The 72,089-nt window shown below is 46.2% G+C and overlaps 1 protein-coding gene across 1 annotated transcript; it reads right to left on the reverse strand.

The window, feature by feature from the left end:
• Positions 1-53,633: 53,633 nt before the first annotated feature.
• Positions 53,634-56,656, reverse strand: LOC120976391 (uncharacterized). Its single transcript, XM_040403312.3, has 2 exons — positions 54,940-56,656; positions 53,634-54,202 (listed from the first exon to the last, which is right to left on the reverse strand). Exons 1-2 carry the CDS (start codon positions 56,198-56,200, stop codon positions 53,982-53,984), a joined length of 1,482 nt encoding a protein of 493 aa, XP_040259246.1. The 5' UTR covers positions 56,201-56,656; the 3' UTR covers positions 53,634-53,981.
• Between the last annotated feature and the right edge of the window lie 15,433 nt (positions 56,657-72,089).

Raw genomic sequence — 72,089 nt, forward strand, 5'->3', positions numbered from 1 at the left:
CCCCAAGCTTGAGCTCTTGCCTCTCTTCCTTTTCCTCATATCGAGACATCCTCGATTAGACACTACATCCACACAAAACTTCAACAGAAAACTCGGTAAGATCCGTTAGTATAATAAAGCAAATCACCAATCTAAGTACTGTTGCAAACCAATTCATATTTTTTTTTTGCATTGTGTCTACTGTAATATAGCTTTTCCATGGCTTAATCCACTGATATAAATTGATAGTTTCATCAAAACAAGCAAACTATGCATCAAAAACAGAATCTGTCAAAAACAGAACAGTCTGTAACAATCTGAACATTCACCATACTTCTGGTACCCCAAAAATTCTACCAAAATTAGGAAAAATAAACAATTTGTACAGAAGTGCAAAAGGAATCAGAACCGTTTGACGCTCCAGTTAAAAATCTAAAATCGCGCACTACAGCTAAAGTTTCTGTCCTGCACCGTACAAACCAACAAGCATTGTAAACATCCCAAAGGCAAACCTTGGCACATTATTTTTATAATACAATGGAATTGTACAAGGGGATAATTATTTTTGATGAAAAGCTTCTGTAACCAAGATTCACAAAGTTTCCGTGAGCATGAACAAAGTTCAAGGAGCTCTCCCACTTCAACAATGCTTGTCTCTCTCACTTTCACTTTCCTTTTTGAAAAGTTTTGAGTTCCCGTCTTTATTTTTTGGTTTTTAAACTATATGAAAGCACTCAATAGAAATAAATGACTCTCTAAAACTTCCGGGTTGTCTCCCTGGCAGCGCTTTCTTTAAAGCCATTAAGCTAGGCATTTAGTGCTCAAGTAATGAATCCACCCGGATCCCAAGGTATATCAAAGCCAATTTTAATTAACAATGACTTGTAATTTAGTAGTGAGCGCAAAGCAACATATATCAAGCAATGACGAAGTCTAACTATCTTCCTATGCATCGGCATGTCATAAAAGAACAATTCATGCACACCAAGTAAAGGCCAATGCATAGTATAAGCAGTTTCTTGCAATTCTATCATATTGGAGACATAGGTGGAGATATAGTTCCTCTCTCATAATAATTGCAAGTAGGAGCAGCAAGAACATGCATATTACATTCATCAAAATTATCATGTGCAACGGTAAAAGGCAACCCAACAATATAATCCTTAATAAGCACAAACTTCTCCGATATAGTGTAGTCGGGAGAATTCAAAAAGATAATAGGACTATCATGCGTGGGTGCAATAGCAACAATTTCATGTTTAACATAAGGAAATATAGCAAGTTCATCTCCATAAGCATAATTCATATTGGCGTCTTGGCCACAAGCATAGCAAGCATCATCAAAAAGGGATATTTCAAGAGAATCAACGGGATCATAGCAATCATCATAACAATCATCATAGCAATCATCATAGCAATCATCATTCGGTAAGCATGAAGGGGAATTAAACAATGTATGAGTTGAAGAGTTACTCTCATTAGAAGGTGGGCACGGGTGATCAATCCGCTCTTCCTCCTTTTGTTCTTCGCTCTCCTCATCATCTTTTTCATCCAATGAGCTCACAGTTTCATCAATTTCTTCTTCCATAGACTCCTGCAAAATATTAGTCTCTTCTTGGACAGCGGAGACTTTCTCAATAAATGCATCAATATGGTAATTGTATTCATAATTTTTATAACAATATTTAAGTATAGCAAAATTCTCAGATCTATCACCAGCATCATAAAGATTTTCAAACTCTTTGAACATAGATTCAATTTCATAAGCACCCATAAAAGCAACAAATTCTTCTATTTGTTCCACATCATAGTAATCATATACACCATTAACATAAGAAGCTAAGGTTTTATTATCATTGAATTTGCATGAAAGGGAAGGTGTGGAGCCTTCATCCTAGAGCAACAAGTATAATCATATCTCACGCATACTTGCCTAGCATACCACTTCAATAAATGAATTTGATCCCATAATAGTTTCCCTTTTTGTGTCAAGCGATAATCCCTAAAGTATTCACGTTGATCCAACGTTACTCCCATTATAAAGTTGAATGGGGTTTTCTCAGGATTATCATAGTAGTACATAATATCTTTCACATAATGAGAATCGAGGGTTTTAGGAGTTACCCCATCTCCATGAGTAGCAACTACACCTAATTTTTTTGGTATTTTGTGTTCCATATCCATAACTAAAGATAGAGAACAACTTAGAACAGCAAATAAAAATTACTTAGTGATAAAGCAAACAAGCACACACGAGAATATTCACCCCACGCTATGACTCCCCGGCAACGGCGCCAGAAAAAGGTCTTGATGACCCGCAAGTATACGGGATAGTTGTAGCCTCTTTCGATAAGTAAGAGTGTCGAACCCAACGAGGAGCTAAAGGTAGAACAAATACTCTCTCAAGTCCTATCTGCCACTGATACGACTCTACGCACGCTTGACGTTCGCTTTACCTAGAACAAGTATGAAACTAGAGGTACTTTGTAGGTGTTGTTGGATAGGTTTGCAAGATAATAAAGAAAGCGTAAATATAAACTAGGGGCTGTTTGGATAAAGAAGCAATAAAGTAAATATAGCGAGTGTGGAAAAGTGGTGGTAGGAGTTGTGAAATTGTCCCTAAGCAATTGACTACGTTACTAGACCGATAATCACTATTGCAATTCTATTTGAGGGAGAGGCATAAGCTAACATACTTTCTCTACTTGGATCATATGCACTTATGATTGGAACTCTAGCAAGCATCCGCAACTACTAAAGATTCATTAAGGTAAAACCCAACCATAGCATTAAAGTATCAAGTCCCCTTTATCCCATACGCAAACAACCTACTTACTCGGGTCTGTGCTTCTGTCACTCACGCCACCCACCATAAGACCATCATAAACATATTGCAAACCCTACAGCGGGAATCCCTCACGCTTGCGCAACACGGAGAGCACCATAGGACAGCACCAATAATAAAACACCAATCATAGCAATTCATCAATCACCGATAGGACAACAAAAATCTACTCAGACATCATAGGATGGCAACACATAATTGGAAAATAATATGAAGCATAAAGCACCATGTTCAAGTAGAGGGTACAGCGGGTTGCGGGAGAGTGGACCGCTGTAGATAGAAGGGGGAAGGTGATGGGGATGTTGGTGAAGATGGCGGAGGTGTTGGTGAAGATCGCGGTGATGATGATGGCCCCCGGCGGCGTTCCGGCGCCACCGGAAGCAAGGGGGAGAGAGCCCCCCTTCTTCTTCTTCTTCCTTGACCTTCTCCCTAGATGGGAGAAGGGTTTCCCCTCTGGTCCTTGGCTCCCATGGCGTGGGAGGGGTGAGAGCCCCTCCAAGATTGGATCTATCTCTCTGTTTCTGCGTTCTCTTGGTCTGCCTTTTCATCGTTTCGTCTATATATGGAGATCCGTAACTCCGATTGGATTGAAACCTTCGCCCAGATCGTTTTCCAAAAATTAGCTTTCTTGCGGCCAAAGAAGGGCATCAACCACCTTACGGGTGGCCCACGAGGGTGGGGGGCGCCCACTTTAAGTGGGCGTGGGCCCCTATCTCGTGGCCACCTCGGGCATCGTCTCGCGTTGATTCTTCCTCCCAAAAATCACAAATATTCCAAAATAATTCTCCGTCCATTTTTATCCTGTTTGGACTCCATTTGATATGGGGTTTCTGCGAAACATAAAACATGCAACAGACAAGAACTGGCACTGGGCACTGGATCAATATGTTAGTCCCAAAAAATAGTATAAAAAGTTGCCAAAAGTATATGAAAGTTGTAGAATATTGGCATGGAACAATCAAAAATTATAGATACGACAGAGACGTATCACTCTGATACTAACTTGGCTGACTTTGTAGCATCACGTGGCCTTTTTAAACCTGCCTCAAAATGGATCTCCAGTCTTCCTCCTTTAGATTTTGTTAATCTGTCAAGCATTATCCCTGATGTCTGTTTCCGCTTGCGCCGTGGTGCTAGTTCAACAACGAATATGGAAAGTGTTAGTGTACATCAAACTGTGAGAGTACATATAAAGGAGCATGCAACTGCAACTTGACTCGGTCAGGTACCGTCTTGGTGTTGACGCTCATGAGGTTCATCTGATCTTGCCAAGTCCTGTTGTGTCAGCAGTGCTTCAGAAGTAGTGTTAGGTGTGAAGGCATCTTGGGAACTGGCCAGTTTCGGAGCAGACGAACAAGTAACTCGTTGAGATGCTGGTACAGTTGAAGCGGATGCTGCAGCTGGTGGAGCAGGTGATACTGTGTTTGTAGATTTAGCCGGTGGACTTGGACCTTCTACTGCACTATAAGTACCAGCAGAATCTGGACAGCAGATCCTTTTTCGTTTCACCCGACGAGTAACTCCAGTCCCTACTATATTATTTTCCTTGCTCTTTTTTGACTTTGACATGTCAAGCCGTACCCACAACACAAAAGAATAAAATCGCTCTACAGAGCTCATTGATGCACGATACAGACAAGCAATACTTTGATGTAAGACAACCGTATGAGGATGGAATATGTAAGAAAAATAGGACGGCATGACATATTCACAACTACGATGTGTAAACTAAGCAGAAGGATTTTCAATAAAATAGAAGTAATGCAAGCTAGACACCATCTGAAAGATGCAACCAATATTACTCTGCCAAGTTAAAAGTGTCTTGTCATAAGTGGCAATTTGAAAAATTAGAAGCAGTATAACGTAGAAATCAATGCAAGATGCAACCACTATCAAACTGCCGTGTTAAAAGCGTCCAATCATGAGTGACTGATGCGGGATACACAACAACAGTACTTTGATGTAAGAACATGGTATGATAGATAGATGTAGTGTATTCTAGACACAGAACGCCATGTCATATGCACATGTATAACGTATAAACTCAGCAGGTGCAATTTAATCAAAATAGAAGAAATACAGGCTAGACAACATATGCAACATGAAACCAATTATCACACTGTCAACTTAGAGCAAGCACCTACGATGGTGGAGTACGGGAGATGAACTCATCATGTAGACTTGGGACTTCAACTTCATTAGCAGTAGCAGTGGCAAATCTAGAGAGTCTCTGTTTGCATCGGTGCGGAGGACCACCAACACCCCCTAACTTCCTCTTTTCCTTCCTATTTTCTGATATTGCCTTATGAAGTCAAAACCACAAGAAGATGAATAAAATTAGCTCTGCATAACTGGTTGATGCATGATACAGATGAACACTACTTTGATGTAAGGCAAGCGCAGGATAGGAGGATGGAACATATACAAAAAAAGACAGCATTTCATATTCACACGTACGATAGGAGGATGGAATATGTATGAAAAAACAGTAAGCGAAAGGCATTTCAACAAAATTAGAAGAAATGAAAGCTAGACACCATATGAACATGCAACCAATATCACTCTATCAGGTAAAAAGTGTCTTGTCGTAAGTGCCATTTCAAGAAATTAGAAGCAGTACAAGCTAGAAGACAATGCAAGATGCAACCTACAGCACAATCCCAAGTTAAATGTGTCTTATGGGTAAGTGATCGTTGCAGGTATAAGTTGTAAGCTAGGCAGATGCAATTCAACATAATCAGAAGCAATACAAACTAGACATCATACGGAAAACGCAACCACATATAACAGTTCCAAGTTAGAGCAAGCACCTGTGATGGTGGAGTAGGGGAGATGTGCTCATCATGTACACGTATGTTCTAGAAACAGGAACACGTGTCATATTCACAGGCATTATGTGTAAAGTAAGCAGATGTAATTCAACAAAGTTAGAAGCAATACAAGCTAGGCATCATATGCAACATGCAACCAAATATAATAGTGCCAAGTTAGAGCAAGTACCTGTGATGGTGGAGTAGGGGAGATGTGCTCATCATCTACACAGCTACGTTGACTGTCTAGCCTTGCGTTGTCTTGCGAATCTTATTGGGAGGATGGCGGAGTAGAATCTGTAGAGAACCTCTGTTTCAGTTGCTCGGAAGGACCACCATCATCCAATGCCTTGTCAATTTCCTTCAGCTTTATTGATTTTGCATTGTGAGGTCAAACCGACAAGAAAAAGGAATATAATTCGCTCTTCAGAACTCATTCATGCATGATACTGACGAACACTACTCTGATGAAAGGCAAAGTCATGATACGAGGATGGAATGTGTACGAAAAAATGGACGGCTTGACATATTCACACCTATGATGTGGTAACTAAGCAGAAGGCACTTCAACAAATTAGAAGCATTGCAAACTAGACACCATATGAAAGGTGCGATCAATATCACTCTGCCAAGTTAAAATTGTCTCTTCATAGGTGGCGTTCATCAAACTAGAAGCAATACATGCTAGAAATCATATTCAAGACGCAAACCAATATCACACTGCCAACTTAAAGGTGTCCCATCATAAGTGACTGATGCAGGATACACAAGAAGAGTAGTTTCATGTAAGAACATGGTGTGATAGACAGATATAGTATGTACCAAAAACAGGAAAGCGTGTCATATTCCCACGTATCATGTGTAAGCTAAACAGATGCAGTTTACACTAATTAGGAGCAATACAAGCTAGACACCATATGCAACATGCAACCAGATATCACGCTGCCAAGTTAGAGCAAGCACCTTGGATGGTGGAGTAGGGGAGCGGAGACTTGGACCTTGTAATGCACTATCACTACAAGGAGAATCCATACAGATGCTCCGTTTACGTTGCTGCAGAGGACCACCATCATCGCCTTCCTTACTCTTTTCCTTCCTCTTTCTTGATTTTGCCTTGTCAAGTCAAACCCACAAGAAAAGGAATAAAATTTGCTCTTCAGAACTCATTGATGCATGATACTGACGAACACTACTTTCATGTAAGGCAGCCGCATGATAGGAGGATGGAATATGTATGAAAAACAGGACGGCGTGACATATTGACATGTATGATGTATAAAGTGTAAACTAAGCACAAGGTTCTTGAACTTGTTAGAATCAATGCAAGCTAGAAACCATATGAAAGATGAAACCAATATCACTCTACCAAATTAAAAGGGTGCCCTAACAAATGTATTTGTCCAAATTAGAAGCAATACATGGCAACAAGCTAGAAATAATATGCAATATGCAACGAATAAAGGTGACTCATCGTAAGTGATTGATGCAAGATACAGAAGAGAGGTAGTTTCATGTAAGAACAAGGTTAACACATAGATGTAGTGTGTACCAAAAATAAGAAGGCATGTCATATTCACATGTATAATGTGTAAACTAAGCAGATGCAATTTACCCTAATTAGAAGCATTACAAGCTAGACACCATATGCAACATGCAACCACATATCACACTGCGAAGTTAGAGCAAGCACCTATGATGGTGGTGTGGGGGAATTGCGGTCATCAACTAGAGAGCTACATTGACTATCTTCATTTAGCCTTGTTGTTTCTTGAGAATCATGTGGGGAGGATGACATTGCACTCTTTAAACGAGTATGGCGTCTCACAGTAACCCACTCGGGTGACTGTCTCATCATAAGTGATTGACGAGGGATACAAAAGAGCATTAGTTTGATGTACGGACATGGTTAATAGACATATGTAGTATGTATCAAAAACAGGAAGGCATGTCATTATCAAAGGTATAATGTGTAAAGTAAGCAGATGCAATTTACCCGAATTGGAAGCAATACAAGCTAGACACCATATGCAACATGCAACCACATTTGGCAACGCAAAGTTAAAGCAAGCACCTTGGATGGTTGTGTGTGGCAATTGAGATCATCAACTGCAGAGCTTCGTTTATTGTCTCCAACTGCTGACACTGCACCCTATAGAGCGCTGAAACGCTTAGTGCTTATCTTCGAATTACACTGGAGCGACTTTTGTCTTTTCTTTTCAGCATTCATCAACACTGCGTCAGAGTCTGAAATACCCATGCATAAAAAACAATAGTGTGAGTATGGGTGAAGTGTGTGCACAATTAGTACAGTGTAAAGGTAGCAGATAGCAGGTCGGTGAGAAATAAATGATGGGATACATATGATAGCTCTACAACATGCATGGCACACTAAATTACTACGGGATTATATGAAAATAACATTCGACTGAAAACAAATAGGTCAGTCCATTTTTTCTGCACCATCCGATGTACAAAGAATGGGCAGATCGCCTTCATCTACCTCCAGCCAGTCAGTGTTGACGATCTTCCTCGAAACGCCAGCGACCACCGGACCAGTCCCCTGCCTGCGCCCTCCCCTCAACCTCACCGCACCGCCGTGCTTGGCACCGCCCCCTGGCCATCCATTCAAGCCCCACCGACCTCTAGATCAGGCACAAGCAGCTCCTGCACCCCACACCCCTATGATAGACACCGATGCGCCGCTTCCCCGGCGAACAGGCGGACTAGGTGCTCCACGCGCCTAAGTGGGTGCTGCTTCTTTTAATTGCGGTTCGACTGACGCTGAATTGAAATCCAGGCGGGCTACTGACCTCTAGCAAAGGTGAAATAGTAAAGGAAGGAAACCTTGTGCATTTAGTATCACGAAGAAGATGCAGTAAGAAGCGCTCAACTAGTTTCTTTTGTGGGATGAATACGGTGTGAGCAGAGACGTAAAGTTTGCACGAATAAGGGAAGAGGAGTACCTCTTTCTGCTGGCAGTGCTGTGTCCTCCATCTGTTTTTCCAATGATCTTCTTGTGGTTCGCTGGAAACGAGAAGTTGTGGAGGACGGTGCATCCTTAGACGAACCCATGGCCAAGTTGTTGAGTGTGGTGCGGTGGCCGTCTGCCGGCGGCGGGGAACAAGATCCGAGGCGGCGAACAATGGCATAGCGGGAACAGCTCCGGTGCGATGGACGGTTGCGACAGTGGAGTGGCAGCAGTGAGGCGCGGGATGGTGTGGTCGGAGTGGTTCTGGTATGGCGCATGTCGGCGTTGGTGTCATGGAGGCAGCTCTACCTCGGCTTCAGCTGCTAAGTCCTTGAGGGCATTGCGGTTGCAGTTGCGTTGGACGACGACGTCGGGGTACCGGCTCCGGCGTGATGGAGGAGGGCGGCAGTGGATTGGGTGCTATGGGGTGGAGGACGGAGGTGTCTGGGGTTTCACGGCTGGTGTAGAGGGCGTTTTGGCGCCCGTGGAGTATGAATGGGGAAACGGAGGGAGGCGGGGAACTAAGGGGGGACAATGTTTCGGTTTGGAACGCGCTTGTTTGAAATTTGGGGAAAGTTACAAACTTTGCCCCCATCTAAAATTTTGGACATATTGCGGGTTGGGGGTAGGACAGTAATAGCAGGTGTCCCAAATGTGGGCGGGATAGATTTTGGCCAAGCGCATGGGTGTTTAGGCACCCACGGCGTATGAATGCTTCTCGGAGGCGGTTGAGACTGGCGTCTTGGTGAAGTTACAAACCTACCCCGGTTTAGACCTTTGGACATCAGGCCGATAGGCTACATGGGCCAGAGTCAGGACAGTAATTTCCTACCACCAAACAATAGTCTCGCGCGGTTTTGGGTGACCAGATGCCTATTTGGCGCTTCGTTCAATATTTGGGAGTAGAAGCATTAACGTTTTCGGTTCTCTTGAATTGAACTTTCAGGATTTGTCAAACTTCACAAATCTTTACTCTTGAAAATCCTAAAGCTACGATTATTTTGGAATAGAGGGGTACATTTGAATACATTGTACATGAGTATATATTAAAAAATATGCAACTTACCTCAGTTCATGCATGGTTCCAGATATAATCTCCTTGGTTGCAAAAAAAGTTAGACATGTGTATGAATATATATAGCATGTTCAAACACACAACAACGATTGATGCCCCCTTTTACATCTGATTTACAAATGCCATTATCTCAGGTTCAGATAGATGAATGCACTTCCTATGAATTCGAATCTTCAAAACCCCCTTTATGTTGAATTCGACATGTATTCTATTTCGTAGCTAGCAATTTGGAATGTATCCATGCAAGTGACAAATGTATAAAGTGCTTCACACTAACAACATGGAGTGCACTAATTAATGTTTATAAATGAATTGCAAAAGCATCCATTGCCTGTATTTCAAACTGCTCTCACTCTATGGATCGATAATATGAAATAAACACATGCACATGCTAGAATTCAATAGAGTATGGGTGTCTGATAGACCGATTTTCGACCATACGCAATTTGCAAAATTCATGATCTCATCCAAAAATAATAATGCCATTTATATTTTAATTTAATGCGTAGAACCGCCTTTTACACATAGCTGCACTATGCCTCGACCCGTTCTTACAAACGCGCTATATATATCTCTATCTACCGCATAAGTGCACACACTTTATATGCATCGGCATTTCTCTTTCACACATGCTCACAATCTCTCTCGGGGTGTCGGGGAGTCTCACGCACATGCTCTCTCTGTATCTCTCTCTCTCTCTCTCTCTCTCTCTCTCTCTTTCTGACTACTATGTACCACCACTCTTTTCACTAATCTCAGTTGGAAAACACTATTTCTCTCACATGCTTATATACACATGCACGGTCTCTACTAGCCCTCTATACGCACATATATGTGCCTACGTGTCTCCCACACGCACATTATCTTTAGGCCTCTCTCGCACACATTGCCCCCCCAGACACACCTCTCTCTTAGTAGTTGGCAGATGTGATTCCATCATATCATTCGGTAGGATATCCCTGACTATTAGGCTGGATGGTAATACGAGGCAAAGTTTTACCCTAGTTCGGACCCTTGCAGTTGAGGAAAAAGCCTACTCCTAGTACTGTATATTAGTGATAGGGGTGTGTACAAAGTACACGTGAATACTAGGCATTGTGCGTGTGTGTATACTATCGACGAACTAGCCCCCAAGCTTCTATAACATACTGGGGGCCTAGGGTTACAAATCATATATAGTCGGCTTATCACCAGTGGGGATAGAGTCCTCGGCGACTCTGGTAGCTAGCTTCGTGTTGTACACCGAGTCCTCCACATGGGTCTTCGTATAACGCGTCTCGATCCAACCTATGTGGCGCATGATGGAACCGACCCATGAGTCCTCATGTTGACCCACCACAACTAGAAATGATGTGCCCACCACACCACACACGCAATCGGCCACTAAGAAAATAAGCATATACAATAGTACAATGTTATAAATGAAAGTTAATTGCATGGTGCATCCAAAAATATTTGTTCTGCATTGTGAATGTTTATATATTCTCCTAAAATATTAGTCACGGGAAAGAGAAACGAAGGGCATATCTCTTCTTGTCTCCACCGGACATCCCCTTTTTCTACACCACTTTCACGTACGCACACAAACTATCTCTCGGCCCTCTAAAAGTATGCATGCCCACGACACATTCACGCGTGACGGTCACTGTATTTCAAGCTAAAGCACTATACGGTCACCGGACTGCAGAATATGCTCATTACGGTCACCGTATACATTCTCGTGGTGATCATACGGTATCTAGCTCACGATACGTCTTCGTATTTTCTTGATGACACTGACGGGCTTTGCATTTGATGCGTCCTCCGTATTTTTTTGACGACACTTACGGTCATTGTATTTGAAGCGAAAGCATGATATGGTCACTGGACTTCAGAATAAGAACCCACAGAGTACTTAGAATACAAGATTAAGGATGGACTTGTTTCTTTTTAACTTTCTGTATGAAGGTGTAGCCACCCAGCAAGTCACGTGTACACTGTACATGCAATTAACTTTTTATAGAGGGACAATCGTACAAGCAATTAACTCAAATGGATTGGATGTCACTCTATTATTTCCAGCATAAAGAGCATCTCCAACGGCAGCTGGCAAATTTCCTCCCGCTTCCTTCCGCGGAGGATGACATCAAACGCCAGCGGCATACATTTTTACAACTCTAACCAACCAGATGAAATTCGTGCAAACACGGACTGATTTCATATAAGCATGAAGGATTTCGTATAAAAAAGCCGGATCTTCATATAAACATGATGGATTTCATTACATTTACATGAACTAAGAGGTGCCAATCCGGCTCTCTTGTATAATTAATACTCCCTCGGTCCGGAAATACTTGTCCTAGAAATGGATGTATCTAGACTTATTTTAGTTCTAAATGGCCGCCCGCGGATCCCTTTGTCTTCCTCATGTCCATCAGACACTTGCGGGGTCGACGAAGGTCCTCGAAAGAGACGAAGCAGCAAAGAAACCACCTGAATCCGCAGTCGTCGCCTCGGCGGTGGCCTTCATGGGTCCCAAGTGGCGGCGGCCTCCCGTGTTCTACTTCTCCTCGATGATGGCGGCGGACACGGAGAAGCTGGCCACCGACTCGTCGCTCTCCACGCACCCGGCTTCTGTCTCTGCCTGCATGGCGCTGCCGCAGGCATGGGAGGCGCGCTCACAGACACGGGAGGCGCGGCCACCGCAGACACTGGTGGCGCGATACGACGCGGCAGCGACGGCGCCCGTACCGGCGTGCTCGCCGTCGTGCCGGCGTGGAGCAACTCGCCACTCCTCATCGAGCTGAACTGGAGTGGCGAGTTGCTGAACCACGCGCCTGCTTGGGGCGGCAACTGGCTCCGTCGGGCCAAGCGAGGTTGGTGAAGCACCGAGCAGCCTCGCCCGTATCCGGAGGGCTCGGCGGGCCACCCAGCCGGGTAATATGCCGGACAATGGCTCATCGGAAGCCATCGGAAGAGTGGAGAAAATGGTGAAGGGGGAGATGGGGGAGCGGCGGAGGGGTGCGATTCTTGCCCGCTGTCTGTCTGGCCTCGTGTAAATAGAGGGCGGACGGTAGGAGCTTGGCCGGCGTCTGGCCTCGTTTAAACTGAGGGCGGACTGGAGGATCTCGGCCGGTGTTGCGTTTAATTCCGGCCCGCTCATGAACGGACGTGTGGCCGGAGTAGGATTCTCGGTTTGCATGCGGGTTTAACGAAGGGGTTTAATGGAGGCGCCGGGCATGCAGCGGGCGGTGCAGTACTATTCGATTTGACAGCAGTAATGAGCCGTCAAATCACAAAGGCCCTCGCCTCTCGTGAAACCGACCGAGCTAGACTGCCCCGCCCTCTAGCCTTTTAAAAAATGTATATACTCCACTTTTGTACAGTAGTAGTATCGATGGATTGCGCCATGGAGCAAAACTTGAAATTAAAAAAAAAGTGGTACATATAGAGAGCGCTCGTCGCCAAATTATGCATATAGTACTATTAAAAAGGCTTGTCACAATAATGGAGTCCAGCACAAGTGCACAACCCACCCCTCAAATAAAACTAAGCACCCTGGAATTCTTTGACAAAACTAAGCACCCTGAAATTCTTTGACAACTAAACTGCTGGCTATATGATGTTGGCCATATATATTGTACGTATATAATGTGAAGAAACGAGTGGTAGTACTATACCAACTAAAAGATGAAATGTAAGAAATACTAGTATGTACGTACTGAAGAGTTAAAGTAACGAGAAGAAACATAACATAGTTCTGCTGGGGGCTCAGCACAACACACCCCTCAAATTAAATTAAGCACACCTGAAATTAAACTTTGCAACTATTCCGGTAGACACTGCATTAGAACCACCATGAGCAACGACACTGCCACCTTACTCGGAGTCCTCGACTTCGTCCTTGTCCCTCTTCCTCTTGGCCGATACTTCTTTGCTTGAACCGCACACTTGGCTCTTGCTCTTCATCCAACCCTTGTAGATATTGAAACAAAGGTAGCCATCCATTGCAGCATAGTGGATGTGGTCTATATCTAGTACATTCTGCTGCCATGCATAACGATGAAACGTGTATGGAGGTTTCTCCAGTTTACCGTACGAAGGATGAACCATGGCTCCTGCCAGGGTCAGCATTGAAGGCTGACGAGAGGACACCAGCCAATTCTTCTAGAGGTCGAAGGTGTTGCCTACGACGAGGCCTATCCGACCCAGGACTTCTTTGTCGTTACCAAAGTCTACAGTAATGAATTTGACTAGGTTTCTCTCGAGGAAGTCCTTAAAATCTAGGCATTCAATGTCGGCATGGCATATGTGGTAGACCAAGCATAAGTCATGCACGCAAACCTGGATCACGGCGGGCTTCTTCCTCTCTTCGTCCTTTAGATCCTTCTCTCGTCCCAGGACTGTGGTTTACTCAACATCTAGCCCAGCGACCCACTCATCATCTGAGTCTTCGAACATGCGTCTGAAGCGAGAAAGGCATCCTTTCACCATCGCAGAAGAACGGGTGTAGATGACATCGAACTCATCACCGGTGATGGTTCTAACCTTGTACTCACCGCCGATCGTGGAGATTTGGGACGCCATGGATTTGGGAGGAGGGTTAGGATTAGTGGAACTGCCGTAATGTGAAAGGACGGGACGACTAGGAGCGAACCGCCGTAGTATTAAAGGACGTGCGGGGACGAGTAGGAGCGAACTACCAGCGTGCGAACGGCAGGGTAGTGGCTTTCCATTCTCCCATGATACGGGCTTCCGAGAGCCCTTGGATCCGAGATCGAACGGTTGCATGGTGTGATTCTAGACCTATGGGTGAATATCCTATCCTGGAGGGTTATTCTGCAAATTTTCAGCAACTTAGCATGCGATCGTTTGATCTCAGATCCAAGGGCTGCCAGCAACCCGTATCATGGTCGCGCCTACCACGACCGTCGAGTCGCACGCGCGGTCGCGCCCTTGGAGATTTAGCACGGTGCGTTAGGCTATCTGATGTTGGCATGTCATACATAGTCATCACTTAGTCACTCATACTACAACAAGGTTAGCTATAAGGTTGGCTATAAGTGTATTTTTTTTACTCCTCTCTATCTCTTTCTTCGTACTCCCTCCGTCCCATAATATAAGAACGTTTTTGACACTAGTGCAGTGCCAAAAACGTTCTTATATTATGGGACATAGGGAGTACTAGTATTTATTGCATTTGCCAAGGAGTGACCTCTTCCAATGAAATGGTGTGCTTATTAGTTTTTTGTTGCTAAGTTTGCTTCATTTAATTATCTATAGACTCAAAATTGTCTTTTCACCTAGGTACACGCGCTTAGCACCGTTTCTTCCTTGGGTCACCAAACTAGTCTCTCTCTTCTTGATTAACTTGCCACATCAGACTTTATGCCTATGTGGCAAGCTTAGCACCTGTAGGAGCAAGTAAGTACAATAGTGCGCTTTACATGGCATTTTTGCATATGTAGAGGAAAGAGAGGCAAGGAAAAAGTGGAGAAGTGGGCTCTGATGCAAGAGCCAGCCTCTACTACACGGTGGAGCATTGGGAGAGGCACCTGTATGGAGGTGGTAAGGAATCGGGAGACTCACGCCGGTCGTAGCGCCGCAGTTAAAATGATAATGGCAAGTCAAATCACGGGGCCCCACCTGTCCAGCAGTAACTCGATGTCAAATCACACAGCCCTACGTTTGCAGCAGCCTACTCCCTCGTCTTCTCGCGTCTCTGTCGAACCGACTAGGCGGAACTGCCCCGCCTACCGCGCAGGAAAAGCCCGCGCAGTATACTCCCTCCGTCTAGGTGACCAAGGTGGAGAGGAAAACAAGAGAACTTAATGTTTAGTATTTGCTAAGGCTGGTTGTAATGGTACTAGCCTTAGCAATTTTGATGAGGTGTCATAGAATTAAATGAAGAAAGAGAGAGAGTTGAGTACTATGTGTCATACATGGCAATAAATAAAGTACTACATGATACTAATATATGATACATGGCGCAGGAGTACTAAGTATTATTAATACAGTTTTGCTAGAACTCATCTAGATGAGATATAATTTGGTCTCATTCATCATTTATAGCCATTGGATGTGATGCTATAAGATGCGTGTGTGCTGACGTGGGTTGTATTTGTTCTTGTGCAATGAGCTGACCACTGCATGTCATGTTTGATAGTCTCAAGTCATTAAAAGCATACAAGCCCCACATCTCTTATTGGTTGATTCCTCTATTTATGTCAAAAAATAAGAAACAATGTGAGAGTTAATGCAGCGCGCCTATGTGTTTACTATTTGGTTTTCGTAAGATGACTTAATACTCACCTAGACGGAGGGAGTATTCAATTTGATAGCGGGCGGCGCAGTTCCCGAAACGGCTTTAATGCAGACGAGGGAGGGAGTAGCGGTTTCCGATATCTTGAACGGCCAGTGCATCCTCCTTCAATTAATGCATGAGGGAAGTAATGGGAGGAGGTCCAGGAAAAGAGGCTGCACGATGTGAATGCAACGCAGTTTGCCCTCATTGCCCTCATATAAAGGCGCCCCTCCATTCCAATGCATCTACCACACCGTATGCACCTAAGCATTTGCCTAAGCACCTACACTAAGCGCAAAAGAGCTCACTCCAGACCCATGGCGGCGATGCGCGTGAGCGGCCAGCGGCTGTGCCAGATGGTCCACGACGCCGGCCTGCGGCATGGCGCCGAGGATCGTCTCCAGACGGTGTTGGAGACCGGCTGGTGGATGGCCGCTGTCGACGCCAACTACGACTCTCAGTTGGACCAGATGATCGTTGCCACCAGCAACAAGTTCACCATCCTCAAGAAGCTCGCGGACGACATCGCCGTACTCCTCCAGCCCGCGCCCCCGGGTTCCTCATTGCCTGCCACCCTAATCGGCCTCCATGGCCGAAACCTCTTTCAAGCACTGGTGGCCCTGCGACTGCCCGCCGACGCCACGAAGAATGTCCACCTGGAGGTCGCGCTCACTACGAGCCGCCTCGCCCTGCAAGAATTCGTTGACCTACACATCCACGTGTACGAGCAAATCGTGTACATAGGTATCTACAAGGCCAGTGAGAACGCTACGACGTTGGCCTTCCTCAACCGGCTGGAAGCCTTGGATGCCTCTGCTGAGAAGCACCTCGACCTTGCCACAAAAGCCGCCGCTCCTTAGCCGCCGGTCGGTGGCCCGGCGCACTAAGTTGAGGAGGAGGAGGTCGTACGTTCATGGATCCATCTTTCTTCTTGCCTTCTGTAACCACCACTGCGATCGCATCATCGTGGCCTTAATTCTTATTGTGTTGTTGCATTCTCGTTCCAGTCAATACCGACATGTGCGATCCCTCTGCTTAATTATATGCATCACTGTAACTAGTACTCCATCCGTCAATTTATAAGTTGTGCTTACCTTTTCCATCAACTTCGTGCAACGCGCGGGCATCTTTCTAGAAACACTAGAATATGTCTATATAATCCGTATGTGATAGTCCATTTGAAATCTCTAAAAAGACAAATATTAGGTACGAAGGGAGTAATATATTAGGAGTATATCAAAACAATAGTGATTTCTTTCAAGTTTGTGAACAAATACTACTATTCTACTACTTTGGATCCGTTGCAACACACGGGCACATTGCTAGTAAAAGGAAAAGGCATGCCGCGTTCGCGTCGCACCCCCACACGCCCGGGAAATGGGAGTACTCCACATTCCGGCATGACACATAGCTTAGGGAAGTCACGACACATAGCTTAGGGAAGGCATGTTGCCTAGCATTTTCACTTTCATGTGGGACCGCCGTTGAGCAAACCGACACCCCGCCCGCCGCCGGGTTGGAAAACAGAAACGAGGGGAAGATCTAGATGTAGCACGGAAGCCAAGAAATTTGGTGTCAGATGGGGCTCGTTGATAGAGTAGGAGCATTCCGTACTAGTACTACTCCTACTAGTACCAAGTTTGTACTCCTAATACTATATTACTAGTACTACCACTATACAACTAGTAGGTACGTGCACGGCACAACATCGTAGGAACAAAAAACGGGAAGATCTTGTTTTGGGTGATTTATCTTTTTTCAATCAACGTAGTATGAATAATATGATGTGGGGGGCACCCATGAAGCTTATGTGGCTTGGTTGCATGGCTACGAAAGGTTAGAGAAAAATAAATATATAATGTGTTTAGAGTGCACCCCACTAAATAGATATAATTTGGATCCATTGCAACGGACCGACACATCTATATCTATAGCCCCTATATAGTGTGTGAAAAACTTTGAAAGTTGGTCATTGGATGAAGCCAATCCGACGGTACAAAGATGGCAAATCCGAGCACTACTGGCCGTTGAATATCATCCACCAGATTCTACCACATGTATAATCTAGAAGACTCCATGGTTGAACTTAATTCATGACTAACTTTGCCACAACTAAGCTTAGGCAAAGTTATCAGTTCTTCAAAATGAGAGCCACAAGTTGGCAAGCCTAAGGGAATATTGCCACATTTTTTGTGTGTATGTCATGTGGGGACTTAGTGTGGCTTGCCTAAGGTGTGGCTTGAACCAAACACTCACCTAAGTTAATCAAACTTGCCTAACCTTACATTCCACCAGATTTTGCCACATGTTAGAATCTAGAAAACTCCACATATAGAAGCATAATGCACAAACCACCAAAATCTCATGCGTGCAATGCACGTGTACCTTACTAGTACTAGTTGGTAGTAGTAGGAAACAAATTCCAGTTTTGGCACGAGCTCGTACTGCGGGAGCACCACAAGGCCTGCCGCAGGAGTTACATTTCCCTCTCGGGGCCCACGGGACCGAACTTCAGTGGCTTAGTGCCCGGCCTATGAGCCAATTACATGCGGACCTTAAATGTGGGCCCACATGTCATTCTCATGGTGGTGGCGTGGTTCGCGACTCACTCGTTCGAGATGAACCGGCCGGTGGTGGCGTGGCCGTCGCGAGGGTGCCACAGCTGGGTGTCGGGGCGTTACGAGGCGTAGATGGCCACACCGGCGGGTACTACCTGTAGTACATAAGTACTCCAGCTGAGGATTGATGCCCGGGACGAAATGTGTTACAGCCGCCGGATGAAAATTCGATGGTGCAGGAGTACGGATCGGAGCACAGCAGCGGAGCAGGCAAACCGCGTCCAATCGGGTGTGTCTGTGGTAGAAAGTTGATGGTCGCCGCAGTTCAGCTGGCCCGCATGTCATGCACACAAAGGCAGAGGAGCGGTGGGGCCGAGAGGGATGAGGGGCACGTCGGGGGGATGAGGATCCCCTGACGCGAACAATCCTACCATTCTGTCACTGACATGTGGGACCCATAAGCGTGGGTCCCACCTGTCAGCGAAGGAAAGGCAGGGCAAGGCAGTGATAGCCACGTCAGAGGATCCATGTCCACGTCGGGGGACGTCGTGCCATGGGTTGGAGCGGCATCGTGGGAATCGCGTGTGGGTGTGGCAGTGGTAGAAACAAGAAACGTGATGGTCGTCGTGGTTCAACTTCCATGGACAAGCTGTCATGTCTGCTGACACATGTATATCAAAACTAGAGTGTTTATATTTCAAGCACGTGAACAAGTATTATTCTACTACTTTGGATCCAGTGCAACGCACGGTCCAGCAAATTGGTAGTAGTAATGTCCATCTCTATCTCTAGAGGCCTTCCCTCGTTCATCCTTTTCTCTCACAAGATAAACTACTCATACAAATGCATCTTGATGTTTCGTGGAACGCACGAGGATGTTTCCTTGGGGGTCCCTCCAGCGCGGCGTGGCCGTAGTTGCAAGTTGACGCCCCTTGAGATGCCGACGTTGAGGGGCACTCGGATTTCCTCCGATGAGCAGGTAAGATGAGTTTGATCACGTAGTAAATGCATTCTAAAGACTACTTCTGTCTCCATTTCCTAATTCTCCCCCTGCCCACTGTTTCACAGGTTAGGCTCGGTGCGAGTGGAGATTGGCTTGCGTACGTACGGGAAGGTACCAACATCAATTTGCACAACATTTACAACGGTGACACCGTTCCTGTAGAACCTTTGTCCAACATTGGGATCAGCCATGCAACGGGCCACCGCATGAATTGGTACGATGGAACCACGGTGAGATTGAATAAGATAGCACGAACCTTGCACATGGTGGTCAAAGGCGGACCATGCTGTCTGCGACCGATTTGTTGCCATACGAGTACGAAGACGCTGTGCTCCTTTCTAACCGCATCTTCGCGGTGACAAACCAGGGGACTTATTTTGTATGGGACACATCCTACGATATACTCCCTCTCTCCCAGTTTATTTGTTTTGAATCTTTTTGTTTTATAAGTTTCAAATTCAAATTTAGAGCTCCCCATCACATGTTGAGATTACAATGTCCATTAAATCATTGCGTGCATGTATAGTGAAGAAACAAATCTCGAGTTTGGCACGAGTTCGTGCAGCGGTAGCACCACAAGCCCTGGCGCAGGAGTTACATTTCCCTCTCAGGGCCGTCGGGACTGAGCTTCAGTGCCTTACTACACCTACCTTTGAGTCAATAACATGTGGACCCGATAGGTGACTGGTCCACATGTAATGCTCCCGAAGGCAGAGGGGCAGTGGGGCCAAGAGGGGTGAGCCGCAGGTCGGGGGACATGTGGTGTCATGGGTTCGAGCGGCGTCGTGGGAATCGCGTGTGGCTGTGGTAGAAACTTGATGCTCGCCGCATTTTAGGTGGCCCACATGTCATGCACACAAAGGCAGAGGGGCAGTGCGGCCGAGAGGGGTGAGGCGCACGTCGGGGGGCGTGGTGTCGTGGGTTGGAGAGGCGTCGTGGGAATCGCGAGATGAAACGTGATGGTCGCCGTAGTTGAACTTCCATGGACAAGCTGTCATGTCTACGGACACATGCACTGCATAACGATCACTGGAAGGAGTAGCAGAGAAAGCTATATATGTGGATAAATAGTTCCTTATAGTCAAGCGGACCCATGCTACTACTCTGTTCCAAAGACATGCGCACCATCGAAATAGTCCATCTATATCAATATACACCGAGAGGGAATAATTTTTTTTACAAGAGAGGAAATAGTTCATCCATCCATAATGCCCTCCTGCTGGTGCAGCCTTTTCTTCTTCTTATTCTTCTTCTTCTTCTTCTTCTTGTTCTCATTTTCTGTGGGAGACGGCTTCGCAACAAGCTCTTTGGACCTTGCAGCTATCTCGAAACTCACACAGGCATCGAGGGCAGCATATTTTATCCGCTCGTACGTCAAGGGATAATTCTCCCATCCAGACGACCTTAATGCCACCGTCTCGTCACCCTTCTGAAGATTTTTACCGAGCACAAAATTTGATACGTCGAATGGGGATGGTGTCTGTTTATCACAATCTTCTACACGAATTTTGATTCTGGTTTGTAGGTCAGCGATGCTTTTCGAATCAAGGTTGGACGGCTCCAGCTTCTGTTTGTCCCCTTTGATGGCTGCCCCACAGAAGTATACGTCCTCCCAAGACAAGAAATCGTGAAGCTCACCTGGTATGGAGGGCGAGTGTATGATGTGGTACACCAAAACATCATCTTCGAGGCACAGCTGAAGGACGGCGGCGCGCTGGATCTTCCCAAGGGCATGCTCCGTGTACTCTGTGTCGAGACCGATGACCCTCGTCTCTACCTTTTAGAGGGAGTTGGGTACATTGTTGATCCACTGCTGAACAACCCTTGGGTGGACGGTGACGGTGGCAACTATGCGCATCGAGCCTTCGACGAGGACATGTTGGACGCTAAAAACCTGCATCTCGATCTCTTTCGCCATTTGGAACCGCTGGAATGGAGGGCTATGGTTTGGAGAATTAGGATTAGATGGCTAGCCTAACTGAAGTAGTAGATGATTATTTAAAGAGGTTAAAACAATGTGAACGCAGTGGGGTTTGGATGCAAATGAAGACGAAGGGGAGGTGAAGAAGCCGAGGAGAATCGGTTCCCGATGGAGAAGTAAATGGGAGAAGTGGCGTGCAGGCAGTTGATTAGACGGCTAGGTAGACTAAACGAAAAGGCTATGGGGGTAGACTGATGAGTCGTACCTGTTCGTGTACGTGCCCATCCTTCCTAATAGGTGGGACCTATGCAAACAGATAAAAAATGTGTTGTAGCTTTTTTTGAGCGCGTGAGTGGGAGACACAACATTCTCTGGTTAAGGAATACTCCCTCCGTTTAGGTGAGTATAAGTCACCTTATGAAAATCAGGTTTTCCCAAAACCTTTAGGCGTGGAGCATTAACTTCCTGCTCGATCCCCTCCCAGCCTCGTTAGCCAGCGTTCTCGTCCTCTGCTGCCGCGTTCTACCTTTCCATTTTTCCTCTTCTCAAGTGTGGAATGATCTGCATGCCGTCCTTGATGCACCAAAACGACCACTGCATGCATCGCGGCAGGGCATGGATTGGGCATGCACGAGAATTTGGTTCTGCTCGCAATATGGATGATACCTGAACGATGAAGTGAACATGCATGCTAGCACGGGAGACCTATTTCTGCTATACAATACTGGAGTACTCATGTTCCTACTACTAGTAGTAGTAGTAGTAGTAGTAGTACAACTGTGGTACACTTGATGGTCAAAATACTATTCATCCAGTCCTCACAGTGAAGTGACAACACCCTGCGCCTGACACTAGTCCAGGCGGCGTGTTCGGGTTACCAAAGTCAGCCTCACCCTGTGCACTGTGCAGTCTATCACCGCCGCTGTACAGCACATTGGCGCCTCACCTCGTCTCCCTCTCCGCTCCCATAGCACCACTCCATCTCCATCTCCTTCTCCGTCTCCGTCTCCATCTCACTGTGCCCCCGTGTACCATCGCCTCACTCGCCTCCCCCAGTACCACTATTCCCTCGCTAACTGCTCCAGCACCGACAACCTTCTCCCCCGTAAATCAAGCCCCCAAAAACCCCCACCTTCCAAACTCCACCATGGCCGAACATGAACCGCGCAGCATCCATATGAGCCACGATTGGAGCAATCTCCCCAGTGACATCCTCGACCTCTGTTGTTCGTGTATGGATATGTTGAGTGCCCTGCGGCTGGCTGCATGCTCGAGGGACATGCACACGGCCATCATCGAAGCGAGGCCTAAGCTTTTCAAGACACCCTGCTTGCTGCTATCTGGTCTTGCGAGATTGGCTCACCATGATACAGAGGGGTACATGATGCCCCTCGACTTCAATCCGATCTCCATTAGCCGAAACTTCTTTGCAGGTATGTAGTGGGTCGCCGTACATCATTTCCCTCGACATCGATCCGATCACCATCGCCCGAAACTTCTTGGCAGGTATGTACTGGGTCGGCATGAACTCCCACTGGATGGCTGCCTTCAGAGAAGACAGTAAAAAGTTGGTGCTCGTGAACTTCCAGACCTCCCATGAGATTATCCTTCCTCCGTTGGATTATATAGAGTATTACCATCGCGGTCCAAGTCATCTAGATTACCACGTCAGTTGGACGGACATTGTTTTGAAGAAGATTGTAATCTCCCAAGTGCCCACACGACATGCGAATTACGCAGACTTCAAGCTAATTGCCTTGTTCGACCGCGGACTCGCCTATCTTTACGCCGGTGCCTTCTTTAGCTGGAGACAACTCAGCTGGCAGTGGATCATCGTCAAAGCTGAGACACACTTCTGTGATGCTACTGAACACAATGGCATCATCTATGCGATCGACAAAGCAGATGGCACCACGTATTGCTGGGACGGTGCGTGTAAGTTGTTTCCGTCTCATGTTAATGATGACGCCATGACACTGTTTGAACTTTTTGTGATGATTGGCATATCCCTGTTTGAGCAGAATTTGAGTAGAACTATGGCAATGTATTAGAGACACCGTAAATCAGCTATATTTGGAATGAGTTAATTCATGCGATTGTGACCATGTCATTACAGCCAATTTGTACCCTGAATAATCAAACGGTTAGGAATATATGGATATCCTTATTTTACAGTAATCTATATACTACTACTAAATATGAGTGTGTATCAATGGCCATGTTAGTTTCCTCATTTTCATGATGTAGAAACATGCACCACACTGTTGGTTTCATCTAACCATACATTAGGGAAGTAAATGTGCATATGGAGAACTCTATATTTGGAAGTAGTAAAATCCTGCAATGCTTACCATGTGTACATACCTATATTCGCCCTTCAACAATCAATGGCTAGAATAATATCCTCACAAAAATTTTGCCCACAGAACACGAGTATATAACAATGCATGGTCTGTTAGTTACCTTGAAGAATTTGTTTGTGAGGACAGAACATGATTACATAACATGCATGACATGGTAGTTTCCTGTGAAGAATCGATTGCGAGATAACATGAGTATAACCATGCATGGCCCTTCTATATTTTCGAACCCAGTATACATTTCCTTGTATTTTCCTCCTAGTTCCAACAGGGACATATCAATGTTGTTTCTTGCATTATCCTACTCATACTCTGAACAATGCTGATCTTACATTAACAATGCCTATCCTTTTTGATATGATGCAGTGTCCCTACAGTTACTGCCCTTTGTAATCACACCACCTTTGCCAAAAACAGGGAAGCACAACTGGTTCCTCGCTCAATCAGACGACGGCAAAAGACTGGTGATCATTCGGACACATGAGCCGGAAAAGTTATATTGCAAAAACTCCACCGTATACAAGCACCGTGTAATACGTGAGTATCCGGACAGTGGCTATTACGTCTATGAGCAGGATACTAGCTTGTTGGGGCCTTTAGGATTTTTTAGTTGGAGGCGGGTAAATAGCCTTGGTTCACACTATCTGTTTCTTGGACTCAATTATCCGATTAACCAGGAGATCACCGTTGGCAAGGACCTTGATGGCAGAGAGGCTCTATTTGCTATGGAAAACTGTGTCTACACGGCGAGCCCTAGGAGTTCGGGAGCAAACTCCCCTGATTGTCAACGATATAGCCTGCAGCCAAAAGAAGGTGAGAATGACAAAGGCATCCGGATTAACTTTGATCCTTGGATGTCTCAATTACGACAGGCAGTGATGTGGTTCAAGCCTTCAAGTTGATAGGTAATTGGGCTGTTGCGTCGAAAGGGTGGAGTACTGGTGTCTCTGGATCACTGGTCGCTGAAGCGGGGCTGCAAATTATGATGGTGTTGGATCATCTCTTCGAATGACTTTGTTGTCTTTCCTGCTGGTTCTGGATGGGTAGTTCTTTCTTTTGTTATGCATATTCCTTGTCATTTGGTCATCCTCGTCTATGTCACTCTTACTATGTAATAGTTGCTTCTGTTTAGAATGTCATTCTCGTCTGGATCACGAGAGTCTGAGCGCTACAGATGGGTGCGTTTTGGTGGTGTAGCAAGACTTCTTATGAACTATCATGTCTTGTTGTTTATGTCAGTAGTAGTCACTAGTCAGTGTTTGAATGTTGAATATCTCGTTGTTTCGAAGTGTTTATTGTCTCGAACTACTAGTGGGCTAAATGAGGGCATCACCATTCTCCAGTGTTCAGAGTATATCTCCTTTTTTCAAGTTATGTAATTTGAGCTCACTGTCTTTTCGATGATGTACACTTGTTTGGGCCAGCGAGGTGTCGTTAAATATGGGCCGAGTAGTAACGCAATGCCAAACAGGTCAATTATGACTCTCAGGCCGGGCTCTCAAAAGATCCTGAAAAAAAGGCCGGGCTCTCCAAAAAAGAAAGAATAAGGACTCTTAGGCCGACATGTGGGCGCCACTGGTGTTTTCGTGCGCTTGCGCGCCGAGAGCATATTGGCGCGTGCTCGAAATTCATGCTACCTTTTCATCCCCAGTCTCCCGCCCCTCCCCCACCTCTGGAATCTCGATTCCTACTCCAGTTCCCCCAAATCCCCCTCCTGTACTCCCTGTACTCAAGCGCACTATCATGTCGCCGGTCAACACGGATCTCCGAGCCGGAGATCCTGAGGTCCGTCCTGCCTTCGGTCGTTGCGTGCTGTCGCTCAACAGTGGCATGGCGGCGCTTGCCGACCAGTTTGCCGGCAAAGTGCTGATGGTAACCATCAACGGCGACCGGCCTCCCGTCTCACCGAACGACCTTGTCAAAGCTCTTGGCATTGCGCACGGCATCCAAATAAGTGACTTGCTCGTCGAAGTCTGTCCGCCACTGGCTGATTTCTTCGTCAGGTTCCGGACAACTTTCGACTGCAGTCGTGTGTTCGAATCTTCCCGGCGTTTGTTCTGCGATGGCGCGCTGCTGAGCTTTGATCGGTGGCACCGAGGATGGGGCTCGGTGCCCTCTGAGCTTGAATTTTTAACAAAGCTTACCTTCCATGGCATGCCTCGACGTGCTTGTAACAGCGAGTCCATGAACGAGCTTATCAACAACCTTGGAGGTGAGCTCGTAAGTATGTTTGTTCCTCCAGACAGCTGGGCTCTGTCGATTATGGCATGGATGAAGAAGCCGTCCACCATACCGAAGGTGATTGGTGTTGAGATACTGGTGCAGGAAACGGGGTTGTACTATTCGTCGCCACCAAGGCCGCCGCGGACCACGTTAGAGATGTACCTGTATCGAGTGTTCGTGCATGTCGAAGAAGTGGTCAATCCATCAATCGAAGTCCTGCCGCCGCCGCTGGTGCCAGGGTCCGTCGACGACGTCCATTACAGGAGTCAACGTCAGACTTTCCCCGTGTTGCTCGGAACGATGGATGGCACAGGGCCTACTCCATCGCGCGGCGGAGGCCACTGCTTCTTTGGGAGAAGAGCAGGGTTGGCTGCCTGGATGTGCTCTAATTTGAGGTAACAACTGAATCTCTTCAGATACTAGTTAAATCCGAGCTATGGGTGTGAAGCACTGATATGCCAGTACATTTGATTGTGACCGATTCTAATTTTGTACCTGAACTTTTTTTAGAAAGGGTTGTACGTCAACTTAATGTGCTAGCAGAACTTATTGTGTTGTCTGTCTGTTTTCTTTGCACAACATTCAAGATATTTCCCCATCATTGATAAAGACGATGAACCGTTATGTACGACTTCGTTGGTTTCAACATAGCCCTACCCGTAGCGATCCACTGCTTCCATCCTGATTGTGCCGCCTGCGTGAAATTTTTGTATGCAAGTTCAGTGTGCTATGATGTTCTATATGATTGTGTCAACTATATAAGTTTTTACTGAGCATCAGCAATGCATATGGCTGAAAGATGTATTTACGAGCATCGACCGATAGGTCTCTCTCTCTCTCTCACACACACACACACACGCACGCACACACACGCACACGCACAAGTGGGACCCGTTGAATTATTTATTTGCTCGTGACAGCTTTTAATTAGGTTCCACTGTAATCTAACTTTTTTCTTAAGTTATTAATTGAGCTCAGTGACTTCAAAAAGTTGTACAGAAGCCTTGTTTGGGCCTTTCCGGCATCGCTGAATGTGGGCTGAGTAGCCATGTTAGGTTGTACTGTACTACACAGGCCTTTTTTTCAACATCAGCAATGCAACTGGGCCGATAGTTGTACACAATATCCGGGTCAACTTGTTATTCTCCGCCCCACTTGGCTGCAAACTTTCCTAGGAGGTATGCATTAGGCTTAACAAGAAAATGGACTTGAAGAAATAATAAATGAGATGTAATTATAATAACTGGGCAGTAACTATGCACCAAACGCGTAATTAGTTTAAAAAATATATTATTTTTGGAATTTGAAAATTTCAATTTCATTACTTGTTGCGCGCACAATATTTTGTTGGATTTTAACGTAATAAAACTTTATTTTGAAATTATATTTAACCTGACTAGAAATTTCGGATAAAAATATTTCGGATCCCATCAAAATGTGGGAATTTTTTTTGAATTCTATTTTGAGTGGTTGTTTGAAATTATTAATCATTGTCCTAGCTAGAAGTTGGGCTGTACTTTTAACAAACTGTAAATGGGCTGTAGTAAATTCCATTAGAATTAAAAAATAGGCTGTACATTCTTACAAATCGCAAATGGGCTATACTTTCTCTGCCAAATCCGAGCTGTGGGCCTACTAAGTTGACGCGTACCAAGGGCTTTGTCAACTTAGTCAATATAAACGATTCTAGCTGCAGTGATCGTACGATGTTCATCCAACAGCTGTAGTGCTTCTTCAACCTCTGGTCTTCTTGCTCCAACCGCCCAAAGCGGCGCCGGTCGTGCCGCGTGCTCCTGCCTCCCGTGGCCGGCTGTGACGCCGCGGAGGCCTCACCGCCCCGTACTACTCCCACCGCTGGCCAGGCCATCCCTCTACTCACCCACACCCCTTGTTATTCTGCAGCGATGGCAGCCTCACACCGCAGCCGAACCAGCGAACCCTCGTACTCCTCTCCGCGCGGGCTTCCACTACTGCCTCTTCACCGGCTCCGCGTCGTCCCCTTCCTAGGCCTCGCCCTCGTCCACCGCCCTGGTGCTCTTGGCGCGGCGTGGTCAACGTGGTCAAGGACCGACTTCCATCGGAAGAGTACTGTACGTGGAGAGGCTGACAGCTGGGTCCAGGCGGCCGCAAGGAAGTGCCTCCTTATTACGCGCAAAATAATTATTCCTCCACCTGACAGCAGGGACCCACTGGACGGGCCACCTTATTTCGTGAAAAAAAATGTTTCCCCCCTGACTGCTGGGACCCACCGAACGGGCCACCGTATTTCGCGAAAAAAACGTTCCCCCCGCTGTCAGCTCGGACCCACCGGAAGTGCCTCCTTATTACGCACAAAAAAATGAATACTCCCCCTGCTAGCTGGGACCCACCATGGTGGGAGGCTGACTTGTGGGCCTACTAAGTTGACTGGGACAGGGGCCTTTGTCAACTTTAGTCAATATGAACGATTCTAGCTCCAGTGACCGTACGATGTCCATCCAACAGCCGTAGTGCTTCTTCAACCTCTGGTCTTCAGCTTCAGCCGCCCAAAGCAGCACCGGTCGTGACGCATGCTCCTGCCTCCCATGGCCGGCTGTGCTGCTGTGGAGGCCTCACCGCCCCCTACTATTCCCACCCCTGGCCAGGCCCTGCGGCGACGGCAGCCTCACACCGCAGCCAAACCAGTGAACCCTCGTACTCCTCTCCGCGCGGGCTTCCACTTTCACGTCTTCCCCGGCTCCGAGTCATCCCCTTCCTAGGCCTCGCCGTCATCCACCGCCGTGGTGCTCTCGGCACGGCGTGGTCAACGTGGTCAAGGAACGACTTCCATCGGACGTGGACTGTACGTGGAGAGGCTGACAGCTGGGTCCATGGCCGCAGCAAGGAAGTGCCTCCTTATTACGCAGAAAATAATGATTCCTCCACCTGACAGCAGGGACCCACCGGATGGGCCACCGTATTTCGCGAAAAAAACGTTTCCCCCTGACTGCTGGGACCCACCAGCTACATCTTCGCACGCAAGGAAGTGCGTCCAGGCAAAAAAAGATTCGCCCCCTGACTGCTGGGACCCACCAGCTACATCTTCACACGCAAGGAAGTGCCTGACAGTCGGGACCCACCTGGTCGAAGCGTACGTAGCGTTGTCATTCTGGTCGCGAACGTGTACGTACATATATACTGGTCGATGTAGAGGCGCGCACGTGTCGTAGTAGAGGCACGTACGTGTCGTAGCAGAGGTGCGCACGTAGCATGTACACGAACGCACAGCGGCCAGTGTGCAAGAAAGAAAATACGGCCACGTATGTGTACATATGGGCGGGGTCTCGAACGCCTACTCGCGCATACGTACGGCCAGGACTCGTGTACATGGCTGGGTCGGAACGGAGAAACAGCGTCATCGTCGTGTTCATGGGGAGGCAACGGAATGCGTCGTGTTCATCGGGAGGCAATGGAACGCGTGGGAGCCAACCAGCTGGGTCGGAACGGAATGTGTCGTCGTGTTCATCGGGAGGGCTTGGACGGAACAGGCGATGTAAACGAGGCCTGGTGTACCGCAGAACGGAGGAAACGGCCTTGCGTTCGACCGGCCACGTTCGAAACGGGATCATGTTCATCGGGAGGGGTCTGGCGTACCGCAAAACGGAGGAAACGGACCTCCTACGGTCGAAACGGGGGTCCTGTTGATCGGGAGGGGTGTGGCGTACCGCAAAACGAACGAAACGGACTTGTGTTGGAGCGTTACGGTCGAAACGGGGGTCCTGTTCATCGGGAGGGGTGTGGCGTACCGCAAAACGGACGAAACGGACTTGTGTTGGAGCGCTACGGTCGAAACGGGGGTCCTGTTCATCGGGAGGGGTGTGGCGTACCGCAAAACGGGACTCCACGGGATACTGTTCATCTCCACCGTCGACCTCCTCCAGCCTCCACGGGCTACCGTCGACCTCCTCCAACCTCCACGGGCTCCTGTTCATCCAGCCTCCACCGCGCGCTACTCCACCGGCTACTGTTCAACCACCCCTCCACGGCCACCCCTCCACCATCTACTGTTCATCCAGCCCTCCACACCACAGGGTCCTGTTCATCCAGAGGCAACGCCACCGCTCACTGTTCATCCAACCCCCCCCCCAACGCTCACTTTTCATCCAGAGAGGCAGCATCTATCGGCTTCAGTTAGCAGCAGTAGCGAAGGAATCGCTCGATCGAGTTCAGTTAACAGCCATCGATCGATCGCTCGGGTTCAGTAACGTGTAGCCTGCAGTGCAATCGCTCGGGTTCAGTTAGAGCCCAATGCCTCGCCCGGGTTCAGTTAGAGCCAACGCCTCGCACACACGTGCGTACGTGTACAAGAGAAACGCGCATCGCTCGGCCCCTGACCGCCCGCCGTAACCGGGAACTACCCGAAATTTTCCTCGCCCTTGCTTCTGCCACGGTTTTTTCCGTCATGGACGGCCCAAAGAATGTCATGCAGCTGCGTCTCCGGCCCGCCCAGGATGAAAAGCCCATTTTCTGTCATGATTTTTTGTCATAGAAGTAGGAGCCCACCACATCTATGATGATACCGGGTTTTGTCACAATTATCGTCATAGAAGTGTCATATGTATGACAGAAAAAACTTTGTTCGGCCCAAAATGTCACGGATGTTTCTTTTTTTTGTAGTGTCCGGCACCCTGCTGGAGGGGGGATCCCTCACCGGTGGCCATCTTCATCATCCCAGCGCTCTCCATGACGAGGAGGGAGTAGTTCACCCTCGGGGCTGAGGGTATGTACCAGTAGCTATGTGTTTGATCTCTCTCTCTCGTGTTCTTGATTTGGCACGATCTTGATGTATCGCGAGCTTTGCTATTATAGTTGGATCTTATGATGTTTCTCCCCTCTACTCTCTTGTAATGGATTGAGTTTTCCCTTTGAAGTTATCTTATCGGATTGAGTCTTTAAGGATTTGAGAACACTTGATGTATGTCTTGCCGTGCTTATCTGTGGTGACAATGGGATATCACGTGATCCACTTGATGTATGTTTTGGTGATCAACTTGCGGGTTCCCGCCATGAACCTATGCATAGGGGTTGGCACACGTTTTCGTCTTGACTCTCCGGTAGAAACTTTGGGGCACTCTTTGAAGTACTTTGTGTTGGTTGAATAGATGAATCTGAGATTGTGTGATGCATATCGTATAATCATACCCACGGATACTTGAGGTGACAATGGAGTATCTAGGTGACATTAGGGTTTTGGTTGATTTGTGTCTTAAGGTGTTATTCTAGTACGAACTCTATGATAGATTGAACGGAAAGAATAGCTTCGTGTTATTTTACTACGGACTCTTGAATAGATCGATCCGAAAGGATAACTTTGAGGTGGTTTTGTACCCTACCATAATCTCTTCGTTTGTTCTCCACTATTAGTGACTTTGGAGTGACTCTTTGTTGCATGTTGAGGGATATTTATATGATCCAATTATGTTATTATTGTTGAGAGAACTTGCACTAGTGAAAGTATGAACCCTAGGCCTTGTTTCCTATCATTGTAATACCGTTTACGCTCACTTTTATCATTAGTTACCTTGCTGTTTTTATAATTTCAGATTACAATTACCTATATCTACCATCCATATTGCACTCGTATCACCCTCTCTTCGCCGAACTAGTGCACCTATACAATTTACCATTGTATTGGGTGTGTTGGGGACACAAGAGACTCTTTGTTATTTGGTTGCAGGGTTGCTTGAGAGAGACCATCTTCATCCTACGCCTCCCACGGATTGATAAACCTTAGGTCATCCACCTGAGGGAAATTTGCTGCTGTCCTACAAACCTCTGCACTTGGAGGCCCAACAACGTCTACAAGAAGAAGGTTGTGTAGTAGACATCAGTATTCAATCCGATAACACGAAATCTCAAAGGGAAAAACTCAATTCATAACAACAAGATAGGGAGGGGAAAACACCATATGATCCGACTATATTAACAAAGCCCGCGATACATCAAGATCATGACATCTCAAGAACACTAGAGAGAGAGAGATTAAACACATAGCTACTTGTACAAACCCTCAACCCCGAGGGTGGATACTCCCTCCTCATCGTGGTGGCCGTCGGGATGACGAAGATGGCCACCGGTGTGATTTCCCCCTCCGGCGGAGTGCCGGAACGGGGTCTAGATTGGTTTTCGGTGGCTACATATCCTTGCGGCGGCGGAACTTCTGATCTAGGTTAACCCCGAGGGTTTTTGGAATATTTGGGAATTTATAGGGCAAAGAGGGGGTGCAGGAGGCCACCGAGGTGGGCACAACCAACCTGGGCGCGCCTGGGCCCCCAGGCGTGCCCTGGTTGGTTGTGCCCCCCTCGGGGTACCCCCAGGTGCAGCTCTAGCCCATTGGTGGTCTTCTGGTCCATAAAAACTCCACAAAAAGTTTCACGGTGTTTGGACTCCGTTTGATATTGATTTCCTGCGATGTAAAAAACATGCAAAAAACAGCAACTGGCACTTGGCACTATTTCTAGGTCAGTACCAAAAAATGATATAAAATGATTATAAACATCCAAGAATGTGTAGGAGATATGCCCTAGAGGCAATAATAAATGATATTATTTATCTCCAAGTTCATAATTATGTTTATGTTCCATGCTATAACTGCTATGGTTCTCGAGTCTGCAATAACACGAGGCTCGGAGGAAGACTCATATGCGCGTGTGGAATAATAAACGGTAAGAAGTATTCTTAGTCTGGCCTTTAAGACTAGCTCAAGTGTTGCATGATGGTTCTGTTTTCCTGATCATGGGCATGTCAATGCCAACAACTTTGACGGCACAATGTTAAGAGAACATTTGTGTTGAATCGACCCGGATTGATGTTACGCTATGAGATTCATTTGTCACGTTAATGGTACATAACACAGAGATGGTTAACGTTTGCATGATTCCTTAGACCATGAGAGTATCGAGTTTCTTCATGCTTGCTTCATGAACTTTGGGGTTTGTTAAACGTCATCCGTAAATGGGTGCCTATTACGGCGGCTTACGGGTTCATGGAAAAGTATGTCAAGTAACTTGATAGCTCAAGATTGGGATTTGCTCCTCCGACGATGGAGAGATATTCTCGGGCCCTCTCGGTGTTACGGTATCCATCATCGTCTGGCTAGACACAGTGTGATTTGATCACAGGGATGCCGGAACACGGAAATGAGAAAAGAGAACAAAACCAGTAACGAGGTAACTAGCATACTGGACAAGTTGTTGATCCACGGGGATGCAAGTAAACCTCACCTCGGGTCTTTGTAACATATCGCGAAGCAACAGGAATAGCACACGGCAACTGGATGTTCACTCGAAAATTCATTCGTGTGGGTATAGGGGTCAATATGGGTGTCCACGGCTCCGATGTTTATCATTGATCGGAAAGTGTTCAGGTCATGTCTATGCTTCACCGAACCTATAGGGTCACACGCTTAAGGGTCATCTATCTTCTGAATACTAGACAGGGAGTCTGAGAGAAATTTGCCGAAAAAGTTTCGGAGACAATGGAAGAGTTCCGGGGAGAGAATAGCGAAATAGTTTCGTAACACAAAAAAGTTGTTTCAGGATATACCATTAAGTCAAATTGGTTTCGTGACACACCTGATAATTCTTGGAGGGTGCCAGAATTATTTTGGAAACTTCTGGGAATTTTTGGGGATAAAAACCGAAAATGTTTTGGAGCTGCCGGTACCACTTTGGTTGTTTTTCGCAGATGAAATTCACTAATCTGAAATTGTTTCAGAACGAATCCAAAATCATTTTAGTGGGTACTGGAATTATTCTAAGACCCACAGAAATATTTTTGGATTTAATGGACGCGAAAAATTGTCTCCATGAATAGTGAAAACGCATTCTTGTTTGCTTTTCACAGATTAAAATCACTAAACCGAAATTGTTTCGGAACGCGTTGAAAATTATTTTAGTGGGTACTGGAAATGTTCTGAGCCCACATAAATATTTTCAGTTCGAACGGACGCTGAAAAATGTTGTCATGAATAGTGAATGTGCTTTTTGCTTGGCTTCTTGGAGAAGCCACCTTGAGGGCCTTTTGGTATTATCCCCTTGGCTTCTTGAAGAAGCCACCCTTGGGCTTGGCCTATAAATAGGAGTGGAGGGGGCTGCCTAAAGACACACTCTTTCTCACATACAAGTGTCATGCATGATCCGGCTTCTCTCTCCCTCCCAGCGAAATAGTTTCGTAGAGCCGAAAGGCTGTCTGGGTTCCGGTGGGAAATAGTTCTGGACGGTGAAGCCCTGCCGGATAGATGACACCGTATGTGTGCAACCCCGTAGAGTGGTCCTAGTTTCGATCCTTTTGCCCGAGGGACTGTTTTGAGAGTGCCTCCCAAAGGGCTGTCCAAGTGACGGTCCGAGTTCTGTGAGTCCTCCCGAAGGGCTGTCTGAGTGACCGTCCGAGTTTTGAGGGTCCTCCCGAAGGGCTGTCCGCGACACAGTCAGAGGGACTGTCCGACCGCCTCCAGGAGGGCTATCCGTGGGGCGGATGAGGGTATACATCCTCGCGGTTGGGAGGTTGTAAATCCTAGCTGTGGGGATCTGCACCGTCGTTCGTCATCGACTCTGCTTCCGCTGCGCTACGATTCGGTAACGAAAAAGATCAAACCATGTATGCAGTCTCCATAGTGGTCCTGGGCTGGTGCATAGGTCAGAATTTTTTGTTTTCTGCTGCTTTACCCAACAGTGGCATCAAGAGCCGTGCTATGCGTAGATGCAGGTTACGATCTAGAATACATGGAGATGTATGGGTATTGCATAATAAAATTTTGGAGTAGATGAGATCTATTGCTGAAAATTATTTATGCGTGTGACAGATGAAATATGTCACCCGAAGTTCTTGTTGCTTCCCTAGAATTTGCGTTTGCTCAATCTCAAGACATCATGGTGGAATTTGATAAAGTTCTGGCAATCCGTGATCCTGATTGATCATGGAAGTGCTATCAGTTCTTTGGGTTCTGCCATAGTCAAAAGAAAGATGAAATTCGCAGATGAAAGGGCATTGCAGATATGATCTGCACGGGGGTCATGCGTATGACGAAGTTTAGTATGGGGCTCGAGATTTAATTATCTCGTGTTTCATACACCCCGAGATGTTAATCTAGGAACTTGAATAATCATACTTGATGATAAATAGTTGGTAGCTGCGGTTTAAGTCGAAACCTTAGAAGCCACGAAAAACAAGTTTTTGCATGAACCGATTAGAAACGTCTAACTTGGTTTTGCAGGAGGGTTTGCATGTGCATGTGATGTGGTATAGCAATGCTCATATTCAATTTAATTATGTATGAGATGACTATATGATGTAATTAACATGACCTGCGTGTCATGATTCGGCATGATGGCTGGAGCCATATGATTGCACTTTAATGACCTGCGTGTCAACCTTAAGTAACGCATTTATTTTATCCGCTATGGAGATAGCGATATTATCTGGTGCATCGACAAGGTGGTGGCAATCTTCGCGAAGGTGAACACCGACGCGAATGCCGAAGACGAAGAAATACTTGACTTCTCCGTCAGAAGAGGCTATACCATATCATGCTATTATGAATTGCCTGAGATGTTTATCCCTCTTGATGCACCCTTCTTGATTGTACGGTAGTTGCTTTTATTAGGGTTATCTCTCAAAGAAAAAATATCAAGTATTTAGTGTTCTCCCAAGTGTAGCACCATCATGGCACCTAACTTTTCGGGGTATCGCAGGATCTCCCTGGGTATGAACGATTAGGGAAGTGTGAGGCGGGTGAGTTGAGACCTCGCAGCAAGATCACTTGGTTGTCTTGACGTTCTGGAAGGATCTCCCTGAGCTCGGAACATGCCCATCAAAAGATGAACAAGGTTCACATAGAGATGTGATCGGCAAGTTTGCCTACCGATTGAATTTCGCGCGATCAGTGTTCATCTCGTTCAATGGCGTTGAATGGATATGCGGGTCTTGTGTCACTCATAATCAATTTTGAGAGATATTGATTTGAGTGGGAGCGCACTGTTGAATTAACATGTTTAATTCTCAGTGCAATTAATTATGAACATTGTCTAAGTGTTTCTTGCAAAATAGTTGTAGAATAATGGCTCGCGTTTCCACCTTCCCTGATAAAATTGAATAGCTATTAAATATCTGGTTAAAACTTTACGATTGGTAACGTAATGTGAGGATTGTCCTCAAGAGTGCCGAGAAGGACTTTGTCCTATCGCATGCTTTCGGTATCCTCCCACAAATGCTATGGATGATGTGACTCTCATCCTTCGATCCAAAAGCTAGAATTTTGTTACGGTCAAGTACAATATGTTTGCTTCCATGAAACCCGAACTTTGAAAGTTTTGGGATAGTTATGTGATATTCATGGAACTGAAAATTAATTTGCAGATACAAACAAAGGCTGAAAGATATGAAATATCCAAAGCAATGTTTGTTTGCAAATTATTAGTAAAGTGTTTACTACGCATTAGACTGATAAGAGAGGGATCCAGAAGAACGCCTGTCATATGATGAAAGGTGAATAAAACAACAAATTAAAGAGAAAGGAAGTATCCAAATGGTGTTAGTACGACTTACACGCCTAGGAAGTCCGGGGCTAATGCCACTCTTAAGTTGGGTGCTTCTTTTGCGAGTAGGGGAAATACTAAAAGTTAAACTGTTAGAAGTATAAAGGCAGAAAAAAAGATGACTGGAATATCCAGCTCATGTATGAATGTCATACAAGTTTTTGATGTATAGAAGGCTGGTCAAAGATATAGTTCTTGGGAATTATGGTTAAACATGGTAATCACTAATTCTTGGGTATTGTGAGTTAATCGCAAAGATACCCGCTGGATTGCATTCTGTTGCGAATCAATGTAAGAGCTACTATTGCCTAAAAAGACTAGCCAGGAATGAGGTTTTAATACATGCTGGGAACATAGTAAAAGTTACTATACCTTCCATCGGTGTATTACCTATGTATTTTCTTTCATAATTCATTTTAGAGTTTCTCACACTCTAGCCCTTTGCATAAGGTATCTTGCAAGAAGGTTGTTCATAAGAAAACTTTTGATGTTCAGTATTATGAATAAACATAAGGGCCATACTTTCATTATGAATGAGATGTATGTTATGAATAATGATATTAATATATTACCTCTATGTTTACTTTCATAATTCATTTTAGAGTTTCTTACACTCTAGCCCATTGCACAATGTTTATTGCAAAAGGGTTGTTCATAAAAGAACAATTGTTGTTCAGTATTATGAATAATATGAAGGGCCATGCTTCCATCCAAGATGGGGTGTATGTTATGAGTATTGATGGTAAAATGATACATCCATAACACTGACGCTAAATGTCGCAAGACTATGAGAATACCACACATGTGTGGCACTGCATTTGGTCACATTGGAGAAACCCGCATGGAAAAATTCCATTATGATGGATTTTGAAGTCGTTTGATTTTGAATCATCTGACACTTGCAACTTTTCTCCGAAAAGTGAAGTGACTGAAATACCATTCACAGGTCATAAGGAACGAGCAACAAACTTATTGGTGATCATACATTTTGATGTGTGTAGTTCAATAAATGTTGTTGCAAGTAGTGGATTTATATATCTTCAGAAATGACTCAAGTAGATATATGGATATTTGCTTGATGAGACGTAAGTCTGGATCTTTTGAAATCATTCGAAAGGTTTTCAAAAATGAGGTAGAAGTTATTGTAACAAGGAAATTATGTTTCTGCAATTGTATTGCAGAAAGGAATATTTGAGTTACAAGTTTAGCGAATGTCTGATGAGTTGTGAAAAGAGTTTCATAACTTACAACTCCTGGAACACCACTATGAGTGGAATGTCTGTGAAGATGTAATCAAACCATTTATGACATGGTAAGATCAAAGATGACATAAATAAATTTGCCAGTATCACTTTTAAAGAGTAATGCTTTAGAGACTGCGGCTTTTACACTGAAAAGAGCTCCATCAGGTCTGTTGAAATGACGGCATGGTATGGTACGCCCAACCATGTTATATCTTTTCTTAACATTTGGAATATGGGCCTTGTGTAAAAGGTTACAAATCTATTCCAAATCAGACAAGTGCTACTTTGTAAGTTACCCCAAGTCATTGGGTATTCCCCACCACTATACCGAGGCAAAGGTTTTTTGCCACAAAACGGTATGCTTTTAAAGAGAATAGTTCTTGCAAAAGGGTAAGTGGGAGGACAGTGCAACTCGACGAGATAACAAGTATCTTCGTCATCAGGTCAAAGGAAAGGAACCTTGGAAGTAATTCCAGAGTTTCCTACTGCGACTAATACGGAAGCCTCTACATTAGATGTATGGACTTCGGTCGAACTTGTAGCTGAACAACGTAGGCAAAGCTCGTGCAAACCTCACAGGTGCGCAAACGAGATATTGTTGTTAGACAACAGTATACCTATGATACACAAGGAAGCGTTGATGGGCCCTGACTCCAGAATTGGCTGAATGCCAATATAATCCGAGATAGTTTCCATAAATGATTCAAGATTTAAATCTTGATAAACCCTCCGAAAGACTTGGAGTCTAACGGATTGTAATGGGACTATAAACTGATATGGATAAAAATGTTTTATCCATTAAGCTCGACTTGTTGCAATAACAAGTTCAAGGAGTTGACTACAATGAGATTGTCTCACCGTAGCAATGCTTAAAGTCGGTTCGGGTTAAACTAGCAATTAATACATATTTCAAACATGAGATATGCAACATGGATGACTAAATAATTTCCATGAAATGGAAATACAACCTAGGACTTGTATGTGATACAATCCAAAGTATTTTGTCAGTCCAGAGTATGTTAGTAAGTATGCAAACTTCAGAGTTCCAGCAATGGATAGAAGAGAGCAAAATGGAGTTGGAATCTTCATTTTTGATGGAATGGTCAAAGGGGTTTGACTTCTTCAATGAGTAACGAAGATGCTTGTGGTTTCAAGAAAGTAAGTGAGAGCATAAAAATATTTCTGAAAACCTTGTGTGCTTGACACATTGTTAATTGGAAATAAATTTCTTGACATGAATTAGGACTTCATTTGAAAATAGTTTTCCGATGAAGCGCTTGGGCTAAATAGCCTTGATATTAGGCATAATGATCTATGAAGATAGATTTACCTAATGGGGCTGAGCAAAAATACATATTGAAAGGATGCTAAAACCGTTTAGCACTAAGAACGACAAGGTGTGATTCTTGCCGAAGTCACATGGAAAGAGTTTTTGCAAGAATCAGTGTCCCAAAACACTGATGAGCAAAATACATGATGGAGATTCCACACACTCATGTGTTTGGATTAATCATGTATTCCATGGTATGTAAAACAACCAGATATGTCCAATACTCCCAAGCTGTTGCAAGTATAGATACCAAAGTGATCAAAAGTACTGATCATGGGACAATAGTGAAAAAGGGTCATTGAGTACTAAAGTAGCACTTATGACATGTTTCCTCGCAAGTGGAGATCATGAAGAGTTTGTTGTAAAAGGTTACGTCGATACAGTCTTCATCTTTTCTCCATGCGGTTTTCGATTTAAATTTAGGGTTTTGTGTAACACACAATATGGTGGCACAATTAGTTGGAAATTGTTCCAAACAAGTTACTGTGGCGAATTCTATAACAAAGGCGAAGTATGTTGCCGCTTTAGAAGCGACAAAGAGAAAGATGTTGAATCATATAGTTCATTCATGAACTTAGTATGGTTCCAAGAAGGCTTTGGTCAATGGAACACTATTGCAGATAGTTGCTCCATAGCTCAGTCTGAGGAATCAGGTTTCGACCAATGATTCACATATATACAAAGCCAAGTCCGCACAAAATATGAATTTTGTGAAAGCGTGAAAACGCGAGGATATGCAGAGATACACACGGAGCTGAAGTTGCCAGATCCGATGGACATCAGGCTATACCACATGCGAAGCATTTTTTTACACCAGTATGCCATAGGTGTAAAGTGCATTAGCATTAACTAGATTATTGACTCTAGTGCAAGTGGGAGTCTGTAGGAGATATGCCCTAGAGGCAATAATAAATGATATTTATCTCCAAGTTCATAATTATGTTTATGTTCCATGCTATAACTGCTATGGTTCTCAAGTCTGCAATAACAAGAGGCTCGGAGGAAGACTCATATGCATGTGTGGAATAATAAACGGTAAGAAGTATTCTTAGTCTGGCCTCTAAGACTAGCTCAAGTGTTGCATGATGGTTCTGTTTTCCTGATCATGGGCATGTCAATGCCAGCAACTTTGAGGGCACAATGTTAAGAGAACATTTGTGTTGAATCGACCCAGATTGATGCTATGCTATGAGATTCATTCGTCACAAGTTAATGGCACATAACACAGAGATGGTTAACGTTTGCATGATTCCTTAGACCATGAGAGTATCGAGTTTCTTCATGCTTGCTTCATGAACTTTGGGGTTTGTTAAACGTCATCTGTAAATGGTGGCTATTACGGCGGCTTACGGGTTCATGGAAAAGTATGTCAAGTAACTTGATAGCTCAAGATTGGGATTTGCTCCTCCGACGATGGAGAGATATTCTCGGGCCCTCTCAGTGTTATGGTATCCATCATCGTCTGGCCAGACACAGTGTGATTTGATCACAGGGATGCCGAAACACGGAAACGAGATAAGAGAACAAAACCAGTAACGAGGTAACTAGCATAGTGGACAAGTTGTTGATCCACGGGGATGCAAGTAAATCTCACCTCGGGTCTTTGTAACATATCACGAAGCAACAGGAATAGCACACGGCAACTGGAGGTTCACTCGAATATTCATTCGTGTGGGTATAGGGGTCAATATGGGTGTCCACGACTCCGATGTTGATCATTGGATCGGAAAGTGTTCCGGTCATGTCTATGCTTCACAGAACCTATAGGGTCACACGCTTAAGGGTCATCTATCTGCTGAATACTAGACAGGGAGTCTGAGAGAAATTTGCCGAAAAAGTTTCGGAGACAATGGAAGAGTTCCGGGGAGAGAATAGCGAAATAGTTTCGTAACACAAAAAAGTTGTTTCGGGACATACCATTAAGTCAAATTGGTTTCGTGACACGCCTGATAATTCTTGGAGGGTGCCAGAATTATTCTGGAAACTTCTGGGAATTTTTGGGGATAAAAACCGAAAATGTTTTGGAGCTGCCGGTACCGCTTTGGTTGTTTTTCGCAGATGAAATTCACTAATCTGAAATTGTTTCAGAACGAATCCAAAATCATTTTAGTGGGTACTGGAATTATTCTAAGACCCACAGAAATATTTTTGGATTTAATGGACGCGAAAAATTGTCTCCATGAATAGTGAAAACGCATTCTTGTTTGCTTTTCGCAGATTAAAATCACTAAAGCGAAATTGTTTCGGAACGCGTTGAAAATTATTTTAGTGGGTACTGGAAATGTTCTGAGCCCACATAAATATTTTCAGTTTGAATGGACGCTGAAAAATGTTGTCATGAATACTGAAAGTGCTTTTTGCTTGGCTTCTTGGAGAAGCCACCTTGAGGGCCTTTTGGTATTATCCCCTTGGCTTCTTGGAGAAGCCACCCTTGGGCTTGGCCTATAAATAGGAGTGGAGGGGGCTGCCTAAAGACACACTCTTTCTCACATACAAGTGCCATGCATGATCTGGCTTCTCTCTCCCTCCCAGCGAAATAGTTTCGTAGAGCCGAAAAGTTGTCTGGGTTCCGGTGGGAACTAGTTCTGGACGACGAAGCCCTGCCGGATAGATGACACCGTATGTGTGCAACCCCGTAGAGAGGTCGTAGTCTCGATCCTTTTGCCCGAGGGGCTGTTTTGAGAGTGCATCCCAAAGGGTTGTCCAAGTGACGGTCCGAGTTCCCGAAGGGCTGTCCGAGTGACCGTCCGAGTTTTGAGGGTCCTCCAGAAGGGTTATCCGCGACACAGTCCGAGGGACTGTCCGACCGCCTCCCGGAGGGCTATCCGTGGGGCGGATGAGGGCATACATCCTCGCGGTTGGGAGGTTGTAAATCCTATCTGCGGGGATCTGCACCGCCGTTCGTCATCGACTCTGCTTCCGCTGCGCTACGTGTCGGTAACGAAAAAGATCAAACCATGTATGCAGTCTCCATAGTGGTCCTGGGCTGGTGCGTAGGTCAGAAATTTTTTGTTTTCTGCTGCGTTACCCAACAGAATGATAATATAGCAGCATGGAACAATCAAAAATTATAGATACGTTGGAGACGTATCATCGCCTCATCCATAACATAACCTTTAGGTATCTTAGGCATTTCATATCTAGGAAGGCTAGGTCTAATAGGTGTTTCAAGATTTTCAGTTTCAAGTGCTTCATCAGTTTCAATAATTTCATCAGTTCCAGATTGGTTTTCGGTGGCTACATATCCTTGCGGCGGCGGAACTTCTGATCTAGGTTAACCCCGAGGGTTTTTTGAATATTTGGGAATTTATAGGGCAAAGAGGGGGTGCAGGAGGCCACCGAGGTGGGCACAACCCACCTGGGCGCGCCTGGGCCCCCAGGCGCGCCCTGGTGGGTTGTGCCCCCCTCGGGGCACCCCCAGGTGCAGCTCTGGCCCATTGGTGGTCTTCTGGTCCATAAAAAATCCACAAAAAGTTTTGCGGTGTTTGGACTCCGTTTGATATTGATTTCCTGCGATGTAAAAAACATGCAAAAAACAGCAACTGGCACTTGGCACTATGTCAATAGGTTAGTAACAAAAATAATATAAAATGACTATAAAATGATTATAAAACATCCAAGAATGATAATATAGCAGCATGGAACAATAAAAAATTATAAATACGTTGGAGACGTATCATCTCCTCATCCATAACATAACCTTCAGGTATCTTAGGCATTTCATATCTAGGAGGACTAGGTCTAATAGGTGTTTCAAGATTTTCAGTTTCAAGTGCTTCATCAGTTTCAATAATTTCATCAGTTCCAGCAATTTCATTCACTTTAGCTCTAGCAAGTTGTTCATCAAGAAATTCACCTAGTGGCACATTATCATCAAGCAAGGTACTAGCATCATCATGAGTAGCATTCAGAGAAGTAGCATCATCAATAACTTGCAACAAATCAGGATTAATAGCATGTGGTGGTGTTGCAAGTCTACTCAAAATAGAAGGTGAATCAAGTGCAGAGCTAGATGACAATTCCTTACCTCCCCTCGTCTTAGAGGGAAAAATCTTAGTCTTGGTATCCTTCAGATTCTTCATAGTGATAAATAGATAATAATCTCAAGTGACTCAACAAATATAGCTATGCTCCCTGGCAACGGTGCCAGAGAAAGGTCTTGATAACCCACAAGTATAGGGGATCGCAACAGTTTTTGAGGGTAGAGTATTCAACCCAAATTTATAGATTCGACACAAGGGGGGCCAAAGAATATTTGCAAGTATTAGCAGCTGAGTTGTAAATTCAACCACACCCGGAGATTAATTATCTGCAACAAAATGATCAGTAGCACAATAATATAATAGATTTTGATAGTAGTAGTGACAGCAATAGTAACGATAACAGTGGTAGCAATGATTTTGTAGCAAGTGAAATAGTAACAGCAGCGGTAATAACTTAGCAAGAACAATATGTAGGAAATTCGTAGGCATTGGATCGGTAGATTCGTTGAATGATATTCATCATATAACAGTCATAACCTAGGGCTATACAAAACTAGCTCCAGTTTATAAATATAATGTAGGCATGTATTCCGTAAATAGTCATATGTGCTTATGGAAAGAACTTGCATGACATCTTTCGTCCTACCCTCCCGTGGTAGCGGGGTCCATAAGGAAACTAAGTGATATTAAGGTCTCCTTTTAATAGGGAACAGGAACAAAACATTAGCACACAGTGAATACATGAACTCCTCAAACTACGGTCATCACCGGAAAGTATCCCGACTATTGTCACTCCGGGGTTTACCGATCATTACACGTAAGGTGAATATGACTTGCAAGATCGGATCTAGGACATAGATATAATGGTGAAAACATAAACGATTCAGATCTGAAATCATGGCACCCGGCCCCAAAGTGACAAGCATTAAGCATGGGAAAGTCATAACAACAACAATCTCAGAACATAGTGGATACTAGGGATCAAACCCTACCAAAACTAACTCGATTACATGATGAATCTCATCCAACTCCTCACCGACCAGCGAGCCTACATAGGAATTACTCACTCCCGGTGGGGAGCATCATGGAATTGGCGATGAAGGAGGGTTGGTGATGACGAAGATCGAAGATCCCCCTCTCCGGAGCCCCAAGCGGACTCCAGATCTGGCCTCCCGATGAAGAACAGGAGGTGGCGGCGGCTCCGTATCGTGAACCGCAATGAAACTTCATCCCCGATTTTTTTCTCCAAATATGGGATTTTATAGAGTTGGAATCAGGGTCTGCGGGGCCACCAGGTGAGCACAACCCACCTGGGCGCGCCTGGAGGGGGGGCGCCCGGGTGGGTTGTGCTCACCCTGTGGCCCCCCTCCGGTGGTTCTTGGCTCCAGTATTTTTCTTTTTTTCTGAAATAACTCTCCAAAAAATTTCATTCCAATCCGAGAACTTTTATTTCTGCACAAAAACAACACCACGATAGTTCTGCTGAAAACAACATCAGTCCGGGTTAGTTTCATTCAAATCATGCAAATTAGAGTCCAAAACAAGAGGAAAAGCGTTAGGAAAAGTAGATACGACGGAGACTTATCAGCGGGCTAGGTAGATAACAATTGGATCCTTTGCCCCACTATATAGATGGGGTCTTCTTCCCCAAGAAGAACCACCTCTTTCCCCCTAAGCTCCATTGTTGCCCTAAGCTCAATTTTTGCCCGATCTCTCTACATAGCCATCAAAACTTGTTGATCTTCTAGGGTTTGGAGGACAGGGCCCGATCTACACTTCCACCGAGAGATATTTGATTCCCTCCACTAATCCTTTGCGGATCTTGTTCTCTTGGGTGTTTGTGCACCTTATGGAAGAGCACCTTGGAGCCGTGAAGCTTCGTGGTGGTGGTGGGAGCCTCGAATTAAGTTGTGGAGAGAGCCCCAACCTTGTTTGTAAAGGTTTGGTTTCCGCCTTCAAGGACATTGCTAGTGGATTCACGGCATCTTGCATTGTGCGAGTATGTGAGGAGAAAATGTTGACCCTAGTGGCTTCTTGGGCAGCATTGTGCCTCCACACCGCTCCAATGGAGACATACCACCGCAAAAAGGAGGGGACTTCGATAACACATCCTCGTCTTCATCGTCTTCACTTGCAGTTGCTTCTTACATTTACTTTGTGCAAGCTTATGTTGTGTTTGTAACTTGTGCTTGCTTGTGAGCTTGTTGTTGTGCTTGTCATATAGGTTGTCTACCTAGTTGCATCTAGACAACCTATTTTGTTGTTAACCTAATTTGATTAAAAGAGCTAAAAATTGGTAGTTTCCTACTCACCCCCCTCTAGTCAACCATATCGATCTTTTCACCCCTGTTGTGCCTATGTGGCTCGCCTGCGATGCAAGGTGATGTAGGATGGCTGATTTTTATACCGAAACTAACGAGTTACGTGAGAAGTCGTGAACTCGGCTCGTTTAACTTGGTCTATAAACGATCTTAAAATAAAGCTTGTCTTGACTCATTAGTCTTCGAGTTCGAGTCGATTCGAGCCGAGTCATGAGCTACTTTTTTAACTTTCACCGACCTCAGTGTCAGCACCTCACCGCAGTTGGGCGTTGCTGAGCCAGGTTTTTTAGAAACGTAAGAAGAAGGCGGGAGAACATAGTGTTGTTGCAGTACGTACCAGCTGCGGCCGTAAAGTCTCTTTCCTCCTCCACAAGAAAAGACCTCAAGCTTTCCTCCTCCTCCCATCGGCCTCGCTGTCGGTCCGTCCCATCTTCGATGGACTTTGGGCCATGGAGATGCGGAGGGCCTTGCCCCCCCCCCCCCCCCCCCGCTGACGGGAGGGACCCTTTTCTTGTTTTTGTTAGGTTCAACGTCATGATTGGGGCCGTGTGCCGGCGGCGATGTCCCTCAATAGGAATAATATCTCTTACGTTCTATCCTCGCCCCGATGGTGCGTCGAGTGTCGCTGGAGGGTGTGTGGAGTTGTGTCTCTGTCGGATCTTACGGGATTCGGTCGGTGTTAGTCATTGGTGGATCTGTTTGGATCCATTCTTCGTCCGCCTTCGTTTTGGTGATTATAGATTTGACCCTTCCGGTCTACATCTTTCTTCATGGGCGATGGTTGTTGCTCTGGTGCGCTGGTCTTACGGGCCTTAGCATGACGAATTCCTGACTGTCTACTAGAACAAGGTTTGCCCGGCTCCAACAAGGGAGGGGCGATGATGGCAGCACACCTTCGGCTCACTCCAGTGCTTATAGTCATTGCTAGGTGGACCACGGACCTGGAACTAATTTTTATTTTTTGTGGTGTTTGTTATAGTGCCATGATTGAAGATGAATTGATCGTAAGTTTTTCTGAAAAAAAAAACATAGTGGCTAAGTGGAATTCGACTAGTGGGTCAAATTTGTTTTTTCTTTTGCGGGTCATTTGTGGCTTGTGTGGGCCGAGGGCCGTGCGTGAGTGTGAGTGTCGTGTGTGTAACGAGCTGTCCGGCATGAGAAAATTATACAGTATGGAATGAAATAGTTCTCCCCTTCTCTCTCTCGTGCTCTGCTTTCCCCTTCTTCCTCCTCGACCTTCTTCTTCTCCAAGTCGCCACAAACCCCAGTCCCCAATCCTAGGGTTCATCCCCAAGGCAAAAGTCCCCGGATCCATGGCACACTCGACCGTTTCCGGCGGCCCCGACGCCCTAATCGGCCCTCACGCCGGCGCCGCCGCCACCCCGCCCTCCTCTGCTGCCTCTGACTGGGCGCTAATCAACAATAGGGCGCACATCTCCGGCGACCGGAACGCGACCACTGCTGTGTGCCGTACGAGGGAGGGCCAGCCCGTGGAGGTGTCCTTCTGGATCGCCGACCCGCCGTCCGTCTCCCATTTCTCCGTCCACTGTCCGGGCATCGACGACTCTGACCTCTGCTCCGACGCCCCGCCGTACATCATCTGCGCCGAGGCTGCCTTCCTGCTCTTCTGCGTCACCATCGACGAGTCCGTCCACCACTTTGTCTATTCCGCCCGTGGAATCCCCGCCGGGAAGCCCTCTTTGCACCTCCTCCCGGGCCCTTGCCCCAGGGTCGATGCCTTTGCATCCCAACAATTCGGTATCCTGCCTTGCGGCGACGAGCATTATGCAGTGGCCTTCCTTGATCATCAATGGGATTCTACCGATCAAGATTGGCATTATAGTGTCTACATTTTTTCCTCCGAGACAAAGGCATGGCGCAGAAGCAAGGATGCCCTGTTGCAATTGTCAGAGCCTGACAAGTTGTTGTTTGATATACATTCCAGCTCGAAGCAGATCGCAGTGGGAGCAAATTCACTGGGCTGGGTTGATCTCTTCCGTGGCATTGTCCTTGTTTGCAACTTGTTTGATGAATGTCCTGTCAGCAGATTCATCCCCTTCCCCACGTCGAGGGCCAGCATCACCGACGCCCCAGAGTACTTCGGCGATGTCGTGTGCTCGGGTGATCTGATCAAGTTCGTCTGCAGGATGAAGGGTAAAGGCTGGAGAGCCACTACTTGGGAGAGAAAGCTGTCTTGGGATGATTGGCAGCAACGATGCACCATCGATGTCAAAAACGTCTCGGTTGACCAGAGTTTCTCTGCTCTCTTACCTGAATTATTGGACGAGGAGACCAAGCAGCTGAATCTGAAGAAACTGTCATTCTTGGTCCCCACTCTGAGTGTGCATGACGACAATCTTCTTTACATGATGGCCAAGGTGGTTGATGGAGACGGCACACCCTTGGTCATCGTTGTCGACATGGACCGGGCGGTACTGGAGGCACTGGTCCCAGTTTATACCAAGCCATCCTATACCATTACTATGTACTCTCCATGTGCTTTGCCCAAGTACCACCTCAACAACAAAGATAATGCAGGGGAAGGCATCGATAATCCAGTGGACAAGGGTTCCAACACTCAAGAGAATCCACAGAAAAAGAGGAAGAAGAAAAGTGGGAAGAAGAAGAAGCAGTTGCACGTTCCAGATCGCCAGCCAAAATCATATGTCCTCTGTTTTCTTGGCTGCATACTCATAGTCATCATCGTAAAAGTGTTATGGCCTAGGTTATCACTGTTGGTTTGAAACCAGATGCTCTCCAAGCACTAGGGTGTGTTCTTTTTGTATTAGGATGCCTATCTTATCTACTGATGTGATTTACCCAGCAATATATGTTATATTTGCAATTCCTGGTCAGTTAAACATGCTTAGGATCGAGAACGTACTTTTCAGTATTATTGTTGGCACTAGGTATTGTCATTGGACTCTTTTGCGTGCTAACATTGAATTCTGTCATCTCTTTTAAATGTAATTCAGTATCCTAACTCTTGCCCGCAAACATCATGGCAAACGAAAGCATATTCTCGCTGCATGTAAAAAGGTTCTGGAATGAATGCTGAATGATGGTTGATTTCAGCTGTGGTTAACACGTGAGCCTGATGCTGGTGCTGCTGTTGCTGCTAACAGTTTCTTGCATTTATGTATGAAAATACTCGTGACAGGTTTTGAGGTCTTTTTGATGCACCAGGTTTGCTCTAGAACCTGAAGGTGCATCTGAATTTTTTTTGTTCAGGACAAGAGATGCACTTTTAGTTCTTCTGCAAACGATTGAGTTTTGCTTGCAATTAATATGTCCAGGACAGAAGATGGCAATTTTTTGTGTCTGCTGCAAGTTGACCGTTTAATGTTGACATTTTTTTATACACGTGTAGCCACAGATGGTCCAAACTAGCGGTGATGCACAGCCATAGAGTCATGGTCCAAACCGTATACAGCACCCACATGCCATGACCATCGTCACTCCACCACCGAAGCAAATGTTTGAGGTCTTATTACCCTTGCTGAATTCTGAAACCTTCCACGTCTATATATTAACTTTTCTTGTTACTCTAGTATTTGAATTAGTAAGGTACAACAGCTATTGGCTGCATTAGTTGATCCATCTAATATAGAATTGATGCTTTATGTTGCCCCTCATTCCCCCCTATTTTGATCACATAATTAAGTTGAAATTCTTCTTGGGTGTATTTTTCCAAACTGACATAATAAATTCAAGCTAAGGACTACACTTGCTGATATGAGAATTATAAGTTATGCATAAAAAGTTCTTGTGGTCTTTTTTCCATTGAATCATCTCAGATGCCTGTTCATTGCTTTGATTTCAAATGATGTTGTACATCCCTTGTCTTGAATGAATGATAAGAGGGCTAGCTTGGTATCGAGCTTAGATAAATGCTCCTTTCTACTCCCTCCGTCTCATAATGTAAGACGTTTTTTTACACTACACTAGTGTAAAAAAATGTCTTACATTATGAGACGGAGGGAGTAGAAGAAGTGAATATTAGAATATGACCATCTCTTTCTTAATGATGTGTGCCTTGTATTTCCATTTTGCTTTCTAAAATATCAATTCCGGGAAGAAAAGGAAAGCATGATAATTATTCTTTTATGAGTTTACATTACATATCTTCAAGGTCCTATTTTTTGCTTGGTACGTGTAGTCATTATGCTTGGGCTCATGACCATGATTAATCTATAGCATGGTTTAGGGTGACCTATTTAACATAATAGTGCTATATGTTTGCATTTCTTGAACTGTCAGTAGGAACCTATATGCCGCCAAATATTTGTTATGTGCCCTAAGGAAGTTTTTAGACAGTCAATTGCTTTCGTCTCATCTGAGTCTGATTATAATGCAGTCTGACTTCACATGACTAATTGTTTTTCAGGGTGAATTGAGTTCAGATCTTTGAGCAAAGGATTGTGATTTTGTAGCTGCAATCACGGCCATGGTGCGCTCCCAGTCTTCACCATCTGCTTTCAATCACGTCGCCCTCGGCTCGGCGGGCTCCGTCCTCTCTTTGGGCAAATCGTCGCGGAATTGACAGGTCTTTGTGCCTCCTCCTTCGGCTCAGACTTCAGGGGAGTCTCGCGGTTCCTCCACTCCTGCTATCTCTCATGTTAGAGTGAAACGTCCATCCAACCATGGTCAGTTTTGGGGTCTACATGACACTTCCAGGCCGTACTTTTTGTATCAAATCTTTCAAGTAGATGATGTGACGATGCCTGTTATTAGGTGGTTTCTTCTGCCAAATAAATTTACTAATTTGTTCTTTTTGGATGGATGGTGAAATAACAACATGCATGCTCTCGATTCAGTATTTTGTTCTCTCAAGTTATTGAAAAGAAAGGGCAAGAGGGAAATAATTCTGCTGTTTGTATGTACTGTGTGTGCGCTTTCTTCACGTTTAGGTCCAAATGTTTAATTTAGAAATAAAATATCCAAATTGTATGTTTTTCAAGGATTTTTGTTTGTTCATTGAATGGTCTACTTCTAAACTGTTTGATTTTAAATGGTGGTGTTGTTGTTCACGTAGTGGGTTTGTTCATGATACAAATGGGGAATAACTGAACATCATTTCTGTAGTGAATATGCCGGAACTGTCATGATTATAAGGATTTCCCTTCTTTTCCCTTGCTGATGTAAATTGTGTGTTTTTATCCTTTTTTTCAAGCTAGCATCTGCAACAAGTTTCTTATTTCAGCAAGGTCAGGCACACGTTCAGGTTCTATTTTTGCTAGGTCAAATAGGATTTACTTACATTAAATGCAGTATGATGATGTCCTATAATTTTACAGAGTGAACCAAAGTTCATTTAGTTCAAAACTTCAAATATGAAGGATTTCATCCATTCTGCTTCCATTGCGCAGCATGAAGAGCGCACGCAGAGTGCAGGTCATCAGAACTGACCTGCAGCGGCAACGTCACCGTCGTTCTTTTACCCACCTTCCGTGTTCCTCTCCTGTCCGATCTTACGGCCTGCTGCACTCCCTCTGTGCCTATGTCCATGCCTCCATTGACATTCTAATAATTAAGCACCATGAATATGGTGCGAATATAGCAGCCATGAGGAAGATTGATTGCATCAAATAGTGATTTGTGATAAAATGATGATGTGCTAGATGCAATCAGTGGATATTTGTTATCATGGGTCGTAGCAGTGAGGCTGAATTCTGGTGTGAAAGTTTCGGTTCTTGTTTTTTTTGCAGCCATTTGAAGCGGTGAGACAGGAGGCCATGGCTCTGGCGTATGAGGATTCCTTTTAATGCAGGGTTCAGTGTTGAAACTGTTGAGTACAAGAACATAGCTTCACTGGGTCAGGACAAAGTATGAGTTGCTGCAATGCGCTGTATACCGTATTTTCAGTTTTTTCCTTGCCTTAAATCTACCTACTAATTGTCCCATTTCATTGTAGTTAATACGTTGTGCTTGCAAGAAGCCGAGAACAGATCACACCTCTCACTACTTCTTGATTCATCTGTATGTTACAACATGGCAATGGCTTAGGAGACATTAGATATGCCTTCTTGGCTCGGGGGCGTCACGGGCGGCTCACACCTCAGCCTTCTTTGATGGCGGTGGCGGATTGGCATGAACATGGGTGAGGGGATCTTGGTGGGGAGCGGGGCGGTTGGTGGAAACTTCTCCTTGGTGGTCCATGGGGAAGTACATTGTGACAGAGAGAGGCATCCATGGCAAAGGTGAGGTTTGCATCATCTGGTTTTAAAGGAGAGGGCTCCAGCAAGAAATATCCTGCTACGGCGAGAAACCAAGCAGGAAGAGAGGGTCTGGCGGAAAAATGGTAGGGTGCATCATGGGGTGGGATTATCGTTTTGGGAGCGTGTGCTGGAGATAACATGGCGGATAGTCCGGACAACCATATTTCTCCCACATATGGGATGGATTTGGGGGAGCCCGGATTTTCTAGATGGTTGAATTTTGGAGAGCCTGTTAGGCGCATGTTAGATGTCCCAACTCGCGCAGTATGAAGGAGAAATGAGCTTCGACCTGGAAACGACCTTAATTATTTATTTGATTTATTTATATGCATACATTATAGCCCGTAGCCACGCCCGAGCGTTCTACTAGTAAATGGATTGGTACTTTTGCCCATCCGTCCCACATTTTGCAACTCAGAGACCAATTTGTAGGCAGATTTTTTGCTTTTACAAAAAACCTACTATTTCTATTAATCAACCCGTAGTTTAGTTTTAAGTTAGATTTTCACTTTTTAAAAATATCCATGTCTTTTAAACCGTAACTCCAAAGTTAACATATTATATATGCATTTTGATTAGAAAAATATTTATAATCTGAATATGATGTTATTTTACCAGTTAACTATATTAAAAAAATTATTTAGGGTACAACCTTAATCGATAGCGCATGATCCGTCTGTATTTTTTTCATATCAGTGCCTATCCGGATTAGAAATGAACATCAGAGCAAAACTAGATTGGAGACAAAAGAAACCATATATAATAACACATGCACGCCTCATCAAAACCTCAAGAAAAAAAAGATTGCTCATTTATGGGGGAGGGAGAGAGAGAGAGATGTCTTAGCATTGACCATATTCAAATGCATTGTGATTGTGTGAGAAATGTGGCCACCGTCGACGAGGGTGAAAAGGAGAATAAGCGAAAACAAAAATGAGATGCCATGTGCTGAAATAAAGGCGGTAGACCTACTGGGGTCTTAAGTCATGGTTATTGGGTTAGGGGCGTGTGGTGCTTTTTTTTTCTCCTATTACAACGCACAGGCTCTTTTGCTAGCGAGAAAACAAAGAAACCAAAGTGAAATAAATAAAAACCCAAAGAAAATCAATGAAAAACAAATAATAATAATAATAATAATAATAATAATAATAATAATAATAATATCTATAACAATATAAAAAGACCCAAAGGGGTAGATCCAATTAATCTCGGCCATCAAATCATGTCAATTCAACGACCTAGACTACTTCAATGTCGAGCGCTCAACACATTTAGCGTGCAGTTAATTTCATGCCAAATATACTGCTAATCACATAATAACACGTGAATAATATCCTACTTAATATCCGCATGCACTTATTATACTTCCAAATTAACGTGCATTGCACGTACACATTGACTAGTTATTAAAAGAAAACGAAAAAAGAAAGCATGTACATGTACTAAATGTCGGGCACTAGCACAAAGCTAGCGACATGGGCCAGGCTAACAAGTGTTACATTGGTTTTTCAAGTTTTGGATCTAGTTTTTCCACATTTAGAAAGTTTTTAGAAGATTTGTGATTGGTTTTTTGTTGTTCTCTTTTTTTCTGTTCTTTTCTATACTTTTTATTTCTCTAATTTTCTAGTATATTTTTGATTTTATTTTCACTATTCTTTTTAAATTCCCAAGGTATTCAACATTTTTTAGAGATGTTCTAGGTTTTTCTTCATAAAAGGTTCACAATTTTTATAAAATATATTAAAAAAATAAAATATTTATATTTTAGGAAATTTTAAAAAAATTAAAATATGTGAACACTTTGTATTTTTTAAATGTTCACAATTTTATTTTAACTTTTTAGAATAAATAATATCATTGTTTTTCGTAATTATGTTAAAAATCAGTTGAAACATAACATGAAAACGAACGAACCAATAGAAAACCACTCAAAAGCGAAATGACAACCGGACATACGCACGCACTCGCTACAACGTCCGAACTGGGTTGGCGTAGGAACGCACAAGCCTGTGCGTTTGCTGGACAATCTGTCGCAGTTAAAAGGAGTTTCATTGGACTGCAACAACTATGAAGCAACATACTGATGGGGAAAACTTATGAAGCTCAAATGATTTTATTCCAACTTGCTTAAGAACTAGAAGCAGCATATCAACTGCAGCACCGTTCCCTGTTCAAGAACAGGTTAAACACAGCTTAAACTGAACCTCATCCAACACTCGTTCCAGAACATTTTACATGCAGGGAAGCTGCTAGAATATGCTTTTGCTTGCCGCTACTTTTGCAGATAAGAGGGTAACATACTGACTATTACATTCCAGACAGATGAAAGAACACTTTTACAAAGATCGCAATCAATACGCAGCCAACAAAATACAGCAAATAGGGCTGTTCCAACCAGCAATCCGCAGCCTGTGCCTGCTTCTTCTTCTTCCTCCTCTTCCTCTGCACACGCCCTCCAGAGTTATTGGGGCTGGGTCTCGCTTGCGGCCATTTATCGGATTTATCCTTCTCAACTGGACTGCCAATGTCTGTTCAAAAAGGTATTATTTAACAAAGGGACATTCACATATAAAAGATGGGGAAATAAATGCACATAAACTTCGCAATGGAGCACTTCTTAAATCTTATTGGAGAGGGCCTTGGCCAGAGGTATAAAACTAGTACTAAGTAAATAACAATGGACAAAACAGATGGCTACAGGTAAATAGGTAATGTACATATATAAATGACACATGGGTCATCATAACTAAGATATGCAACTTGCCTCCCGTCTCAGACACCCAAACTTGTTAATTTCGAAAAGACCAAACTAGTGAAGCATTTCCTAAGCATGGGTGTATGTACAGTCAAAATGGTATGTTTATTCTCACTGCAGCAAAATTCTGTTTTTTGTTAATTAACATTCTACTACAAATCTATGTTATATAATAAAATTCCATGGTCCTATATCATGCTATTTGAGATATAAAGAAATAAGAGAAAATTACACATATTGCATATATATTTGAAACCCTTTCTTTGTAAACTTATAAAGTTTGACTTAGGTCAAAGCTAATATGCGGAGTAGATAAAAACGGATGGAGTAAATGTCAACAGTGTTTGTACTGAAACATACATTTCCTAAGCAAGCACACACAAGAACTGACAGACAACCAAGAGTACAAAAGTTCCGGTTTGAAACAAGAGTGCAAAAAATACAGTCCTATGTTGTTGCTAATTCACATGGCATGATGAAAAAAAGAATATAGTTACCATACGGCCATACCTGGTGTTATATTGAGGTAGTACTTGGGGAAGGTGCACGGACAGTACATCGTAACAGTGTATGACGGTTGGGTAGAAACCGGGACCAATGCCTCCAGAGCCGCACGTTTCATGTCAACAACGACTACCCAGGCTGTGTCGTCTTCCTCGTTCACCTTGCCCATCATGTAAAGGAGATCATCGTCGTCCACACTCAGGGTGGGGTAGTTAAGGAAATACAGGTTCTTAATTTCCAGCTGTTTGGTCTCATCATTCAAAAGCTCGGGCAACAATGACAAATAACTTGGGTCAACCGAGATTTCAGCAACATCAGCTGTGGAGCACCTGCCCCAATCATCCCAAGAGACCTTCCTGTTCCATGTGGTGGCCTTCCATGCTTTACCATTGGCCCTGCAATTCGGTTCATCGAATTTTATCTCGACAAACTTGATCAGATCATCGCAGCATGTTATATCGCAGAAGAATTCCGGCGCGTAGGAAGGATAACCATTCCTATCGGTGATGCAAGCCTTTACTTTAGGTAACGGTATGTATGTGATGACAGGACGATCGTCGAACAGGTTGCTAAGAAGAAGAATACCACGCAAGAGATCAACCCATCCCAATGAGCTTTCCCCGACAGTGATCTGCTTGGAGCTGGCATGTCTATCAAACAATAACTGATCAGACTTGGATAAGTAGAGCAAGGCCTCCTTACTTCTCTTCCATGTCTTTGTCTCGGAGGAGAAGATGTAGGCATAATAATGCCAGGCCTGGTCACTAGATTCCCACTGGTGATGAAGGAAGGCCACGGCATAGTGCTCGTTACCGCAAGGCAAGAGGCCAAATTGCTGGCTCATGAAGGCTTCGACCCTGGGTTTCGGGTCCGGGAGACGGTGCAGCGACGGCTTCCCTCTGGGGATTCCTCGAGCGGAGTAGACGAAGTGGTGAACGGAGTCATCGAGGGTGACGCAGAAGACGACGAAGGCTCCCTCGGCGCAAAGAAGGAAGGGCGGGGTGTCGGAGAAATCGTCGTCTTCCAGACCAGGGCAGTGGACGGAGAAGTAGGAGACGGCGGGCGGGTCGACGAGCCAGAAGGACACCGCGACGGCTTGGCCCTCCCTCGTGCGGCACAAGGCAGTGGTCGCGTTCCGTTGGTCGGAGATGCGCGCCGTCTTGTTGAGTAAGACCCAATCGGGATAGCCGGGGCGCAGGGAGGTGGAGTCGGCGGCGCGTGGGCCGATTATGGTGGAGGGACGGATGGAAACTGTGGAGATATCCATGGATCGACAAGAGGTTGATGCGGGGAATTTGCTCTGTTTTCCTTCTAGCGTCTGCGGGGGCGAACTTGACACGAAGGTCTGAAGCGGTGGGCGCTACTTTTTGTAAGCGGAGGCGGGGGAGACACCTACTCGGACCATGAATCTGATTTTCATCCGACTCGGACTCAAAATCTGCCTGCTATAGTGACCGCCCGTGTCCAGGGCTGCGCGGGGCTGCTCGACAAGGAGAGGCGCGGGGCGGCACGAGCTGGAGCCGGTCCGCGCGGCGGGCTGCCGAGGCGATGCGCGCCTGGGCGCCGTGCTCGCGCGATGGCGGTCGCGGTAGGACGCGGGCGGCCGGATGCCAGACGCGCGACGGCGTAATGCGGTTGGCCCAGGCTGGGCAGCGCGTGTGCGTGGTGCACAGGCGTGGTTCCGCAGGGATGCGCGCGGACGGCGCCCCCGGTGCGGATCTGCTGGGTGGCGGCCTTGTAGGTTCCGGTGGTGTCCGGCCTCCGGCAGCCCTGTGGGCGGGTGGTCGGCTGTTGCGGTCTCTGTGCCGTGCCAAGGGCTGATCTGCGCTAGGAGAGTTGGCGACGCGGTGGCTTGCAGTGACGGAGCCCGATCTGGGCTTTGTCGGGCCTGCGGCTAGATCTCGCTGCCGGGATGGTGGAGGTAATACCGTGGATGTTTGGTGGCTTCCTCCTTGAAGCGTGTCCACGTCCGGCCCCTTGGAGCAAGGCCGCCGTCCAGCCCGTTAGGCCAACTCCACCGCGCGACTCTATCTTGTTTGGATGCGTCTGTTTGGGGTAGAACAGACGAATAACGCGGCCCAACGCGCGGCTCTAAACGGACAAATATCTGGATTCTGTTCGTTTTCGACCCATCCCTGGCCCAAACTTGCGCCGAGTTTGGGGTGAAACGGACATTGCGCAGACGGGCTCGCCGCACGCACTTGTCCTCCCGTGGCCCGCCTGTTGGGGACACTAGCAGTCCCTTCGCTTCCAACGCCCCCACCCCCTCTCCCCGCCCCGGCCCCCGTCGGCGCCGCCGCTATTCTCCGGCCGCCTCCTCACTGTGCAAGCCACGGCCGTCCATACCAAACCACGTGTCGACATGGCCGCCAACACGCCCGCGCTTTCGCCGTAGTTTTGGCCGTCAATCGGAGGAGGTTTGGCCGTCGCTGTCGTAGCCGGTGGCAGAGGGGATATGACCGCCGGCGACGTACCACGGCGGCCGCAGCATCTTCCGACGAGAGCTCCAAAGCGGCCAGTAGCCGGCCGCCAACCACCCCTGCTGCGTCGAGGTGATCATCGCGGCCTCTTTGCCACCACGATCGCAAGGTGTTCGATACTTTGCCCACAAAGGTATGGACAGTGGAGATGAGTTTTTCTTTCACCACTTCATTTGTTCATCGGACGATTCGTCGTCGGATGATGAAGATCTTGTGGTGGCTGCACTGGTCGTTCACGACCACATTCAACGGCTTCTTCCTCGGTATAGGGGGTCACTCCCTGGCCGTGCTCCCAACCTGAACCGCAATAGGGAGAGAGGCCACGCCCTGCTCTATGTCGATTACTTTGCCAACACCCCGCTCTTCAAGCCGGATAAATTCCGTCGCCGTTTTTGAATGGCAAGGCATGTGTTCAATCATATCCGAGAGGGAGTGGTTGCTCATGACCCATACTTCGAGTGCAAGACGGATGCCCTTGGCAAGCTTGGATTCTCCTCTTACCAGAAATGCACCGCGGTCATCCGCATGCTTGCATATGCAATTCCAGGCGATCTGGTGGATGAGTATGTGCGTATGAGTGAGACAACATGTATGATGTCCATGTACAAGTTCTGTCAGGCTGTGATCGAGGTGTTTGCCCCGGAGTACTTGAGGCAGCCAACTGCCGCTGATACAGAGAGATTGTGGGCGACCAACGCAGCTAGAGGCTTTCCAGGCATGCTTGGCAGCATAGATTGTATGCACTGGGAGTGGAAGAACTGTCCATTTGCTTGGCAGGGCCAGTACAAGGGGCATGTCAAAGCATGCACCGTCATATTAGAAGCGGTGGCTTTGTAGGATCTTTGGATATGGCGTTCTTTCTTCGGCATGGCAGGTTCTCACAATGATATCAACGTGTTGCAGCGCTCTCCAATCTTCGCAAGGCTTGCAGAAGGCCACTCCCCCACCTATCAACTTTGAGATCAACGGCCACCAGTACAACAAGTGATACTATCTAGCTGATGGTATATACCCTCAGTGGTCAACTTTTGTGAAGACAATCTCAAACCCCCAAGGTGAGAAGAAAGAGATTTTCCCAAATGCAAGAGAGTGCTAGAAAGGATGTGGAACGTGCTTTTGGTGTGCTTCAATCCCGGTGGGGTATCGTTCGAAATCCTGCACTGTCATGGGATGAAAGGAAGCTTTGGTAGGTGATGACTGCTTGTGTGATCATGCACAACATGATCGTCGAGGACGAGCGTGATGAGAATTTCTTCGATCAAGGATTTGATTATCAAGGTGAGAATGTTGAGCCCCTGCACGTGGAACCAGCCACATTTGAACAGTTTGTCCAATTCCATCGTGAGCTGCGTGATTGGCACACTCATTTGGATCTTCAAATGACTTGGTTGAGCACATGTGGGATTACATTGGCAACCAATAGATGTATTGGTTCATTTTATGTTCATTCAAGACAATTTTAATTTGGTTGTAAAACTATTTTATTAGAGACAATTTCGATTGGGTTGTAAAACTATTTTTATTTTCGGACAATTAATATTTGGACGTGCAAACTAGTTTTGATATGAAAATATGGGCATTTTTTGCCCTGGCGGACAGGATGGGGCAAACGGTTGCGGCCGCGCGCTGGGCGCATGGCCACCACATCCCAGGACACGCCCGGACACGACCCCATTGCCCTACCCAAACGGACAGAATCCGGACAAAACAGACGTCCGTTTGGGGTCGCGCGGTGGAGTTGGCCTTAGTGCCAGAGGAGGCTCACGCAGACCAGTTTCCAGCATTGATGTCCGGTCCTGCGTGCGGCGGTGCGGACCGTTGGTTTGGCTTGGTTCTCGCCTAGTTTCAACACGCGGCGGTGCAGACCGGTCAGTCTTGGTTCGACCTCCACTTTTCCTGTGCACTGTGGTGCGAATTCTCACCCAGATTTGCGCGCAAAGGTAGAGGGTGGCAAGAACCGGCTTGGTTTCTCCCAGGTCCTGCGTGCGGTTGTGCGGACAGCTCAGGTTAGCGTGTGAAAAAAATGAGACCAACCCAAGGGCTAACCCTCGTTGGCACTTTTTTATAAAAGAAACTTCGCGAGCACCACGCGTCCAAGTCGGGACTTGAACTCAGGTGGGCTGGCAGCAACCTCAGCTGCCCAGCCAACGGGTCGACGCCCCTTCCTCGGTCAGGTTAGCGTGTGATCGCCTAGTTCTACATGTGGCGGTGACATTTCCATGTTGGGCAGTGTGTGTTTGGTCTCCTTCTGCCCGGTGGTGCTGGGTTGGTCTCGGATCCTGGATGGTTGGTGGAAGACTTGGCCCCTTGTCGGTGCCGACGGTAAATGTCGTGATTTTGTCACGACAGATGTCTTCGAAAAGGACTCAGTCGTGAGGCCATCACAACTAGGTAGTAGCTTGAACGGGGTTGGTCGGGATCGAGAGACGTGCGTTTTACCCAGGTTCGGCCCCTCGCGGTGGAGGTAAAAGTCTACATCATGGTTGACTAATATTGATGATGATAATCTCAATTACAAGGGCAGTTTTTCGCTACCTCTATCTCGAGAGCTATTGACTTATCTCTTTCTAACCTTGTCTGCATACGAACACATCACCAGCGCTGTACCGATCGCATGCAATATTTACCTAATGAAATGCGCTGAGTTAGAACACATGGGCCCCCGAATCTCAAAAAAAAGAACACATGGGCCCCCAAACATGCGGACCCACCGGCCTATGGCCCAAAGTCCAGACCCATCACCCTATCTGAGTATTTTATTCTCATATGAACCCCATATTATGTTTATTTGTTCCACTTGTTTTTCTTATGTACAATATAAAGTTGTGATTAAATGTTTTTATATTTCCTTACAGAGGGAGTGTCTCTTTATCAAAAATATATTTATGTGTAACTAGTTACTCTTGCCTTTCTACTTTCTTTCGCTGAAATACGGGCCATCCGGCAACAGGGTCCACATGCCATGCACCAAATTAGAGTGCACAACTGCACGGTAGACTCACCCCGGTCGTAGCACCGCAGTAATGCCTAAATGAGCCCTCAAATCACAAAACCCCATCTTTTAAGCAGTAGCAGTAAGTTGGACGGACGAAGCAACAATATTTCACTCGGACTCAATTCCCTTCTCCTCTGTCTGCTTGTTTAGAGAAAAATCACCCATCCCTGATAAATCCTAGTCCCTTGGTCGCCGTTAATCCTAGGATGGCAACCGCCGCCGTTGATGCATTTTTCTTCCTACAGAATCTACTGTGTTTTATTTGCAGTGCCCAAAGTGCGAGCACCCTACAGGTTTATACGCCCATGGCGAGACGCCAGACTTGTTCCTTCTCAGCCTAACACAGGATTTTAAAAAGCGCGCGGTATGTTTCTAAAATCCTCTTTTCTATCCAGGAGGGTTGGGGTTTTTGAACATGTTGTCGACTAATTTGAAAATTTGGATTGCTATATTTGAATAAAAGGTACTAGTACCATGGTCAACACTGGCGTGAAAGAGGAAATTATTTCTAGATTTGCATAGCGAATAAATTGTGTTCTCATATTATTTTTCCTGCAGTGCATCCCTTGCTCTGCCTGAACGCATGTACTCAAGAAGGTCGACCTTGACATAACTGAATACACTTGTTTAATGGTCACATTGGAGACACTCCATGGATATAAGTTCACGGTTGGGTTCATTAACCAAGAAGATCACTCTTTTTTTATGGCCGGACTTGGATAAACTTTGTCAAGTGTTACGAACTGAAAGTTGGCACATGAATGTTGATGGAAATAGTACAACCTAGTCTCATGTTCCATCTGACCTTCCACCCCGACGTTGTTCTAGTAGTTCATACATGTTAGTTTTGTATCTGGTTCTTGCATGTTGCTACTTTTTAATTCACCTATTCTGTCTACCTAATCACCATTTGACTTTAGAAGTAGCAAAAATTTGTGATTCCCTTCTCTCACGAAGATGCTACCTCTAACTGCTATTTCTTATAATTGGTGGCATGCGTAGGTTATTACAAAGTGCAGGACACTACTAGTTTGTTATTTGATAAGAACTTGACTGTTACTAATAGCATTAAAGTTGACTGGGACGACATCCACCATGTCCTGCACTTTATTGATCGTCTTGAGGACCTTGTGGGGTGTTTCAATGGTGGAAGGCCACGTGGGATATTTGTGCCACTGGTGCACACGTTAAACATGTCCAACTGGGTCAAGAAACTACGCTACGAGTTGTTTTCTGTTATATACGTTGTTCATAAACTCTTGCTTATACACAGTTTTACTGCTATGATCTTCTTGAAACAGAAACTACACAGTTTTATTGTTCCTATACAGATGCCTGGCCATGGTCGAGTCAAACTTGTGTTTGGTCACAACATGATGTTTATGTCGACCTACTCCATTTTCATTAGAGGTGAAAAGATACTTATTCATGGGTGGTCTCAAATTATGAAGGCCCGTCGATCTTGGAGAATTGGATAAAAGGTTATGTTCATGCTTTTCCATAGCTCTGAAGCGAATATCCTATTTATTGACCATATTATGAGATGAAGTCGCTTTTCAAAAGTTGTGGATGCACAGGGTGGCGCCTAGGCCCTATCCTGGGGCTTGGTGGCCTCACCCTTGGTTAATTGTAGGAAAAATAGCACTGTTCGAGGCGTGCTTTGTACGGTAGAACCTGTATAAGTACTCATACTGCTTTCAGCTATGGTTGTTAAGTGCTCCTTCTGCTTTCAGTTAAGGTTGTTAAGTACTCCTGCTGCTTTTATAGTCTGTCGTGTTTCTTCAGTCTCGTCTTCCTCCAGCCTCCAAAACCAAACCAGCACCGACGGGTCCGCCTGCTCCCGCCTCCCACGGCTGGCTGCGCCTCAGCGCACACATCGCCGCCCCACCGTCTCCTAAATCGTTAACACCAACGTCAGCCCCATCCCGTACCCGAACCATTCAACCCTCGCCATCGTACTCCCCTTCGCCCGCGAATTCACTGCCGCATCTTCCCCGACTTCTGTCTGTTCCCGTCCGAGGCCTCACCGTCGTCCTCTGCGCGCCTTCGTGCGCTTGCCGTGGCGCCGCCGTCTCGCGTTCTCAACATGGTCAACAAACGAGAGGACTCGGGAGAGGACTGTATGTGGAGAGAATGACAGTAGGGACCCACCATGTCCGTGGCCGTACGCAAGCAAGTTCCTCATTGTTATATTATACAAGTAAAATAGAAAATGCTTCCTCCTAGTGGTCTGCTGACATCTGGGACCCACGATATTGTCAGCGTATAGTCAATAGACAATAGAACTGCATAAGAGTGGCTGACACCTGGAACGTAGCTGCTCCAGCAGTTTTTTGTTATTATTGAGAGGGAAGTAGGGTTCAACTGGGTTGTGGCCCATCTAGCCCAGGCTTCTATTTTACGTCCACCACAAACTATCCTAGCTATTTTTTTCTTTGGAAAATGTTAGCATAGTTTATTTTTTCGGAAGAATACCCAATCCAGGCCAACCCAACCCAGGGCTATTATTTTTCTCCGCCCTGCTAGGCTGCAACTCTTTCAAGATGGCTGCAAATCTAAAAGTAATACGAAATGGGCTGTAAATATAGAAAAGACACGACAAATTGGGAATTACGTTCAAATTTCTGAATTTTTTCACATTTTCAAATTTCCAATTACATTGGGTTTTAACCTAATTCAAATATATATTGAAAGTACTTTAAATCTGGCTCGACATTTCGGTAGTAAAAATAGTTTGGACCTCACCAAAATATGCGAAATTTCATTTACATTTTTAACCCTAGTCCTGGCCAACAAGAAGAAAATGAACTACAATAAATTGCATAAGAATTTGCAAATGAGTTGTAAATTATTCAAAAAATAGCAAATGGGTTGGCTTGTTGGCCTATTAAGTTGATGCGTATGCAAGAATTTTTTTATTATTATATATTAGTCAACAAACGATTCTAACAGAAGTGACCGTTGGATGTCAATCCAACGGGCGTCATGCTTTTTTACTCTCTGATCTTCTTACTCCAGCCGCCAAATCTAGCGCTGACGGGACCGTCCGCTCCCGCCTACCGTGGTCGGCTGTGCTGCCGCGCAGGCCTCACCGCCTACTTGATGAGGACATCAATACCATTGTTACACCCACAACCCCTGCTACTATATATACTGGACCGATTACTAGAGCTCGCGCACGCCAATTAAATTACCAGGTACTTTCGTTTCTTGGTAATGATTCTAATGTTCATGAGAATATGATGCTGCCTAAATTGGATACATTTGTTTTGCTTACAAATGAAGGGCCTAGCTTGGAGAAGGATGAACATTGGAGCAAGAACAAGCATGGAGTTGATGGCATGCGCAAGGGAGACAAGAACAGAGTTTCAAGTGATGATTTCAGGACTTTGAAGCCACCATAATGAGTGCATGAAGCCTTGGACGAAATATACAAGATGCCACTTCATAATTTTCGTCCAGAGGCTATTCTAGGTGCTGCGTCACCTTATTTTTGGGCCAGGCCCATGTAATTTCGAAATACTTCAATATAGGCTGTTTTTAGAGTCCGTATGTGTGGGGAAACAAGAGTTAGGGTGGGTTTCGGACCCCTCCTCCAAGGGCCACGAAATTCCCCCCCTCTTCCTCCATATATACAGCCCCTAGGGCATCGTTTAGACTTTGGGTTTTGTTTAGATTAAAAGTTCGCCATAGCTGCAACTTCGCGTACTTCGTTTGTGTTCAACGACCAGACAAAGGCGTCACAGAACCCCACCTTGATCAATAAATCTTTCCTCTTATATTCGCAATATCCAGATTGCAATCTTAGTTTCTTGCTTGTTCTTCGTTTGCCTGCGGGAAACAAACCTTCGTGGTCAGGTTGATCGTGCTCCGGCGTGGTCAATAACCTCTCGGAGTTGGTTTAGCGATTGCTAGGGCGCGACGTCCTCGCACGTTCGTAGTCGGATCGTCAAAGTCGACTTCCTCCAAAACGATAGCCACCATCTCATCGAAAGACTGGGACACCTTTGCCTCTATCACTACTCCTACTCCCACCATTGGCCATGCCATCCCTCTACTCACCCACCTCCCTCCACTGTTGTTGCTTCGCCGCCTCCTAGTCATTCCCTTCCTGGCTCTCGCCGTGATCAATCGCATTGGTGTTCTTCCCGCGGCATGGTCAACATAGTCAACAAATGACAACATCGGAAGAGGGATGTACATGGAGAGGCTGACAGTAGGGACCCACATGGTCCATGGCCGCACGCAAGCATGTGCCACCTTATTACACAAAAAAATGAATCCTCCTCCTGACAGTTTGGACCAACCAGCTATATCTTCGCATGCAAGCAAGTGCCTCCTTATTAAGCGAAAATAACGGTTGCTCTCCTTGACAACGGGAGCTCATCATATTTGGAGGCTGACTTGTGGACCTACTCAGTTGACGCGTACGCATGGATTTGTCAATTTATAGTCAACAAACGATTCTACCAGCAGTGACCGTTGGATTTTAATCCAATGGTTGTTCTGCTTCTTCAACCTCTGATTTTCTTGCTGCAGCCGCCCAAACCAGCGCCGGCGGGACCGCGTGCTCCTGCCTCCCATGGCCGGCTGTGCCGCCGCCCAGGCCTCATCGCCCCCTTCTACTCGAACCGCTGGCCAGGCCATCCCTCTACTCACCCACACCCCCTGTTATTTTGTGGCGACGACAGCCTCACACCGCAGCTGAACTAGTCAACCTTCGTACCCCCCCTCCCCCCGCGCGCGCGTGGGCATCCACTTCCGCGTCTTCCCCGGCTCAGCATCGTTCCCTTCCTAGACCTCGCCGTCGTCCACCACCTTGGTGCTCTCGGCACGGCGTGGTGAACGAATGACAGCAATTGTATGCGGTCACGCTCACAGCTGGTCCCACCAGCTACATCTTCGGATGCAAGGAAGTGCTTCCATATTACGCGCAAAAAATGACTCCTCCCCTGACAGCTAGGACCCAAGAGCTATATCTTCGCATGCAAAGAAGTGCCTCCTTATCCTCCCTGACAGCTGGGACCCACCCCGACGAAGCATATGTAGCGTTGTCTATCTAGTCGCCAACATGTACGTACATACTGGCCGATCGGTGTCTCTGCAAGGATGAACCGTGGCCGAGTAAGTAGCGACACGTGTCCTAGTACAGTCTGGCCCCTACGTAGCAGTCCATGCAGTCCGGTCTAAATGGAGAACACGTACGTACATCCACGCTGCAAAACTACGGCCACGTATGTACATACGGCCGGGGTCTCGAACGTGTACTCGCACATACGTACGGCCAGGGCTCATGTACATGGATAGGCAACGGACGTCAGCAACGGCCTCCTGTTCATCGGAAGCCAACCGGCTTGGTCGAACGGAGGAAACAACGCCGTGTTCACCGGGAGCCAAGCGACTGGGTCGGGAACGCGTTGTGTTCATCGGGAGCGAAGCGACTGGGTCGGGTCGGGAACGCGTTGTGTTCATCGGGAGCGAAGCGACTGGGTCGGAACGTGCCTTGTTCATCGGGAGCCAACCGGCTTGGACCGAACAGCCGAAACAGGGTTTGGCGTACCGCAAAACGAAGGAAAACGTCCTTCTGTTCGATCGCGTTTGGTTGAAACGGGGTCATGTTCATCGGGAAGGGTCTAGCGTACCGTAAAACGGAGGAAACAGACTTCTGTTCAAGTGCCTACGGTTGAAACGGGGTCCTGTCGATTGGGATGGGTGTGGTGTACGGCAAAACAAAGGAAACTGACTTCTGTTGGAGCGCCTATGGTCGAAACGGGTTCCTGTTGATCGGGAGGGGTGTGGCATACCGCAAAAGGGACTCCGCGGGCTACTGTTCATCCACCGTCTACTGCTCCAGTCACCATGGGCTACTGTTCATCCACCGTCGACTTCCTCTAGCCTCCACCTACTACTGTTCATCCACCGTGGCTTCATCTTGCCTCCACCAGCTACTGTTCATCCAGCCTCCACCGGCTCCTATTCATCCAGCCTCCAGGGGTCCTGGTCATCCACCCCCAACCGGCTGAGGTGTGGCGGCCTCCTCGGGGTCCTGTTCATCCAGTGGTAATGGCCTACCACCACGGGGTCATGTTCATCCAACCACCATCGAGAACTGTTCATCCATAGCCAACCAACCAGCTCGACTCACCACGTCTCGCACAGGGCTCTATGGGCTTCAATAAGCAGCAGCAGCGATCGATCGCTAGGGTTCAGTTAGCAGCAGAAGCGAAGGAATCGCTCGGTTTCAGTCAGCAGCGAAGGAATCACTCGATCGGGTTCTGTTAACAGCTAAGGGATCGATCGCTCGGGTTCAGTAACGTAGCTAGTGCAATCACTCTGGTTCAGTAAGCGAACGCCTCGCTCGGGTTCAGTTAGAGCCCAATGCCTCGAACACACGCGCATACGTATACGAGAGAAACACGCAAACCACAGTGCATCGCTCGGCCCGCCCACCCACCGTAACCAGGAACTCCCTGAAATTTTCCTTGCCCTCGCTTCTACCACGATTTTTTTCGTCATGGACGACCCAAAGAATGTCATGCAGGTGCGTCTCCAGCCCGCCCAGGACGAAAAGCCCATTTTCTGTCATGATTTTAAAGTAGATCAAATCGACGGCAACTGCAAAGTTCCAAAGATGTAGCTCAAATTTAGGATAGTAGCCATGGCAATTTAACAGATCCAATTTCTATCAAGGTTCGTTAGTGGCGGGCATGGCAATTTTGAATCACACATTTGGGTCAGAATTGTTGGAAAATTTGTATGGTGAGGGGAGAGGAGAAGGGCCAGATTCATGCGATTACTTATCTTGAGGAATTCGTTGTTGTTTGTTTTTCGTCTAGATTGCGCTAGGGTTTGCTGTGGTTGCCATGACAACTTGAGAAACCAAAGGAGGGAGGGAGGGGAAGGAGCCGGTCGAGAGGTAGGCGATGGAAGAGGGGTTAGGGGAGGTTTTTAGGGTGACGACTCTCTCGCAGGGGACCCACACTAGTTTGTGGGGTGGGGCAGGTGTTCATTGGTCGTGCGGGCTAGCTGGGCTCTACGCTCGACCGCGTTGGTCGTCAGGTGGACGCCCGAACGTGCGGGTGTTCTCGTGTTTGCCCGAACGGCGGGCGTGTGAGCTAGCTTGGTGAAACACCACACGGATCGTGCGGCGCAACCCCCTTGTAGCCCGCACGTGTGGCAGTTATCAGCGTCCTTCTATTTTCCTCTACAGTGGAGTATGGCCAGCCAATGTAAATCGGTAAGTGCACACCAGAAACATATCAGATTGCAAGGCTAGCCGTTGGATTGTGATTAGTGGGCATGATCATGTGGTGGTAATGGGTCCGTGTATGTTTTGTAGGGTGTGTTTAGTGAAGTTCATGTTTGCTCTTTTATTAGTAGTGGAGATAGCGACTGAATAAAAAGTGGTGGGCCACCGATTTATTTTGATTTGTGTCGTATATGAAATATTTGTTATGTGGAGAAGGAAGAGAATCGGAAGGGTGACTTTTTTTTGAGAGGAAAATCGTGCCGCTTTATTTAACCAAAATTAGGAATGTCATCTGAAATTACATGCAAAATAAAGTCCGGTGGTGAACCCACCCACACTTCCGAACGGTTCTCACCTACACCTACTCGAGCAAGATTGTGAGCGGTAACATTTCCCGAACGTCTAATCCACGTGAACTTGGCCTCCTCCATGGACCTTAGCATCGTCTTGATCTCTTGCACCCAAGGGCCGACCGCAGAAAGGTCCCTCTCCTGGTTGTTTAGCTTTTGCACTAGCGCCAGGCAATCTACCTCCACATGAGCTCTCCGGATGTTGTGATCCATAGCTAAGCGAACAGCAGTTTTGCAAGCCAGAACTTCTGCCATCTCCGGATCGGTGACATTAGGGAAAAAGTGACATGACCCGGCTATGAACGCCGTGTTTTGGTCACGAAGGACTGCACCCCCTCCACCTTTGTCACCATGCCTCGAGACCGCGCCGTCGGAGTTGATCTTTACCCATCCATCTTCGGGGGGTTCCCATCGTTGGATGATCTTTGGCTCCGATTGTGATGCCCTCGTCTCGCGAGATGTTCTCCAATCCATAATCTGAACCTGTACTGCAGCTAATATTTCATGTGGCTGATCGATTTTCCTTCCCTCCCTAGTCTCGTTTCTAGCTAACCAGAGACCATACGCAGCCGGAAGCAACAGCTCTTTCTCATCCTCTGGAGCTCTCGTGAACCAGTCCAGCAGCCAAGCCGCAAGCGCACTCTGAGTTTGAATATACGGTGGTGGCCTCTCCAGGTCCCAGCCCGCCTTCTCCCTAACCTGCTGCCAGAACAGGTGCGAGTGTTGACAGTCCCAGAACCTGTGTAAGATGGTCTCTTCTCGAGCACACACCACACAAAAAACTCCCGGCTTGATTCTTCGACGATGGATTTCAGCTCCCACCGCAAGGCCGTTCCATATCATGCGCCACATATGGATCTTAGTTTTCCCGGGAGCACTCGTTTCCCACAGTGCCATATAACCCTTGTGCTTTGCAACCGAGCTCGAGGACTCCGGCTGTCCGGTCCTCGCTCTGTCTAGGGCCACCTAAGATGGTATGCAGACTTTACTGAGAAGACCCCGTTTCGTGTATAGTTCCAAGCTAGGAAATCTTCCGTTTCCGGTCCACCAATAGCTATCTGCATCACATCCGCCGCGTCGTCCTCTGAAAACATATGCTTTACTACCTCCTCGTTCCAGGAAATCCCGTCCGGGTTGATCAAGTGAGCAACCTTTGTAATCCCGTGCATATACTGTTGACCAAGGGGTCTCGTGCTGCCGCTGCGTGGGATCCAGGCGTCATGGTGGATATTTATGTTCGTCCCCGAGCCAACTCTCCATATGATGCCCTCACGGAGTAAGTCACGGCCATGCAGGATACTTCAAAAAGTGTAAGAACCCGCCGCCGGGCAGGATGCAGAGAGGATCGTGTCGTCCTTGAAGTAACGGGCCTTGAGGACTCTAGCACACAGAGAGGTTGGGAATTGCAAAATGCGCCAAGCTTGCTTGGCCAGCAAGGCTTGGTTGAAGGCCTCGAAATTTCGGAACCCCATGCCACCATCTCTCTTACTAGCACACATCTTCTGCCATGATATCCAATGGACCCTTCTCTCACCATTCATTGCACCCCACCAGAATTTAGAAGAAATCGAAGTCAGGTTCCGGCACATCTTCTTCGAGAGGTGAAAACAACTCATGGTGTAAGTCGGAGTCGCTTGCAACACCGATTTGACAAGAACTTCTCTTGCTGCTTTAGACAATCCTTGTCCTTTCCATCCACATACCTTTCCTTTTGAGCACTCAGTGACATGCTTAAAGGTGCCATCCTTCGATCTTCCAACCAGTGTCGGAAGACCCAAATACCGCTCGCTGAGTGCTTCTGACTGGATGCCCACCGATTGTTTCAACTGATCCTTGGTGCTATCTTGACATCCTCTTCCAAAAAAGATGGAAGATTTCTGCATGCTTACTATTTGCCCCGAAGCCTTCTCATAAATGGTGAGGGTCAGTTTTAGGGTCTCCATGTTTTCCTTAGTGCCTTCAAGAAAAACAATGCTATCATCTGCAAACAAGAGAAGAGTTACATGGGGGCCAGTGCTCCCGAACTTCACTCCCGTTAGCCTTTTATCGTTCTGGGCTCGTTTTAGGAGTGCTGAAAATCCCTCGACGTAGAAAAGGAACAAGTAAGGTGACAAGGGATCACCCTGTCTTAGACCACGAGAGGGGAAAAAACTCCTTGAGAGCCCGCCATTAAGTTTAACCGAGAAGGTAGCCGTGGTGACACACCGCATGATCATGGACACCCACTGCGGAGCAAAGCCAAATTTCGCCATAACTTGTTCAAGGAAAATCCACTCCACCCTGTCATACGCCTTCATCATATCCAACTTGATCGCACATAAGCTCTTCTTCCGCTTCCTTTGCCTAATAGCATGTACACACTCATATGCCACCAGTACGTTATCAGTAATCAACCTCCCTGGCACAAAAGCACTTTGCTCTTCAGAGATAAGAATAGGAAGTGTTCCTTTCAATCTGTTCGCCAAAACCTTCGTCGCTATCTTGTACAGAACGTTACATAAGCTGATAGGACGAAACTGCGAAAGTAACTCCGGTGAGTTCACTTTCGGGATCATGACAATAATCGTATCGTTAAAATCCGCGGGGGTCGTGGCTCCATTAAGGAAATCACGTACAGCTGAGCACACATCGTCCTTCACCAGAGACTAGTGTCTTTGGTAAAAGAGGGCCGGGAGGCCGTCCGGCCCCGGTGCCTTCGTCAGTCCCATTTGAAATAGGGCCTTTTCAATCTCCTCATCAGAAATAGTGGCTGTAAGTTTGGTATTCATGTCATCCGAGACTAAGGACTCAATGTTCTCTAATAGTGCATGTGCATCAACCGAACCCTCCGACGTAAATAGGGTCTCATAGAATTTGGCAGCCATTTCTCTCATCTCTTCGTTAACCATGCATCTCGTACCATCATCTTTCCTCAATGCCCTTATTGTGTTCTTTCGCTTGCGGTGGTAGGCTCGGTTTTGAAAATACTTGGTGTTCAGATCGCCGGCCCTCAACCAGTCCACCCTTGAACATTGCTTATACAGCACCTCCTCCCTCGCGTAAATCTCTCTGAGCTGTTCTTCGATGTCCCGGACCTCCAGTGAGGACCCGGAAGCATCGGCTCTACTGCGAGCATCTGCTAGTTGTGATTTTAGCTTCGCAATCTGTCTCCGGATGGACCCGAAAACTTCTCTAGCCCACCTTTGCATGCAGCCTGTCATCTTGCTTAGTCTATCCCACACCGCCCCCACTGTTTTTTCATCCGTCGCCCCATCTGACCATGCTTGAGCTATCATGGCATCGTAATGATCATGCCTTGTCCACGCCTCCTTGAACTGAAAAGGCCGATGCCCCCTCTCTTTCTCGCGTGGAGCTGTCTCCAACGCTCGAACAAGGATTGCTTGATGGTCAGATTCCTCCATCACAAGATGTTCAACACGAGTCTCTGGGAACATACTCATAAAACTGTCTGTGCACGCCGCCCGGTCCAGTCTGACCTTGATATTATCTGCTCCATCCCTCTTATTGTCCCAAGTATATGGGTACCCCGAGAACCCCAGGTCCGAAAGCCCACAATCAGCCAAGCAGTCCCTAAAGTCCTCCATTTGAGCAAACGGTCTCGGGTTACCTCCTAGTTGATCTGTTTGGAAGAGGGCCTCATTGTAATCTCCTGCACAAATCCATGGAAGATCGTCTTGTGCCCTCAAAAAAGAATTGCGTCCCATGAATTCTTACGTAGCTCCGTCTTAGGCTCACCATAGAAACCAGTGAATCTATAGGTCTTGCCCTCCCAAGTCATCTCAGTATCAATGAAGTATTGGCACCAGGGCCTCACCTTGACCTACACGTTCTCTCTCCACCATAGAGCTAGACCACCGCTCAAACCTTGGCAATCCACCGCCACACCACTTTTGAAACCCAAACTCCATTTTATTTTCTCCATAGCTCTCGCCTTCTTCTTTGTCTCCGAAAGAAAAACCACCGCTAGGTTGTATGACCGTATCAGGTCCCTTAGTTTGCCAACTGTCGAGTCCAATCCCGGTCCTCGACAGTTCCAGGCCAAGAAATTCATGGCGACCGGCGGCCCCCCTGTTCGGGGTCCG

Source organism: Aegilops tauschii, chromosome 3 (genome assembly GCF_002575655.3).
Source record: "Aegilops tauschii subsp. strangulata cultivar AL8/78 chromosome 3, Aet v6.0, whole genome shotgun sequence".
Classification (NCBI taxonomy): Eukaryota; Viridiplantae; Streptophyta; class Magnoliopsida; order Poales; family Poaceae; genus Aegilops; species Aegilops tauschii.

Coding starts and splice junctions, on each gene's coding strand:
- LOC120976391 (XM_040403312.3), bottom strand. CDS start 56,200: ATGGATATCTCCACAGTTTCCATCCGTCCCTCCACCATAATCGGCCCA. Junction 54,203..54,939: donor CTACCTCAATATAACACCAG/GTATGGCCGTAT, acceptor CTTTTTGAACAG/ACATTGGCAGTCCAGTTGAG.